Genomic DNA, 72,089 nt, shown 5'->3' on the forward strand with positions numbered 1-72,089 from the left:
AACGGCTTTGTGTGCTGATGCAAGATATGAAGCACTAAGAGGCACTAACGAAGCGCTAACGATCGACACCGGTCCGGTCGTTAGTGCTTCCAATGACGGTGCTAACTTCCCGGACCTATCTTTTGATTTACTTAAAACTGTTCGTACAACTCTGCACGCTATACCAAGTGTGTGAGTAAATGTGCATACTCTTATTTTTTGTTCTTTAACTTCAAAATAATATGCGTTATTTGATTTTCTTTGACATGTTTTAGTATCGGTGTGGAAAATGCTTTTTAGACAATTTTGAATGTAACTTCTTTGTCTCCGTAAATTTTCCAAAGCCCAGTACTGAAAAGATCTTTTCTTGTTTCGTCACTAATCTTTTCCGCATAATTATACATACAATTTTCATTGCAGAGGTCTACCATTTTTCTTTGAAGTAGTGCCTTTTTTCTTGAGTTTATGTAACCTCCACTGTTTCGTTTACGTTTTCTAATATTTCTTGCCCAATTTTGTGGTGTCAGATTTTTTCTTATGTTTTCTGGTTTTTGGTTTATATTGATTTCTGGTTCGATAATTTCTTTGTGTGGATTGTCTTCTGAATCTTTATTTTCAAGGTTAATCTGGTCTTCTTGTTTGTTATTTTCAGATTCTTCCACTTCCACTGTTTCCTCATCGCTGTTATCTTCAGATTCATTGTCAGATGCAATGTAATTCCATATAAGGTCATTTGAGTTATCTTCATCAGAACTTACATTATTTTCGAATGCTAAATTGTTTACACTGCTTTTAGTGCCCTAAAAATTTAAATTTCGACACGTTTCCTTAGTAAAATAATATGGCATACATACCGATTTGCCTGCATTGTCTACAGCTAATTATATTGTACAATTGTCTCTGCTTTTCCTTACAAAATCTTCATCGTCGTTAGATAACTATACCATACCTGCAGATTGGCCTGTCATAAATATTTCCGTTTCGGTAAAAGGTATTAAATTGGTGGAAATATTCGGCGAGGTGGCTGACCCATTGCTAGGTGATGTTTCAGGGGTTTCAACTACATCTACATGCTTTTTTACTAAGGTTTTAGGCTAAAAATACACGAAACAAGTATCAGGAACAACCTAACCTAAGAACTAGTAATTTTCAATATTTTGTTGATTAAGAGTTCCACACTTATCTCGCTGTTATTGCTCTTTGAAATTGCCAATTGCACTAAACGTTTTCCACGGGAGTTCATTATTAGGTACACAGTTAACATTTAACGGTAGAATTTGTGCCACAACGGCACAAGTGGCTCCATCTACTTATAAACTTCGAATTTGATATATGTCAGTGTTGCACATGTAAATATGATTGATCTTACGGCCTTGCTTCTAGTACAAGAAAACTATTAAGTTTCTTTTCGGTTATTTTTTCATTTAATCGTTTTGGTTATGTGTAATATAACCAGTTTACACTGTTTAGTAATTTAATAAAGGATTCTTTATAATACAACACACAGTTGCCAGTTTACTTGGGCCGAACTGTACATACCTAATCTCTAAACAACTGTATAATCTAAGTAATATTCTCGAATTGGACATATAATTATGATCGAAAGTTCGCTTGATCACTAATTATGTGGTTATGAACATGTATTGCTTCATTTTTAGTTCCCGAGTGTAGTTGATAATGGAAAGAGAAAAAGAAATTTAAAAAAGTCGATCTACGCTTCGTTTTTACTCTAAATAAATAAATAAATCCTTGCAATTTTGCTGCAGTTTACTACTTTAAATTGAAATTGGTACGTTTACTATTTATAATACCATTCATTTTAACTTGAAAACCGGTAAATATGTCAATTTTTCCGTCGAGTGGACGACTTTTCTCTCCAGCATCTCTGAAAAGTATTCTTTCCAAAAGCATCCTCTCATACATGCGAAATATAAACCTAAAAAGTATGAAAAAATTAGAGAAACGTGACGTTTGGACGTTGTTGCTGCTGAATATAAAATTAACATCGACTTTTCAAAGCATAAATGCATGTAAACACTACAATAAAAGCTTGACAGAAATTTTTTCTCCATTTTTAGACTTGTTTAAAACAAGATTTAAATACGCAGACATATCTACAATTTCTTATGTTACAATTGTAACTTCTGCGAGTACTTGGAATATAAATGAAGCCCTGGCTCAAACTTGAAGACAAACTTGAAACAGAAATGAGAAGTTTGCCCGAAAAATAACACTTTTCTCTATTTAATACTTAATTAGCACTCATTTTGTTTAATTAAAATAAAGTTAAATCGAGTTTGAATATGATTTGAATAATTGACAATTTGCTCGTAATTATTGGACATAGCTTCGTTTTATATTAATGAATGCAATTGGCACTAGATTTAGTACTAGCAGTAGGGAGAACTACAATCAAGTCATCCATCTACAAATGAGGTCTGAGAACAATTTCGTTCTTCTCGCTTGGTTGATCTTATTCCCGCATTGAGCATTGAAATGAGCATTACTCTTGCATACAAAATAGAGGAAATGATCTTTCACTGTTTTCTGCTAGATCACATTTTCGGCACTTATTTCGAAGGTTGACGAGCAAACAGAAAAAGCTTCGACTTTCGGTAAGATTTTAAATATGCCACGTATTAGCAATGTAAATTTTTCGAATGATTTATTGCATATGTATATAAAGCAAATAATTTACATTTCTATTCACCAACCGATGATATTTGTTTACATTTTGCATTAAAAATAAATCTTTCCTTGTCGTCGTATGATTTTATAAGTTAATAATCTTTGGTTTTCCTTTTGAGCAAAAACATACTATTATTTATCGTTGAAATGAATTTCTCCAGCGCTATTGTGTTAGAACGTCGGTCTTGTAAACCGCTAAGCTCATTTTATTGCGTACATAAGCAATTTGCACTGGTTAGTGGAAGATAAATATCGTACCGCAAGAGGGCAACTAATTTGAACTGATAATTTAAGATAAGGTAGGTTTTAGTTGATATTGTATCTCTAGTTTGCATGCGGCTACCAACGACTGGCATTAAATCTGCAAAAACAGTATATCCTTTTTATCTTTCGGTATTAATGCAATTGTGTAGCCGCCTGGAAATGTGTAACACTAACTAGGATCCGTTGGATATAAAGGCCGATATGATATTAAATAGCAGTTAATAATAGATTAAACACTAGTTTGAGGAAGGAACCTTTTTATTCAAATTCCTCCATCTCTCAGACATATGGCCACTGCGGATATCAAACAAAAAAGGTTCGTACGCAATGCCTTAAATAAGTAAACAACAGGAATGCGATATGATCTCTTCTGGTGAAACCCTTTTCCTTATCCATTCGTTTTTACAAGGGAATGGCTATATTCATGATAATGGGTTAATTTTTGTTGACCGGAGTCCAAGGCACAGTATATAGGGTTTGTTCACAATACAGAAAAACGTTTCCCCTTCTCGTCTCCAAGTGGAAGAAGCGGAGATTTCAGTACAGGAGTGGAACCATCCTATTTCATCATACAATACTTATCCTTATATTATTACTAAAGTATGGTTAAAGGTTTCCACTATTTTTAGTAAAAATTTTAATTCAATTTACAGGCCGGATGGACGGCCAGTCAATTTAAGCAATTTCGGCCTGGAAGTTAACGTTTACAATTTTTTTCCCTCACGCTTCCATAAAATAACTTCACCACTATATACGATGTAAGTCATTTACCAAGCCAAGACGATTTGTTAGTCGAAACTAGTCGCGCAATTATTAACTAATAAACAGGCAGTATGAGGAAGGTTATGTGTTATCATGAATTAATTTGTCTACCATCAAATTTGATTAGAATGCCTTAAATAATACCTTTCTGAACGTTCTGGTTTTTTTTATCAAAATTGTTTTGTTTGGAATTTGTAGACTCCAGATGGCATTGTTAAATTAAATCATTGGGACTCCTTACTTCAAGCTGAAACCAGCGAAACATACCAGCTGAAGGCAGCGTGCCGTGTGCTGTCAGGATGCGCGCATTCTGTTGTGTTACACGGGTAGATCGTATCGCGCAAAAGTAAATCTTCAAAACGAAATATTGAACAAGTAAAATTGTATTTGACAAATTTTTCGTATCTCGCAAAAGAGATATTGAGGTGACTCTCTTATCTCGAAGGCACTGTTGCAAACGGATAAAATATTGAATTGTAAACATGAATTCAAAAACTATTGAAAATGCACTTAAAGTGTGCTTCTTATTACTTTACCATATCATTCATAGAATATACCAGTTGTTCTCTGATGATAAAATAATCGATTTATTAAAATATTGTGGGTTATTCATGTTATTGTACTGTTTGTAACATTCATCATGTACATTCGTTACTAAAATTGGACATTTTTAAGAGCAGGCTATGAAGTGAAAGCGTTTATTTGCTAATATTTTTCGCATATTATAGTTTGCGTAGTGGATAATAAAATGATATAGGGATGTAATTAGAAACTATCCTTATTTTTTAATGCAGAATCTATTGGTGAACATGAAAAAGGGGGTTTCCATTTAATTTAATTCATTTAATAGGTTTTCAACATTCTCAAAACTGAGAAATTTGACATCAATTTCCTAAGCACCGTATATAAATTTGTTGTATACTACGTACAGTAATTAATTCGCAAATAATAAATCAGCAAAATCTTCATTTATTGATTAATTTCGTCACGCAGAATTGCAACATACATGACCATGCAATTTCTATGGGGAAAAGCTACCTGCGCCACCTAGAAAGCACGAACGGGGGTTACGTTTGGCATCTTGTCTTGAATGGCGGTCGTGAACGCGGCGCTCTATAAATATTTGTTGTTATTCTGTGGTATTTAATGCAGGTAGTAATTTTTGCATTTCTTTATATCGTATTTGTGTTTTGTATGCCGCATTTTATATTTTTTGTGTGTTTCAATCTTTGTTTTTGAAATTTACTTAATCACATGTGTGATACCGTTATGCTATTGTTTGTAATTGTTTACGTTTTTGGTGTAATGTTTGCTTAATTTATGTTTATTGATGTTGATTACTTGATCTTGTCCCTGAAGTAACATTCATGTAAGTTTTGATAATTTTATTTTAATATGTGGAAATTACCGATTCGTTTGACGGTCTTGTACGGACTTGTTGTTTGTTACTAACAATTTTCTCCGTGAATGAAGCAATCACGGAGGTGTTAAAAAAACTGTAGCCAAATTTGAGTTACGACACCTAATTCCGTGATTGTCTTCGACATCCAACTGTAGCCTCGAAACCCCGAAACCAAGGGCGGGCTACCCATCTTGCAGAAGCGGGATTACGCTAATCAAAGCTCTTCAGTTTAGAATCTATGTGCGATAAATGAGTTACGATTCGAAATTTCCACATATCTTGTTTTTAGTTAAATTTTCCTGCAAGGCCATGTAATTTTCCATCTTGCTTTTAACAAAAGGATTTTATTGCACCAAAGATGAGCCACATCCTGTACTCTTAACCCTTTCTCAGAATTTAGGTACCTGCTCCTACCTGACCAATTGTTCCCAAAAACTTGCTTTTAACCTTGAGTGTAACCAACATTGTATATATGCATTTACTATCTTTGTTAACTACTGCTTAAACTTTTACAAAATATTTTGTTAATTAATTTTTGGACAGTATTAATCAAACTGCGAGGTTTTTCTTACGTCGTACTCTTTTTACCCTTAGCAGTTACTTTTGCGAGAGTACGACACCTTTAATTATATTTGTCTTACTAACCTATCATAGCGCATTTTATATCTGTGATACGCGGGCATAAAGTACCACTTTATGCCCTAGGGCATTAAGTATCACCATAGTAACTCATTTATACTTAATGACAAAACAAACAAATATTTGCAGGTCTTTGAAAATTAAAAACGTCAATTATTAATTGTCAATACCTACTAAATCCCAAGATGGGCCTTATTTCGTATAGTTTCTGGAACTTCTTGCTCATTCACGATGAATTGAATTACTTTTAAAATTACGTTTGACGTTTGGATGGTTTCAATCACATTAACAAATTCGAACCACGCATACTCGATCAAACATAATGAATTATTTTGTAAACGAATTTTGACGAAGAAAACTATTTGTAAAACATAAAATTGTGTATGTACCATGTAACGAGTGGTTTTATTTCGCGCCAAATTTCATTAAAAATTTCGAAATTTCTTGTCATGATAGTGAAGGTCACCCTGTATATTTCATTATTTGTTCCGGTTAGAAATTTTGTGTTTGGGCATTTAGGTTCGCTCAAGACTATGGTCCGATAGATTTAATTTCGCTCAGATTTAATTTCGTCGTGGGAAGAGTGCAAAGCTGATTGACGTCATCATGAGTAATGCGAGGTTTTTGTCGTTCGTTTATCAACTTTGGCGCCGTCTAGACCGAGAAAAGGAGCGGATGTAGCACCGAGCCGTCAGGAGATAAGGAGTTTTCACGTCATCAGCGGAAAACCGTGAGATCAGTTTTAGTCAGCAGTTCTTTGAGGTTGACGACGAAGTTAGAGTGGGTTAAGTCTTCTTTATCTGAACCAATGGGAGAATTTCTAGCGGGAGCCATTTTTGTTTTATGGTAATTTGGGTGTGATTTTTTCATTTCAATTCTGAAGAAGGGGATCGTTTTAGAAGAGACTCGCGTTTAGTACGTCGAGGGGTCAACACGTACTTTGAGTGATCGCGTTTTAGAAAAGACTCGCGGTTAGTACGTCAAGCGGTCAACACGTACCTTGAGCGATCGTTTTTGGTACACTTGGCGGTTTGAGCCACCGGCTTATTTCGGTTGCTCCCAGTTGCGTGCTTTTTGCACCCGTTCCGAAGTGTTATTTTTCTTTTCGTGTCGATTTTTTGGCGAAGAAGACCCAGGTTCCAATCAGGTGATATTTGGGCGAACCCTTGAGCTTCACCCCAGTTTACTTTGGATGCAGTGAATCGCGTTAGGATACGTTGTGATTTCTCGAGGATACATAATTCAAAGTGCTGCCCAAGTCCTCAAGGCGCAGAATTTCGGGATCCGCCCCAGGTGGAATTTCCTACTAGTGCCGTAAGGTCATTTGTCGAAGGAGCGCTGCGTTTCGGAGAGATATTTGCCCCAAGAAGAGCTGGTGAAATAATACTTTGAACCATCGCGGTTTACCGTCGGATAGTGATCATAAAAGTTTGTGTTCTGCTGTACCGCTAACTCAAAAATCTGTATTCCGCAGGCGGTCAAAGCTAATAAACTGATAAAATAAAATTAAATACACGTGCTGTGTAGAAACTTTGGCAACTAGCCGTCTCCCACTCGCCACGCGAAGGATTTCCTGGACTAAGTTTCCGTTCAAACACTAAACTTTGCTTTCGTTCCGAGGAAGGATAGGCACCGTGGATTTTTGTTTCCGTGTGTTAAATTCAAGCCAACCCCTAGGAAGTCACAGAGACTAAGTGTCAGATCACATCCACCCTGTACCAGAGGAAAGAGCAGTTCACAAGATCGGCTGTACAAATGTTGTAAAGGTTAGTCTAAATTAAATTTGTAATATTCTGTAAAATTCCACTTTTTGGTAATTAAGCTATAGTAAAAAAATTTTTGATTTGATTGTTTATAAAAGTCCAATGAACGATTACCAAAGAGTAGAATAAATTTTTGTGTTTATTTAAATAAGTCCCAGCCCACGCTGGATTAAAAAACCGATTACCTGTTGTTGCAATTTTTCAAACTGTAGAGGATGGCCACCCCTTGAGTAAATTAGTTTCACCTGATAGGATTTTTTATTTAGTTTAGTTGTCATTGTTAAGCTAGTGTTTTTACAAGGAGAAGAGAAGAACTGCTAGATCCCTGTAAATTGTTTGTATCGCTAATCTCATTTCAATATATTATCTATTTGGTGTCAATGTGCCTATGTCTTTAACGAAGAACGAGGGGAAGGAAAGGGAGGAGTAGGAGTTGAGGCAGGAGACTGGTAGGCGGCAGGTCAAGGTTTGTTACGCAGTTTCAAGAGTAAAAAGCCCACCGATTTGAGTTAGCCGGAGCATTTATTTTTATCGATTGAGCAGCCTGAGAAGAAGACGGTTTGCCTTGCCGGGCGGAACCGATGGTAATTTTCAAGTCCAGAAGGAACCCCCGTAGCAACCACGGGCATAAACTGATGTTTATACTCTCGGGCGACTAACTAACTAACTCGTCGACCTCGAGAATATAAGCATCACTATTATGCCCTTAATACATAAATAACTATAATGTACAGCAACTAAATTTCCGGGCTTTCACAATCTTAATAATTACGATCATTATTAAACAAACTTTTCACAATTTCAGTGTTTTATTTAACGTTCCTTCCCTACTGTGCTTCAGGTCATAGCGTTGTTTGCAACTAACGTAACGTTTGTAACTACCTTAGATGTTTAATCACGTGCCACTTTTCAAATTTAAGCGGGATCTTGTTTAGTTTTGGAGGGAATAGTCATTCGGGTGGCCATTTTTAAACATTGCCGGGTTGACTTTTATTTCCGTGTTCTTGTAGTGTGAAATTTGCGTAGAACCTGGGGGTTAAGTACACTACAAGGTGATATTAAAATTGTCCTGAAACAGTAACTGTCAGCTTACGCGTTTTTTTTTAATTTTTGCTCTGTTTGGACTCAAGTTATTATTTTGTTTATTACTAAATCAATAACAGAAAAAAACTTACTGCTTCTAAAAAAATTGATATTTTCGTCGTAAATGAGGTGGACAGAGTGATAGAAACTTGATCGTAGAATAAAGCAATATTGTTAGGTATTGTTAATGAAGTTCGAACTTCACAGTACTACGACGTTAAATCTTTTCATTTAGCATGGATTAATTCAATTTGATACATAATAATTTACACATAGCTTTTATAATTCACGAAACTTTCGTGTGGCATTGCCTTGAAATAAATGCATCTTTCATCAAGGATATATACAGCCACTGGGCGCATAATTCAAGGACATGTCAATTAAAATGTAGGCTGCCGCATTAATTATGCGAGCGGCTTACGTAAATTATACCAAATTTAGCTGAAAGGGTGAATTATTTTCTTTTGCTTGCGTTTTTTGTATTTTTCTTTAGATTTTAATTTTATCATTTCATATATTTCAGATAAATTTGCAAAGTGATTCTTCATAACTAGAGTGAGAGACAAATACTAGAGTATCGCCCTCTCTCACTTTCTGCGCCTGACTTAGAAATAAGTACAACAGTATACGAGCAAGGCCCTTCCCGTTGCTTTGCATAGAGTTCACTGTACATAACCAACCCTAGCTTGTACGCAAATAGCGCTAAATAATCTACGCACGCTTTTGGCACTAATTCGTGAATTCCTTATAACGATATCCACCAACCGCACCAGTACCTACCAATTAACAACAAGCGCTATTGAATGATGCGAGTCTGTAGCAATAAAGAATATTTCCTACTTTAAAAAATGTGACAGCCGACCGATAATGAAGAAACAGTGACCAAAAAGTCGCTCTGTTTATATTGTATAATTAATACGTAAACGTATCTGTGCAACTTGGAAATGCGAACCAACAAATTAAGGTATCCTCTCTTTGAAGAAAGAAATCGACGAAACCCGATGTGATAGGGAGAAGGTATAACAGTTGCCTATGCTACAGATGATCATTACTTTTGTCAATGAGAGTACATACTGTAGTTCTGAACATTGTTAAAAATTACCGCGACTACAGCTTAAGATTCCTTCAAGGAGTTGAACAAACAACTTCGATCAATCATTAATTGCACGTCTGAGGGTCGTAGAAATTCGGGCTATAATAACACTATTTAATGAAATGTCATCTGGGTCTCACATTAGGCGATGGAATGATGAAAAATCGCGCATTCCACCATAAACCTATTAAAGAACCCAAATTGGAAAGGTAATCTAAAATTTTATAATTACCACCGAAATTTTAATCCCAACGTATGTTAACAAAGTTTCGCTCTTTTTACGTTACGGACGTAATTGTCCTTTGCAAAAATGAAACTCCTTTGGGTTTCGATTATACACGAAAGCTCATATGAAACTTTAATCAAAAAAGTAATCCGTAGCATGAAACGCGGCAGCAATTTTACTTTGAGGTATTAAAGTAATTAAGCGCAGAAGTAAATTTTTTTTATAATACTTTTCTACGAAAATTGGGTTAGTTATGCAAATCGTTTTCCGCCTTATTACTACTTTAATTGAAATAACACCGCGAGTTACTCCTTTATATGCATTGTTATGGTTGTGAATCTTGCGTTTATCGCATCCCGTCTTGTTACTACGTTATATTAATTATACTAGGTTGCACTCAGGCGAATTGTTGTGCACAGTGCATTATTAATAGCGCAATAGTAAGCCAAGCACGAAATGCTAATTACGTTGCAGAAATTTAGAACGACGACCATAAGGAGAAGTATATTACGACAGAGAATCACAACGCTTTAGTGATTACGTACTAAAGTCCGTTCAGGATATGCGCCGAGGCTAACTCAATTTTGAATATGCTGAATAAATATGTTGCGCATCCCACTATACCAAATTTTCTGTTGTAAATTGTTACTTTATTTGCCGGATTTACAATTAGGCACTCATAGGCTACTAGAATACGAGATGGGCATTCAGTTGAATGGATTAACATTTGACTATAATTCGCACACCCCACATTTTAGAAGACTTTCATAATCTCTTATTCCCCTGAATCGTAGCATGACTGTCAACCGATTAAAGTAAAAGTAGAAAAATGAATTAAGGTGAGGCCAAGATATATAGACATCTTATTCCGAGGTTACCCCTACAATTTTCATAATAACATTAAGGCCGTTTCTGAGAAAACGGATTCATTTTAAATGCAAACGTAATAAAGCTATTGTTCCAGATTCGATAAATTTAAGTGGTTTTTTTCTAAATATTATGCATTATGTAAAATATGTAACTTCATTAGACTTGCAAAGAAGCTTTTAGGAAGAATATGATTTCTGTATATTTACAAAGAAAGCTGTCTGTGTATACCTTTGTATGTGACTGCATTACACATAAACAATAGACAATATTTTAAAACTGAATACGGTCGACATACTCAAATATTGTTTCGTAAGATTTTCTAGTATACAAGACTAATCTTTGGTACGTCAACAGTAGCAACAAAAATGTAGACAAAATATGGCATATACTCTGCATTTCAGTTAAAACGAGTCACCCTTAATATCCATCGATAGTGAAACTGTAAAACATGAAACACTTTCACCTTTCAGGGGATACACTACAACCACCCCTCCCCAAATAATAAAATAATAGTCGTTATTCCTTTTAACATTATAAACGTTCGAAATGGCCACCATTAAATTGCATACAGACCGACTGTGTAGCTCAGTGGTAGAACGTTGGGCTACATAGGCGGAGGTCGGGTAGGGTAGGTAAACCTGTCTGGTACAAGTGACCCTTTATCTACTTTTTTGTTTTTTTCTTTTTATTTTTTTCTATTTTTATTGTTCTTTTTTGTTCCGTTTCTATTTTATAATTTTTATTTTATTTGATTTATTATATTTCAAGTCCAGTCCTCAATATTACATAATTAAGAACACTGTAGTAAATGCTGTCTCCAGCTTTCAGCACAAGTTTTAAAGAATACACCAAAAATTCTGCGTCCGGTCCTGTCCGTATATTCCCGTTATTCATGTACCCACACCTACCGGCGCGATTTATCCTCATTATGCTTCTTGTGCTTTCAGCGTGAGTTTATTTTCGTCGACGTTATCGCGATAAGTATTTTTTTTGCGTTTTTATCTCGGCGTTACCTGTGATTCAATCAGTAAGTACCGATGAATCGGTTTGTTACCGACAATTCTTTTTATTCTTACGAGTAGACTTTCTCATCTACTTACTTGCGTGTTTGGACTTCTAACCTCAAAATTTTTCAGAGTATTTATTACAGATTATTTTAGTTATTCGAAATGGGAAAGAATAAAAAACGAGCTAGATCAAACAGCTCAGATTCTGGAGACCGTGTAAGTTCCAAGAAACTGATGAAACGCATTAAAAAACTCGAAATTGAGTTAAAAAGGCAACGTTCTCGTTCTCGGTCGAATTCCGAAGGTCGTCACCGACGATACCGGTCACGTACGCCAAAGCCTACGTCATCGACTCGTTCATCGCAAAGCCGGCAGTGTATGCCGCGTTCTTATTCTCGCTCTCCGGCCCCGAAACGTGTAGTTTCGACGAGGCTCAGGGAGAGTACGACGACTCCGAACCTTAGTCCGGACCATCAACGCAGTCCGCGTTCCTGGTCGCGATCTCCACCGCCGAAGCATGCAGCTAAAGCGGAAAGGAGTAAGGAGGCGGCAGTTTATACGGAAATATCAAACAACAATAATAAGAATGCGTGTAGCATTCCTAACCCTGTTGCCAATAACGATATGTGTAGTGTCGTTAACTCTCCCGACAGGGACGAACTACAAATTTTTTGCGATGAGGAATTGCCTACCATGTCGGAGGATATTTTTAACTCCTTAGGAGAGGATCCGAATAGGGTAGCAACTAACAGTTTTTCACTGCATGAAAAACTGGTAACCAGATGGGACGCCTTATTAACTAATGGCTTAAAGAAGGGAGATTCACAAACCCTACTTAATAATTATGAATTACCATCTAATTTAAAGAGTTTATGCCCCCCTAAACTAAATCTTGAAGTAAAGGCTGCTTTACAAAAACAAAATATTTTGACAGACTCGGCTTATGTAGAGATACAAAACCAGTTAGGAAAAGGACTTACTGCCCTGGGTAAGGGCATAAGCTTATTGTTAGACAACCTAAACAAGATACCCGAGGATACAAGGAACCCAATTTTGACTAATTTGGGTGATTCCGGACGTATTCTTACTAATTTATTCCACAGGGTTTCCATTACCAGAAGAAACCTTCTAGTCCCCTATTTAAACAAAAACCTCAAAGATCTAACAGATAATACATTAGGTTCTGAGTTTTTATTCGGATCCGACTTAAATGAGAAATTAACCTCTGCAAAGACTCTTGAGAGTATATCTAAAGAGTTAAAACTTCCGACCTCATTTAAAAGCCCTGTTAAAAAACTTACCAAATTGGGGGGGGCAAAGGGCCAACCATTACTGCGATACCAGAATCAGAAACCACATTTTCATTACCCGGCTCGTCATTCGGGGGAGACAGGGCCGCAGAAGTCTCTACAGGCCCCCAGAAGGTACAACAACAACTATGCTCCCAAGAAAAGAGACGGAGAGAGGAAGAAGAGGTATTAAACCATAGTGATTCGGTAAGTTCTAACTATGCAGGCCGCCTTCGGTTCTTTCTAAAATCCTGGTCGACTTTAACTTGTAATCCAGTCATACTAGATTGGTTACAAGGATATAGACTACCCTTTGTACAATTACCATCTCAAAAACAAGCTGTGTTTTCAAAAACCTTGTCGGCTTTGAAACAAACAGAGATGGACTTACAAATTAATTATTTATTAAAGTTAGGTGCTATAAGAAGGTGCAATCCTTGTTTTGATCAATTCATTTCGACAACTTTCCTAGCCGATAAGCCCAATGGGAAAAAACGATTTATAATCAATTAAAAAAACTTGAATCGTTTTATCGTTGCACCGCATTTTAAAATGGAAGATGCTAGAACAGCAAACAGATTAATTCAATACGGTAATTACTCTGCTACCGTAGACCTTAAAGATGCTTATTATTTACTTCCAATCCATCCGGAACACAGAAAATATCTGAGATTTTACCATAAGGACATTCTCTTTGAATTTAATTGCTTGCCGTTCGGTCTAGCATCAGCACCCTATACATTCACAAAACTAATGAAACCAGTCGTCGAACATCTTAGACAACATGGCATTTCTTGTATAAACTATCTTGATGATTTTTTAATTTTGGGTCCTAGTAAAAAAGTGTGTACAAAAAATGTTAATTTTGTCACCACCCTACTTTTTTCCTTAGGCTTTATAGTAAATAAGGAAAAAAGTTCTTTAATCCCTAGCACTTCTTGTCGATTTCTAGGGTTTATATTCGACTCTATTAACCTAACAATTGAGTTACCAGGGGAAAAAAGGCAAAAAATTATAAAACAAATAAATTTTTTTATGCGTAAAGAAAAATGTAAAATCCTACATTTTGCCCAATTTCTCGGTTTAATTAATTCAGCCTGTATGGCGGTTCCGTACGGTCGTTTGTACACAAAGTTGTTAGAAAGAGCAAAATTTTTGGCGCTTAATCATAATAAAAACAACTATAATTCTTACATGAATATTTCGCAAGAAATTAAGTTAGATTTAATTTGGTGGGCTGACCATATTGAGGATTGCAAAAATTCTCTTAAAAGACACAATTTTTCTTTAGAGATATCTACTGATGCTAGCCTCACAGGGTGGGGAGCGTACTGTAAGGGAGAGTCTACTCACGGTTGGTGGACAATCGATGAAGCTCAGGACCACATTAATATTCTCGAGCTTCAGGCCATTTTTTTCGGTTTACAATGCTTTGCAAAAGATTACAGAAGTTGTAATATTTTAATCAGAACGGATAATAGTACAGCTCTAGCGTACATTAACAAAATGGGAAGTGTTCAACATCCGAAGTTAAACTTACTATCCAGAAAGATATGGCAATGGTGCGAGAGATATGAGTTGTGGTTATTCGCCTCTTATATTAGCTCTAAAGATAATTGGAGGGCTGATCAAGCTTCCAGGATTTTAAAATCAGAAACAGAATGGTCTTTAAATGAGAAAATATTCCAAAATATTAAAATTAATTTTGGGGAACCAGATATGGACCTTTTTGCATCTAGACACAATAACAAATGCAAAAGGTACATATCATGGCAAAGAGACCCTGGATCAGAGGCAATAGACGCGTTCACGTTAGATTGGTCTAAATATTTTTTCTACGCATTCCCTCCCTTCTCCCTTGTTCTAAGAACAATTGAGAAAATAATTAACGATAAAGCCAAAGGTATCGTAGTTTTTCCATTGTGGAAAACACAAGCTTGGTATCCTATTCTTAAGACACTTATAATAGGAACTCAACTTGAATTTGGGCCTAAAGATAATATTCTTTTTTGTCCTTTTAGCAAGAAAACACACCCTTTGTCACAACAGCTTACCCTGGTGGCCGCAGTATTATCAGGGAGTCCTACAAAAGAAGAGGAATACCCAGTGAAGCTATCGACACAATGATCAGCTCACTTAGTGATTCCACAATCATTCAGTATGAGGTGACCTATAAATTATGGTGGAATTTCTGCAGAGATCGAAACATCTGCCCTTTTAACGTGGAATCGGAACCAGTTATTTCTTTTCTACAAAACATACTGGATTCTACTAATAACTTATTCGGGTCAGTTAACTCTCATAGATCAGCCCTCTCCTTAATTAGTATGAGTAATTTATGAGATGATTTATCTCTTAAACGGTTTTTAAAGGGGGTGTTTAAACTGAGACCTCCCAAACCTAAATATAATTACACTTGGAATCCTGAAAAGGTCATAAGGTATTTTGATAAATCCGATGACAGCAGTTTAACTTTCCTCTCACATAAACTGGTTACCCTTCTGACATTGGTGACGGGTCATCGATTACAAACGATTGCATTAATACGATGCTCTAATATCAACATAACTGATGAACGTATTAACATATTCATCCCAGATTTAATTAAGACATCTAAACCGAACAGTTATCAACCAAACTTAAGATTACCGTTTTTCAAAGAAAACAAAAATATCTGTGTCGCGTCGTGTTTATTAAGTTACCTGAACCACACGGAAAGTCACAGAAGAATAACTAACGATGATCATTTATTTCTAACTTGTTCTAAACCGTTCAAACCAGCAACGAAACAGACGTTAAGCCGATGGGTCAAGACCACACTTTATAAAGCCGGTGTGGACACAAAAATCTTTCAGGCCCATTCTACAAGACACGCCGCAACATCAGCAGCACTTAGAGGTGGTGTGTCTCTGGATGTTATAAGGCGTACCGCGGGATGGACTCAGTCATCTCAAACTTTCGCAAAATTTTACAACCGGCCCTTGATGGAAAACAATAACTTTGCAGAATGCATTTTAAGTCAAGGAACAATCAGTATTAACTCTCAGTTATAGACTTTAATACCTTAAGATTCAGGTCAAATTTCACTTACCTGCAAAATAGTTTTTATAAGTTTAGTAAATACTTACCACAGGGAAAAAATCTGTTACTTAAGTATGCGTATATAGGTTTCTTGTAGAATACTTTTTTGGTTGTTCAAAAACTAGTTTTCTTTTCTTACTTTTGGTGCTTTAGTATGCCTTTCTTGCTGTTATAAATGTTATTATGTATAAACAATATAGAGCGAGTGTTTTACGTCCACATTCTTTAAACATCTACAGTGTTCTTAATTATGTAATATTGAGGACTGGACTTGAAATATAATTTATCGATCAAAAGAACTTACCTGAAGTTCGATCGTAATTATATGAAAGTCCAGTCCGAAAATATTACAACCCACCCCTCCTCTCCCGTATGAACGTAAAACAAATTGTCTTTAAAATAATGAGGATAAATCGCGCCGGTAGGTGTGGGTACATGAATAACGGGAATATACGGACAGGACCGGACGCAGAATTTTTGGTGTATTCTTTAAAACTTGTGCTGAAAGCTGGAGACAGCATGTACTACAGTGTTCTTAATTATGTAATATTTTCGGACTGGACTTTCATATAATTACGATCGAACTTCAGGTAAGTTCTTTTGATCGATAAATTATTTCTTTATCTTTAATTTATAAATAAAAATATAATTGTTGCATGTACTACCACTGGAAATTTGTTTTGTAATAAAAATGGGTTTAAAAAGTTAATAAAATGCTAATCTATTATACGATCAAACGAACTTACCTTAGTGAAGTTCGATCGTAATTTTATGAATCTTCAGTCCGAGATATCACTTACTAGGTAGTACGCCCCTGGCGCTGCTACGTACCGCAATTTTAAAGCTAAAAATAACTAAAAGAAGAAAAACCTCTCCCCGTATTCCCACCGTTGGCCCGTGACGGAACATATTCATTTCTTTAAAGTAAGCCCTTGCAACTTCGAAGGGGAACCGAACAGGTTCACATGGGTGGGTGGGAAGTGATATCTCGGACTGAAGATTCATAAAATTACGATCGAACTTCACTAAGGTAAGTTCGTTTGATTGTATAATTTTATTTCACTTCAGTCCTTTTATATCACTTACTAGGTAGATGTTTAAAGCATTCATTGAAGTTGCATTTAATAACAAAATAATACATTTTACAGGTTATTAGAATTTAACACTGCTCTTGCAAACTCCGTTTCATTTATAATCGGTCGGTTATAGAATCGTGAGAAACAGGAAGATTCTTCTCCCCAACCAGCCGATTGAAAAATGCCGTCCACCGAGACTCCTTGCCTAAAGGCGACCGAAGTAGCCGCGTGGCGTGTAGAATGAGGCTTAAATAGGTCCGTTGGAATTCCCGAATCTTGTAGGACCATTTTCACCCACCTACTCAAAGTTTGCTTTGAAGCTATCCCATGTGGTCTTCTAATAGATAAGAATAAGAAGGATTTGTTTTTTCTAAGGGGGGCAGTACGCTGAAGAAAAATTTTCAACGTACTACCTACACATAACGCTGGTAAATCCTTAAAGTAGAAGGCTTGAAGGTAGGGTTGAGGTTTCCCTACCCTTGTAGTTTTCACTTTATCAGAAATAAAAATTTGGAATCCTGATGGGGATTCCCGAATGTTCTCAATTCTGATTAGAGCAATTGCATTTAACCTTTGTCCAGTAGTTAATAAAAGTAACATTAATAATTTTAAGGATAATTGTTTCAAAGTGAGATTCTCGTTTGGGAACCAATTCGAGAGAAAATTCAAAACTGGATGTGGGTTCCATGTGTTGGTGTACTTTGGCTTCGGTGGTCTAGTATTTGCTATGCCTCTAAGGTAACGCTTCAGTAGAATATCCTCTCCAACATTTCCTGGTAGAATAAGAGAAAGTGCAGATCTGTGGCTATTAAATGATCCGTAACCGCAGGATTTTCTTGTTAAAATAGTGTGTAGGAATTTAATTACTTCTTTCGGTCCCGAAGAGAACAAGGAACTTCCTGTGAGTTGACAAAACTTTCACCACATCTTGTAAGTAGTGTTATATTGCGCTTCCGTTGATCGGGATATCGAATGAATCATTACCTCCAAAGCGCAATCCGGTACTCCTCGTCTCTTTAACGCTTCCCTGATAAACGCACTGCTACCAGGGTAAGGTTCCTCGGAAGAGGTCGGGTTTCCCTAAAAGGAGAAGTCAGTGAATTCATACTTGGACCTAAAGTCATAGGATGGCCATCACATAATTCTAATAGTAATGGGTACCAAGATTGGGACGGCCACTTTGGAACAACTATAATTCCCACAGCTTTGTCGGAGACAATTTTTTGTAAAACTTTAAGAATAAGTGAAAAAGGCGGGAAGGCATAGAAAAAAAAGTTGCTCCAGCAAAGAGTAAATGCATCCACTGCTATCGAATTCGGGTCCGGGAGCCAAGAGACATAATTACAACACTTATGATTCAATTTTGATGCAAAAAGGTCTATCTCTGGTGCTCCAAAATTCGACACAATTTGCGTAAAAGCGGATTGAGCTAGCGACCATTCTGTCTCTGTAGACCGACAGCGAGATTCTTTGTCCGCTCTCCAATTATCTTTAGAATTTATATACGAAGCAAAAATAAAAATTTCGTTCTTCTCGCACCATGACCAGATTTGTCGAGTAATCCCGTTCAAAAGAGGGTATTGAATACCACCCATCCTGTTGACATACGACAGAGCAGTGGTATTGTCAGTACGAATTAGGATTTTACATTTTGAACTATTCTTAGCAAAAGATTTCAGACCATAAAAAATGGCTTTCAGTTCTAAAAAATTTATGTGTTGCTTTCTCTCAACAGTACTCCAAAACCCATGAGTCTTTACGTTATCGCACCAAGCTCCCCAGCCAGAAAGCGAAGCATCCGTAAAGATCTCCTTCAAAAAAGGATCGCAACTGATACTGTGTTGTGATGACATAATATGTTGATCCCACCACCATAAATCAGGTAGGATGCCAGCATTTAGAGACATGGAGGAATCGTAATTCGAATTACTAGACTTCAAGGCCAAAAATTTTTGCCGTTCCAAAAGCTTCGTATAAACCCAGCCGTACTGTACTGCTGGGCAGGCAGACACTAGAACTCCAATAAAAGCAGCCAATTTTCTAATTGAAAAAGTTTTAGTGTGAAGAAAAAATTGTATAGAATCAGTAATTCTAATTTTCTTTTCTAAGGGCAATTCCAAAGTTAGATTTACAGAATCAAAGATAAATCCCAGGAATTGTTTTCTTTGAGACGGGGTGAGAGAACTTTTGTTGTAGTTAACAACAAAGCCTAAGGATTCCAGTAGCTGTAGTGCGAATCTGGTATTATTTAAACAAACTGAATGAGATCTCCCTAAAATTAAAAAGTCATCTAAGTAGTTAACACAGGGAATTCCCTTTTTTCGTAGACAAGAAGTAATAGGTTTCAATAATTTAGTAAATGTGAAGGGAGCTGAAGATAAACCAAAGGGGATGCACGTGAACTCATATAAGTTTCCATTGAAGTTAAATCTTAGATACTTTCTATCTTCAATGTGTATTGGAATCAAAAAATATGCATCTTTAAGATCTAAAGTTGTCATAAAGTAACCCTTATTCAGAAGTTTTGAAGCAGTTCTAAAGTCTTCCATTTTAAAGTGAAAATGTCTAACCGACAAATTAAGTTGCTTTAGGTTTAAGATGAATCGTTTTTTCCCATTTGGTTTATCTGCTAGAAAAAAACCCGATAAGTATTGATCTTTGTGTGGAGTACAAGCACAACTAGCTCCCAACTTTAACAAATCGTTGACCGATTGTAACAGGTGAGCGTGCTGCTCCGAAGAGAACGAACGGACCCAAGGTGGCAGTTCCTGTCTTGGCGGGTAAACAAATGGGATACGATAACCTGATATCCAAGACAAAACTATCGGATTCGAAGTAATTCGAGTTTGTAGAAAACATAATTAATCTACCAGCAAAACGTACCTGGTTTTCATTAGAGTTAATTAATTCCGAAAATTTTTGTAAGGGCGCCCTTGGACTGACCTCGATTCCCTTCTGTATCGGGCCGGGCGATGTCTGTTTCCCATCTCCGTCGAGGGAGTGAATTTTGTAAACTGACCCCTCTGTCGTCCCTCACGTCCCTTGGGTACAAGACTTTTAAACCTTGGTTTGTTCGAAGAATGAGGTAGCAGATCTTTGCTCGTTCTTTCGAGCACCTCTGCTGTTTTAACCAACTCTCCGAAATTTGACCCAAATAAGGATCTATCGGCAGTGGTTCCTTCTGCTAAATCTCGCATAGATTTGTTGAGGATCGGAAGCAGTAAGTTGCGCCTTGTTTTGGTTAAAGTATAGAAGAGGTCAGTAAAAATTTTGCCTGCATCCCACAAAGGTAAAAGTAAACTTTCTTTTACCTCTTTCGATAAACCGTCTGGATCATTTAAAATATTTGAAATGCTCAACCCTAAAGCATTAAGACCCTGAGCTATCTGTAACTGAATATCAGTATAGCAGCTGTCTTTTTTCCGGACTGTTAAATTAGTCACTTGCGACAATTCTTGGTTGATTGTCGGAAGGGTTAACTCCAGATTACTGTTTAAATTATACTTCCTTTTTATAGAAGCTAAATCGTTTTCTGGTACCCCATTGAGCAAAAAATTGTTCCATCTGGAACAAATAGCTGTATTTAAAGTAATAGTATTACTTTTAACTTTTTCGGGATCTTCGCCAATAATATTTAAGACATCATCATCCAAAACGACGTCATTATCAATAACCAAAGTCGGTGAGTTCTCTTTATTCTCCTCCGTTGTTAAACCTCCTGGGGTCTGATCAACGTGCAGATCAATCTCAGAGTGAAGAAAACTTTCATTATCTGAGGCCGAACTTCTGCGAGTCCGGTCCTGCAGAGTATGTGAGTGGCGAGACCTCGACCGAGAACGACGAAATCGGGTCTCGTCCGGAGTCGACGGAGATCGAGAATTGCGGCGATGTTTACGCTTAGAACGTTTTCTACGCCATTTTCTCTCCCGTCTTTCCAAACGTTTCAGACGATCTAAAACGGATAACGCCTCGTCATTATCTGACGAGCTAAAGCTTCTCTCTTCCATTTCTAAAAAACAAAACTAAAAGTAAATACATTAGAGAACTTACGTTACGAGCGACGTACACAAAGCGGTAACGAACTTATCACGCGCAGCGCAAAAGGCAGAATGAGTATGTTCCGTCACGGGCCAACGGTGGGAATACGGGGAGAGGTTTTTCTTCTTTTAGTTATTTTTAGCTTTAAAATTGCGGTACGTAGCAGCGCCAGGGGCGTACTACCTAGTAAGTGATATAAAAGGACTGAAGTGAAATAAAATCTTAAATATGCACAAAAACCTCAAAAATGCAAAATATGCACTATTTTCTTTGCGCCAATGAGAATAATTTTTGTTAGTTCGTGTAATAGTTATTTACATAATAAGTCATGAAAGTGGTCGTTTACATGACGCGGAGGCTTATTGAAAAGTACGAGGAGTATCTCTTTAATGCCTCCAACTCAGGTGGACTCACTTTCATGACATATTATGTATAAAATTTTAGCTGAAACCGCAACATGTAGATTACTTCCAAATTAAATTATTCATATGTGTGAAATTTTGATACCTAATCACGCACGCTAAAATCACTTTATTTAATTGTTTCCATAGAGATTTCAAAATAATTAAAACAATCAGTGTCATTTTTAATGCAGTTTGCAGTTTATGCTTCGTACTTTTCAACTATACAGTCTTTATAACTAGGTACAAAAGCAGGTATCAGTGAAGAAGAGTACCTACGCGAGGTTGTTATAATGTAGCCGAAGCTGCGGCCGCAGTAGTAGTAGTAGTATTCGCTCCCCACAAAATCAAGAAAGAGGTACGAAAAGGCGTACAAACCTTGAATGACTGGCGCAAAACTAAAGGAATAATTACTTCCACACATATTCCATTAATTGTTAGTAATTAATAAACCATTATCCTTTGTGTAGGTATGTTATTTAAAAATATCCACATAGTACTTAGGACTGTAATGGGAGTCAGGCAAAAATATTACAGTACTAGTCCGGTAAAGATCAACTTTCTAATGTCAAAATAGCCCTGAAATTTAGATTTTCTTGACGGTTTCAGGTAAATGATTCTTTTATTTTGAGCTGCATACAATTTACGTAATGCATAAAAGCATGAAATTCAGTCTCTAGTCATTAACAACAAAGGCAAATGTTACATAATGAATAGCAATATGGTCGTTAACAACCAAGGCACGTTGTTCATGGTACTGTTACCACATTTGTGCTTCAAAAGAGAGAATCGAACCTCGGCGACTCAAAGTAGGTAATATTGCGGTACAGGATGATGGATGGATATCCACCACGCCTGATTGATTTGACTGTATCCTACTATATCAAGTTACTAGTTTGTCGAATACCCAAGTGCTAACGGTACTGTTTCAGTGCAGACAAGATATCCGGGAAGGGATCTAAAATGGGAAAACGATTAACCTTGCTTACCCCAATATTTAGGGCGAAAACCTCTTTTCTAATAAACAACGGCTCTATTATGTCAAAAGTGTGGCATACGAGAACTCGATGTAATAGTTATTTATGTATCAAGGGCATTAAGGCGATATTTATGCCGAGGGCCTCTGGCCCGAGGGATTGTGTCGCCCGAGGGTTAATTAATAGAAAACATTTCTCATGTAAATGCGCATCCGCATGGAACCAACCCGGAGGACGGGTGTTCGAACCTGGGCTGAGGTAGGAATTTTTCATCTGTGACAGAGATGGGAATTTCCTTAGACCAGTTTCGAGCATTCTGCCGGCTACTCCGAATTAGGTTTCCCTGCAGTTCCCCTAATTCGTAAGGTAAATACCGGAGTAGTATACAACAACTTAAGACCTTCTGCAGGGTCACCTCTAAAAAGCATTATGCGGGTCACTCTGTAATTGGACGTAAGTCTGTTGAGGGCCTAGAACAAGAGGGACAAAAAATAAATTAATAAATCACAGAATTCATTGGAAAATAGAAGCAATCGCAATTCACCCCTATTAATGGATGGACATGTTGATTATTTGATTTTAAACTTAATTTAATTTTCTGGACAAAGACTTATATCAACATTTGTTATAATTACATTTAATGTCGCCAGCTTTAGCATGTAGAATTGTACTGCTATCTTTTTACGGTTCATTTATTTTTTTTGCTTTGATATTAAATTAATACACTGTCCGAGATTCGGTCGAATACCGAATAGTTGTTGAATATCCGTTGCAACTCTAATACAGTGTGAGCAACAATGATTGAAGCGTGCGTCATCACCGCTTGTTCCTATTAATATCAAAACTACCTTCTTTGTATGTAGTTGTATACGAAAATGACGTTCTGCGCTGTCACAGTGACGTGCGTCTATTCGTATTTCGTATCTTGTATCAAATCAGCATATGCTATGAGCGGCACATTGCCAATTTAGCTGAAGCGGCACGCTTCAATCTTTGTTGCTCACTCTGTATTAATGCAGTACGTTTGATGTAATAGCAATGCCCCTTGTGGTGACAAAAAAAGAAATAAAACAATGAAAGCAAAGCATTGGCAAAGAGACAAAAATTACAATTACAAACATCAAAGCATAAACATAGTGAAATTGTAATTTACAACTCGTTCCAAATATGTCACGCTGCCCATTTAAAAGGGAAGCAACTAAATGTTTTAATAAATTGTGTACACCGTCCGTAGTTCCTACTAGTTTATAATTCTTGCCTTTGATCGTAGTATAATGCTCCCTTATGCTACAGGTATGGTGTTCAAAAATGTATCTAACACGAATAGTGTGATCTCAAGGACATCAAATCAATTATAGAAAGAAGCTAAAAGATGTGCGTTTCAAAGTTTAGTTGTATTTTCACTTTATTTTTGAGTCCCTTGTCTGCATTCTTATAGTAACCTAAATATAAAATTTATCCGGAAATTATTCTATTCAAATAAGAACTGTTAAGAATAAATTTAAATCATAAGGAACCTAAATTGTTTGTAAACATAGCAATTTCCTATTCAACTCCCATAAAAGGCGAAAAAGATGAAACAGCGCGTGAAAGAATCGTGAATAATGTGGATTACGATATATAAAATATTACATTGAAATTGCCGAGAGCGTCCCATGTTTTTAAAATAAGTAACGAACATTATCCCTTTAAATACTCAATACATTTTTTATAAATAAAATTCTATTTTTGTAGCGCTACGGAGACGGGAAGATAGCGTATGAATCACACCCCAAACATTCATACAGAATCTGTCATTAGGTTGATGGAGTCGTCATTTATAAGTATGGATGAAGATGGATGATGAATGCTCTTGTGTTCGCTATAAGGTTCCCTTTATAATAGATGTTATTCTATGGAGGGATATAAATGGAATTGAAAGATATTTCATATAATGTTTGGAGATCGAAAGAAATCTGTACCTATAACAAATACGTTATTTGAAAAGTAAATGTGGTAAGGTTTACACTGAACAAAGAGAGTGTTAGGTGTTTCTTTACGTAACATACTGAAAAAAAAACAATACAAAACTATTTTTCTGTTTCAGTAAAAAGATTACAAAACAAAAACAAAAAAAGCAAATCAATCTCGTACAAATCGTCTTAAGAAAAACTAAATCTAAATCCTTTTCGGTTAGCGTTAGTGGAATCAGAATTTGTTATTAAATAGAACCCAAGCTTCGTAGATAAACATGCAATTATTCAATTACGTCAATGGTAACGTCCTTTAGACACTACTAGTTAATTTTTCGTATCTAAGTATGTTCTATTACCATGGTTACTACCTATGCCAGCCTTAAGAACCATTTTTCTCACATAATAAAATATTGATAAAAGATGAATTCGGATAAAATAAGCTTCAGTGTTATAAATCTTGGAAGATAATAGGATGTTTCATACTCTGCTCATTAAAACCTCGCCCCTTCGGTCGTTCGGATTTAAACTGGACACAGCCAGGGCCTCTCTTTCGATGGTGGAGTAACTGCGCTCGGCAGGTGTAGGTGGTAGGCGGCTCACACACTCGACTGGTCGCACGTCTTCTTTTTTTTTTGGCTTCTTATTTCGGACCCCATGCTCATTTTGCGCCTTTCTTTAACAGTGCCGTAAGTGGTTTGGCGTGCGAAACCTGGTACAAAGTGTCTGTGTCAAGAGCATGTCTGTACAAATGATAGGAGGTTCCTGGGTTCACCCATGCCCTTAGAGTTGTGCCCCAAGTATCGGGTCTGCCCCCTGCGAAATGACACTTTTTCCGCAGAGCTTTTAAGTTACAATGAGTGAGGACAGCGATGATGTCGTGCATAGGGCGATTATGTCGTCTAAATACGCAAGTATCGTTATGCCGACCATCTGGGTCTTTACGTGATCTATGAGGCGCAGGGGCGTTCCGTAGCCCAAATGGCATCCTTTATAACCGTACGGTCCCAGAGGTGATATGAATGCAGTTTTATCTCTGTCCGCAGGATCAACTGTAACTACAAATAAATGATCACCTAAAAAACATTTCGGAAAAAGCAAGACTAAATTATCAACTTTATAATTGGGCGAGTAAGGAAAATTGGGGATTGAACAAACGAACAAAATTATTAATTTATAAAGGAGTCGTAGAACCAAAAATTTTATATGCTTCGGGAGCATGGGGAAGAATATTAAACAATAAACAGAAAAAGAAAGTGTATACGAAGAGAAATACTCAGTAATATATTCCAGACATATCAAACAACACCAACTAATTCAATTAATGTTATTTCGGGAATAATGCCAGTAAATTTAAAAATTCTATCAAGAATTCAAAATTAAAATGTAAGAAATAAGAAAGACGTCGTATTAAATAACATGATTATTTCAAACATAAATTACATTTCAAAAAAGAAAAATTCGAGTATGGGCATCCAGCAACAGCAAATAAGTTAAATTTAGAAGAAGAAGAGGACTTGGAGCAGTTAACATTTAAAGAAATCAAGAACAAAATTAAGAAAAATGTTTATGCTATGTGGCAACAAGAATGGGATAATTCAGAAACAGGCAGGGAAACGTACCAATATATACACCAAATTAAAGAAAGACTCAAGTGGAAAAATTGGCTCCCAAATAGAGGAACTATTCAAATTATAACGAATCACGGTCTATTTAAATCATATTCCTTTAGAATACAGACAACTCAATATGTGATTGTGATAAAGGAGAAGAAAACGGCGAACACCTTATTTATGATTGTGATAATTATAATTTAGAAAGAGAAGATTTTAAAATTATTTAAATATGAATTCAATAACAGATTGGCCAATTATAAAGGAAAATTTATTAAAAATAAAATTATAAGAAAATATTTCGGAATCTTCTGTGATAACTAGAGACCGGATTTCTTGCTTTTATGCATTACGTAAATATTGTCTGCAGCTCAAAATAAAGCCATAATTTACACGGACTAACAAAAATAAATCGCATTGGCGCAAAGAAAATAGCGCATATTTTGCATTTTTGGGGTTTTTGTGCATATTTAAGATAGATTTGCATTTTATTAATTTTTTGAACCAATTTTATTACAAAACAAGTTTCCAGTGGTACTAATTGCAACAATTATATTTTTATTTATAAATTGTAAAGATAAACAAATTTATTATTCATTTATTATAATATAAGATAGAAACAGAACAAAAGAAAACAAGAAAAATAAAAAAAAATAAAAAGAAAAAAACAAAGAGAATAAAAAAATCTCGAAAAAAATAAATGATATACAAAAAAATATGGCGCCCAACTTTGTTAAATTATAAAACGTCAGCGGTGTTCAATTCAGAATTAATTTATAATGCAAGCAAACTTTCAAGTTCTACAAATAAGATGACGAATGTTGGCTGGGGAAAATGTTGAACATTTAAATGTAGAACCTCGTCTGATACCTCAACTAATGTACGCTCTAATTACTCGTGTCGGTGCGGAAAGATGTTTCTCTGTGTATAACAACGTACTAAGTAATAGGCGCACACATTTTAAGATGGACCACTTGGAACAATTAATCATTAATTGTTTTAATACAGCTTATATTTAAATAGTTTGAATTAAAAAAGTTTCAATAATTTTTTGTTGCATTATTTAATTTTTCATGCATATCTTCATGCTTTTTTGCCATATTTGTTGGGCATATACAGGGTGATTCCTATAGTACCTGCCACCGTTTGGGAGCGTATAGGGGGTGCCTAGGGGAGTATTTTGATATAGGACACTTGGGGTCGGAAATCTAAAATAAGGGCGCCAGACCCAAATTTATCTTCTGGAATTTCACGCCTGTATGTAGGCAACCCAACCGACCGACGTTTCGCGCGGAGCGATGCAGAGCGAGTTAGCGCGAGGAAGCGACGTGGGAGGGAAGGAGGGAAAACGACAGTCAAAAGCAATAACGTTTACAAGTGTTCAACGTGGCCACCGTTGTTCTCAATGCACTTCCTACATCTAGCCAACTATTATTATACTATTGCCATAGTTTTTATTCACTTGATACGCGTCGTTGCAGACGGGATTTCGTGGGTTTAAACAAAATTCTGATCAAGTGTCAGCCACACATCGCCGCCTGAGATCGCTCCGTGTGCACCGCCGGCCGGTTGGGTTGCCTACCTACAGGCGCGAAATTCCAGAAGGTAAATTTGGCTCTGGCACCCTTATTTTTGATTTCCGACCCCAAGTGTCCTATATCAAAATACTCCCCTACGCACCACCTACACGCTCCCAAACGGTGGCAGGTACTATAGGAATCACCCTGTATATGTGCATTTTTGACGTGTTTTCATGCATAGAAATCCGGTCCCTAGTGATAACATTCAAAAATCGAAATTAAAAATAATACTAGGAAAAGAAATAATTTAAAAATATACCGAGGCCTCCACGAGGCTAGGGACGGGCAACGAAGTCTAGGTAACCCTTACAATATCAAGGGCAATAAAAACGTTTGTATATTAAAAAAAAAAGAAAATTTATAGTAAGAGAAAACTGATTAATAAAATAGGTTAACAATACCACAACACGTGATAGCCTGAGGGCTGAGTACGTGTAAGAATCAACCAAACAAAACTGTAACTTGCCAATAGCCGGCCTGTAGGTCGATAGTTGACATTACTGGAGCGTGGGCGGCATGGACAATTTTAGGAAACTTTTGTTAAAACGCATGTTACGCCTATGTTTCTAAAGATTAAATTGATCGAGCTTTTGGCGCGAGGATTTCCCAATGTATAGAGGCAATCGATTTTAAGAGAGCGGAAAGGAACGTTCTGTTTTGGCGCTCTCCAAATATCAAGTATTTATAGACTGAATTTAGTCATTTTCATATTTTAAAATTCAGCTATTGAGCTATTTTTGGGCTAAGAAGGGTTTGAAACCGTAAGTGCGTTTTTTACTTTATTTCAATAATTAATTATACACATATTTTAGCTTCTTTGTTTTGGTTATTGTTATACCTACCTAATTGTAATGCCGAGCATCGGACCAATCGCCTAGCCAGTTTAAATTAAGGACGTTTTACGTTACCTTACCATTAACCCAGAACCAGACGAAACGGAGGAAGACCAGCCACTGAGGTTGGAGTCTTTGTTTTGAATTTCTATCCATACACAGCGACTGCATTGCAAAGGAAATAAAAACGCAAAACATCAAAGTGGTAGACAAAACATAGGTAGCATTACACAACTACCAATAATTGAATTTTCGAAAACCATGAACTTTAAAAATGGACAGTGATAGTGAATGTAGTGTTTCCGGTACTCCGCCTGATGGAATAGAGGCCACAAACGAGGAAAATTTAAAACTCTTACCTGCCAAGTCAAAAAAATTATACGAAGGAGCCTATCAAAAGTTTATAGACTGACAAAAAAAATGTAATTCGTTTTCGGAAAGGGTAAATGCTTGCATGTTTCCTGGAGGTGTTAAAAAAATGAAACCGTCCACTGTGTGGTCACATTATTCCATGGTTAAAACTACCAAAAACATTCATAATAATACCGATATTTCTAAGTACTTAAAATTAATTGCATTTTTAAAACAAAATTTAAAAAAACAAGTATTTAGTAAAGCCAACGTAAACACCTTTTTGAGCGATGCATCGGATGAGATACATTTTTTATTTATTATTATTCTTGTCGAGGCGAGTAGGGACGTATTGGGATTAAAGAGGCAAGAGGGGTTGAAGTTCTTCGCCATTGCTGAATGTAACCTTACAGTTCTCTTTTTAATGGCATGCACGTAAATTGCTGCATTCAATTCGATTCTGCTTCAGTTATGCCCGAGATACCTTCCAAAGGAATAGAAATTGTTGTTGTTTCCATAGAGATTTCGAAAATAATTAAAACAATCAGTGTCATTTTTAATGCAGTTTGCAGTTTATGCTTTGTACTTTTCAACTATACAGTCTTTATAACTAGGTACAAAAGCAGGTATCAGTGAAGAAGAGTACCTACGCGACCCGTTGTTATAATATAGCCGAAGCTGCGGCCGCCGTAGTGCAAAATTCGCTCCCCACAAAGTCAAGAAAAAGATACGAAAAGGCGTACAAACCTTTTAATGACTGACGCAAAACTAAGGGAATTATTACTTCCACACATATTACATTAATTGTTAGTAATTAAAAAACCATTACTTTGTGTAGGTATATTAATATTTGAAAATATCCACATAGTCTGCATTATAATTGTCCAATCGTTGATTGAATAACTTATTCAATGAACGATCTAATTGTTATTTTGCATGTACTAGGACTGTAATGGGAGTCAGGCAAAAATATTACAGTACTAGTCAGGTAAAGATCAACTTTCTAATGTCAAAATAGCCCTGAAATTTAGATTTTCTTGACGGTTTCAGGTAAAATCAGTTTCCTTATGATCTTTAAGGAATGATTTATATAATGACATTTTCCGAAATATTGAAATGTTAAGTTTATAGGTAATAATTTACGTTCAAGTTCAAATTGATGTATGACTTTTCAAAGATAATTTGTGATTGGCTTACCGTTAAAGTTGTTCATTTTTTTCCTAATTTCCGTGACGTCATTTCATTTTTTCCTGCGCCATTTTAGCCCCGCATATGCAGGTGAAAATCGTGTCATTTTACACAGGGTATAGAAAAAAAGATATTATTGGTTTATCGCCTATAATATTAGAAATTAAAGGTTCGTTTACCAGTGAGTTAGCGGTTAATGGTTTTAGATGATCTATGATTTCGGTGTAGAATATGGTATATGACACGATAAGACACACAATTATAACATATAATGTGTAGGAAGTTTTTACATTTACCTATGGTTATTTTTCAAATTTAAAATTCTATCCAAAGGATTTTGTAAAATAATATATTATGGTAACCATAAACACTTCGAAGTTATTTGTTCTATCAGAAGCGCAATATTCTGATTTAATTGCATCAGAATGCTGTGAGCCAATTGACGTATAGCAAACCCAACACCTACCATTATGAAGAAAATTGCTTTTTCCACTTTTTTTGCGTCTAATGTCTCGAAATGAAGGTAGAGTGTAAATTTATGAAAGAAATAAATATTTTCATAGCCGTTTAAAGCGGAAATATTCCCCTCAATATGTAACACTGAAAATGAAATTCGAACAATGTAATTGAAGTTTGCAATCGAATCGAAAGATTTCCCAGGGGAATTTAGCTGACTATCCTTGCACAGATTTTATTGAATTTGAATAATATAGTGCTAGAGCTATATTTAACCTTCATCCACGTGAAGGGATTACTTGAACCCCTGTCTTGTTCATTAGACCAAATAATGCACCTAAAACCACTACTAGCAAGGGAAGGTAAAGATATTGGCTTAAACCGCCTTCGTAACTTCATAAACCAATTTAGAATACCCTCATTATTTGCATTCTCTCTTTAGCACCTTCCGAAATACGTATAAGTTTAGAAACAAAGTTATTGTCAATACCATACTTTCTCGTTCGTTCTTCGGAAACGAATTAAACGCTCGAAACAAAGAAGGAAACGCAGTAATTAAACGAATATGAGACTTTTGATCTCTGAAATTGTATGATGAAGTAGTAAGAATGGGATGCCTTCATTCAATTAAATCTCCGCTTTTAAAAATATTTAATCAAGAAGTTCGCTCCCATATTCACTTATTAATGAATATAATCCGGCGGAATGAGACAAAGATTCCATTTAATTATAACATGAAGCATTTTCCTAAACGTGAAAAATTACTTCTATTTTTAATTAAAATGCTCACCAGGCGTGTAGCTGTAGCAACAACGCTTCATTTCATCCAAAAATCTCGAGTTCGCTGCGGTTTGTATTAAAAACGGTACGATGGTTTGTTTACATTTTTTGATCGCATAACAACGCGAAATCGCGTGGCGATGTAGAAATCTTGAAATTTATCTTAATTTAAATAATGACAGTCAGAATTAAATCCGGTCCTTGAGCACCAACTGGAAAATTCGAAAAGCTACATTGACAGCCTGCCATCAACAGTGACGAGCAAACAGTACGTGTGCAGCATAAATTTGCCGGATCAGTCCATTTATGTAGCCCGTACACAATACACTTAATTTGCCCTTTTAATTGCGCGTATCTGTGGAGCTGAAAAGTGAGCGGACAGAAATAGATTCGTTCCGTTTCACAAAGTCCTGTTTATCATTTTAAATACCAGCAAAAAAAAACGTGTTTGCGCCAGGCCCCGGTCTCATTTGATCGATCATATTCTTTGTTTCAGTAATTAAACTGTGATGAAACAGATACTTTAAGGATTCGCTATTAAATTCTTTGTAGGAGGGCGAAACTCTTACTGGGGATAACATGATGATTTATAGACGAGGTATCGTGTTAGGGCTCGTACGCTATTAACCAGATGCGTCAATTTTTGTGTTCGTTCGCAACTTGGGCTAGTTGTATCGTGGCCACTGTACCTTTCTTTAGTTTACCTGTACCTAATTCTAAATCGTTGGTTCTATGCTTCGCCATAATCTATTTTATTTATAGCACTTCACTCTTTTAATATATACGGGACAGTTTCCATCAGACTCACACTTGTCGAGCATAATATGCTCCTGCGAACACAGGGGGCAAGTTTCCTCTTTTTCGGTACAACGGGTTTGGGTGTGCCCGTGTAGACGTTGCATTTAAAGCAGCGCATAACGTGTATGTGCTCTTCAACCTGTGTTTTTACCACATCGAGGTTAATTAAAAGTGCTTGGTACCCACTTCAATGACCCAATTTTCCGTTTGCAAATGTCTACATTTCCGTTTTCCCACTACTCTGCAGGGGAGTGGGTTCTGTTTAATGTAGGAACCAAATATTTGTGTGTTATGCTCCAACAGGGTCTCTACAAGCATGGTGGGTATATCCGGCGTCTACGCCCGTCAGAATAACCCGAGGCTCCTTGGCTGTATACACGGCTACTTTTTGGCCCAATTTCGTTTGCGTGACGAGCTGTCATGTTATAAGGGCGCCCTGAGGGAGATTCTGTATGGCGGTAAATGCTCCACCTCATCGACTTCTGTTGCTTGAGGGCCTTAGTGGGTGGTGAACGTATACAGTTTCTTTGTCGGTTTTGGGGTCGTTTGCAAAATCATTTTTGCTGCTTCGGCGAAAGTTATAGCGGGCTTAACCAGAGATATCTGCGGCGGCTGTTGTGGGGGTCTTATCGGAGTTATTGAGACGTTAGGCTCGGCCTTTTCGGACGGTGGCGTGACGCCCTTCAAGTGTTCCAACTGTATTAGAAGGTTCACTCGATTAGCCTCAAAAATGAAAATCATACCCGACAACGCCGGGATTATTTTATTTAGGTTATCGCTTTGTCCGCCCACTGCCAATTGGTCGACACGAGTAAAGATACCATTGTTATTTACCTCTCGTGTTGTTGCATTAATAATGGTGTCTAAACGTTGGTTAGCCTGGACTACTAATTCCATCGGATCCTTTAGCGCCACGTGTGCTTCAGGGTGAGCCGAGTACCTTCAATTTCAGTTTCACTGTCCCTTTTCGCCTTGAATATTTGCCAGTTACACTTCGTCTTCTATGAGAGAGCACTCGCGGTATATACTCAATTAATGTTCTAGACATATAAATTTTTTGCATACGTAACGAGTGGGCCTATATTTTTGCGATCGCAGGACCCACAACGGCCACGATCTCCAGTTGTAGTAGGCGCTAATGGGAATAATATTTTTTTATTTTTGTTTATTAAAATATAAGCCTTCCCGAAAATTTTGCTACCCCGCGCACCTCTGTACGATGAAAAAAAATAGATTTTTCATCCCCTTGAAAAAGAGGTGGTTTTTTCAGAAATCGTGAGATCCTGGAAACGGTTCAACAGGCCCAAAAAATTATCTTCTTTTTTTATCATAAAACAAGCTCTCCACATTTCAAACCCCTACGACATTTTTTCGCAAAAATAAGAATAAAAAACGCAAAAAACAGTTTTTCCGGTTTTTCTAGGAAAATTGGAGGTTAACTGAAAATAGTGCAGATACAAAAGTTGCTCATTTTTTTTATCTCTATAACTATTATATTTAACATTTTCGTCTAAAATGAATAGTTTTGCTACACCACTGTCAACCCCCGGGATTTCACCCGCGGAAAAATTCAGCTGTTTTAATTATTTTTTCCCAACCAATTTCTATTCATTTCACCTGCATGAAAAACCCGGTTTCGCCCGGTAACTAATTTTTTTTTAAATAAATTATTTTAGAGCTATTTAGCCTGGATTATAAGGGCAGCTCTCTTTTATTTTTGCGGATGGTACCTACCAATGTCAAATTAAATTGGCGACGTAGATTGATTATATCTACACTCGTAAATCAGTTATCAACTGTCACGTTTCTTCCAGATCCTTTTATAGTCTGACCAAAGTCGTACCACTTCATTCGGTGAATTGCTAACTGCAAACAGACCATCGGGTTGTGTCGTCCCACATAAACTTGAAGATTCAAGGTATAGAAAGTATTTGCGTCCACCAAGGCGAACACCTTTATTTGTTCGGCTTACTGGGTATTTACAGCCGGGAATTGCATCGTCCACGAAACGCTTTTAACTTCGTCAACAGTCAAAAATTCGAAAGGAGTGTATGCAGAGCTGCAGTTATTAACAAATTGACCAAACAATTCTCTAATAGGTGTCAATTTATCAAATTGTCTTCTATATTCTCAGGTTTCCAAATCGTCAAGCCTGATGTGACGTAAAAGGAATCGAAACCTATTCTGAGCCATTGTTAATCTAAACAGGTCCACTCCCGTGCCATTTGTAGCCCATAACTCCTCTGAATTTAAGCGGCCGGACTTCAACACTCCAGATAAATATAAAAGTCCAATTAACGCACGAACTTCAAGGACGTTCGTGTCTTTGGCATCTCTTTCTCGTCCATGGTTTCCTCTATTTGATTGAATGTGCTTATTGGTAAACTCAAGAATAGAAGCTGTCATTACATCAGAGAAAAAGTGCTTCCAAATTTCGACAGGTTTTTTAAAATTGTTAACACACTGTTTCACGCCCGGTAGATGCTTTATTAAATTTTCCTTTCTTGTTCTTCTAGTCTTAGGAGGCACGTTTTTCGCCCATTCTATGACTTGGTCTTTTCCCAGAAAACTCAGTTTGCAATTCATCTTCTGTTTCACTTTCACCTTCATCGTCAACATCTGAAATTTCCTGTTCCGTGTCACTATCAATAATTTGAGTTTCTAAAACATCGTCTTCTCCCTCTTCAGTATCGTCATCATACCCAATTTCTTCGTTAAAGCAATCTTCCATCAACTTTTGCAAGTTAGTCTGTTCCTTTTATGTAATATACAGTACAATGATTACCGAGATCATTTTTGTAAGATCACACTCACCTTTACATAAAATTTGACCCTGCAACACTAAAACCACCTAACAATAAAAGTCAAACATTAATGGTCGCACGCGGACTCACACTCCGCACATCCTACGATGCGAAACCAACTCTGTTGTAATTGTTGCACCGACTTAAGAAGGTACTGGGGTCGGTCTGATATATATTTTGTTTAGATATATATTAAGTGTTGCGGACAAAATGTTTACCCTGTATAGTCTTAGGGCGTCCCAAACCATAAATTACTTCTTCCTGAAAGGAAGAATGGTCTGAGAGAATCAGGAACAACGCTTGCTAACAAAGGAGCACGGCCACCACAGTACTCCCGACAAGCGAGAACCCGATGGGCCGAGGTATCCGAGTCTCCGCACGTTGGAAAAAGGGCGTCCTTGGAAACTCCGATGCGCTTCCGATGACATCTGCAAAGTAAGGATGCGAACTGCCGTACGCCACGATACGTGATTCAAGAGAACCCAAGATCGTGACGCTTGGCCGCCAAAAAGGAAGAAAAATCGTCTGTAGAAATGCGACTGTTAAATAAGGAAGAGGGGATGTTTGGCAAATCACACAAAGGGAATCAGGACTAGGGATTGAAGCGAGGCCAGTTTCCTGACCCCTTGCGAGGGTCTCAGTCTTGCAGCTGCAGTGCTGCTGTAGCCTTATGCATTTGTTTAATCTCTGCTTATCTGGAGATGATCTTTGAAACTCCCTAAATGTCCTAAGAGTACGTCAGGCGATGTATCCGAAAAAGAGCATCTCTTCCTAGAGTATGCACGTTTTTCTGGGCGAGCATGCATGACACGTTTACAGGGCTTTTATTTCAAAACGAACCACATACTAATTTGATTAAAGAAAAAACAAAAAGAGACGTTTAATTATTATTATTATTATTTATTTCCATGCTTCATTACAGGAATTTCCCAATTACAACGAAGCAGTTCACTTGTAAATATATACATTCACAAAACAGATAGACAGAAATAAAGAGAACTAAACCTAATTTATAACATCGGTACTAATAATTGTAATGGAAATCATAATGCAGGTGATGGAATTTAAAAAATTGATTAATGACATAACGACTGCTTTTGCGCCTAAAGAAAAGCCGGAATTGCTCCGGTCTAGCTCAGGGAGTGTACAAGCGCAGCACAGGGGAAAGCGATGGGATCTCAGGGATATGGCGTATGTTCGGATTGACTTAATTAATTGCGCCACTACGTTTGAAAGCACGTCCCTTACAGGAAACGTAGAACCTGTGTGGGAACAAAAAGACACCTGAAAAGAAACAAAAACAAAGCACTACGAATTAGGGGTTGAGAACTGGTCGTTTATTAGATCATTGTTGTAAGTTGTATACAGTTAGATATAGATATATAGGTATACGGTAAGGGGGGGGGGGTAGCTCGAGGCTCCCAAAAATATTGAAATTAATAAAATAATTAAATAGTTCTCTTCATTACAAACAAGTTTGACACGCAGTAGCAAGGTCCACCTAGAACGCTGCTTAGGCTCCGTTCGTGAAAATTAGATGGTAACACAATTAGTGCCGGGGATAAAATCAAGGCCTTGCTTTTAAAGGGGCTACTAAATCAAATACCTGACCTGGGGTATACTATTTTACGAATAAACACAAAAAATGGCTAGCTTGATAACTGCTTTACAGATTATCAAAATAGTAGGTCTTATGCACAGTAGGCACTAGCGCCAGCAATAGTTCACAAATACTGACACCTGAAGGGTTGTCAAATATCAAAACAAATTAAATCTTCAAGTAAACAAATATCGTTTACACATAAAAAAAACGTGACCAGTTCTATTGTCTTTTTTGTCGCAAACAGAATATAGGTAAATACTCCGATTGTGATGGAGAAAAATAATTATGTCTGGACAGGAAAAAAAAGAAATTCGGGACGGAACCAGGAAAGAAGGAACACAAAATAGGTTACCAAGGATATCTACGTCGAGGGTGGCTTCTGGAGTGAGTCGCATACAATATTTTCATAAAAAAATTGAACAGCTGACCTTTCAGTTGACTGGTGGCAGGCAAGCGTACCGCTTCCACCGGGTTGTCGGAAGCTCGGCGTAGAAAACGATGGTGACAGGAACAAACGAACGATACCGCAACGACTGTGTCGTTAAAGTTGGACTCCGGAACTCAGGATAACTGTCCGGGCATCAAGCTGATGGTAGGTGTGACATGTCCGCACCAGGGGTGGCGGAATGACTTTCCACGAGTTACGTTATCGTCTGGTATAGTATATTATAGTTATAGATGATACACCAAAAGAAAAGGCTACAATCAAGTTGAATTAGGAAAAGCAAAGGAATGCAGTACGAACCTCTAACGGCGGTAAACGAGCCAAAGTAATGATCGGTGCCACATGTGCTTCCAGATCCGCTTGGCGAAAACCCAAAATATTCCCAAGGGAAAGAATAGAACACCCTTTTGGTAATTGAATCTTCAAAGTAAGTTGATCCTTCCAAATTTAAAGGCTTAAAATTTTCTCACAAAATGAAGATGTAGCAAATGCACACGACAATCTCTTATTCAAAAGTGACCGGAAAAGAAAAGATAAGCGAAGGAATTTTATCAAAACCAAGGACGACTGGACAGAAGAGTGGACAACAAGAGCATAGGCAACACAAAATACTTCCGAGAAAAATAACACCGTTATAGACATTATTTAACGTAACTTATTTATAATTTATAGATGATACAATTTATAATTTAAACTTAAAAAATAAAAAATTATAAAAGAAAAACTATTTAAAAAAAAACTAATAATGGGCAATGAATTCATAAAAACTACACAGTATCAATACAGACTTTGAGAAAAGAAGATTGAGAAGCAAGAAATATGTCGATATGCAACGAAACATTGTTATAGAGGCGTAACATGGCAATTAATTATTATTATTATCCCTCTCTTGTTTTGGGCCCTCAACAGGCATGCGCCCAATTATTACAGAGTGACCCGCATAATGCTATTTAGAGGTGCCTCTGCAGAAGGTCTTAAGTTGGTCTATACTACTCCGGTATTTACCTTACGAATTAGGAAAACTGCAGGAAAACCTAATTCGGAGTAGCCGGTAGAATGCTCGGAACTGGTCTAAGGTAATTTCCATCTCCGCCACAGATGAAAAATTCACCTCAACCCAGGTTCGAACACCGACCTCCGGATTTATAACCCAATGCTCTACCACTGAGCCATAAATCCGAATGGCAAATAAAACATCATATTTGTGCGCGAATGAAGAATATGAAATAGAAATTTACTACGATTGAAATAAGTTGGTACTAAAAAATTAACTTGACTCAGTAAGTTGATGTCGTTAACGGAACCGTGAATTAACTTGAAGAGGAAAGTTACTTGAATGATTTTTCGTCTCTTATCTAGACTGCATCTGAAATAAATCTAGCAATCTTGTAGTAGTACTGGATATTAACCCTCAGTCTTAAAATACAAAAATCTGTTTAACGAAAGGTTTACCTTAGCTTTAGCATTTGCCCCCGCAGTTCCAATTATAGTATGAACCCCCCCCCCCCCCCATAGGGTGACCAATTATTTTAAAATCCTATAATTCGCTTTACAGAAATACTCACAAAATCAAATTTGGATGGTCTGATTATTAATTAACTTAAAAAATTAAGACAAACAAATGAATTTTGACACATTTCCCACTTGGACTGCTGGTCATCTTTTGAAAACACTTACAGTATCAGAGCTCGGATTGCAATGCACTGAAAATTGCGGGCTGTCATAACATTCCTGTGTAAAACTCGACCATAACTTACCACAGTTCGCAAAGATAATGAATAAGTACTGAAGGTAACAAATTAATTGAATGCGGTAGCTTATAGCCCTGAAGGAGCAAAATGATTATTACGCTAAACAGTTACAGACGTTGTTTCATGGTTAACGATCAAATCCTTGGTGCATGACCCAGTGACCCAATTTCACCAAATGGCGGCTTCTTATCAGCAGATGGAAAGTATGGAAAAAGGTGTTGACGCGCACCTGCAACGGTGAATTTAGCCCAAAGTTGCGCATTTGTACACCGACAGAATGGTAGGTAAAGCATCTCCAAACTTACGCTGGTCCTTAGAGTTGAATTACATTCGATTTGTACTGGTCCGTTAAACAGGTAACAATTAAAATAGGACGACTTGAACCCAAAATTAAAACTAGACTTGAACTTGAAATTAGAACCCGTCCGGTAATTTTTTTAGCCGACATCGTATATAAAGAAAAATCAAAAGTAACCTCTTCGCTGATAAGATAACCTTAACATGTACGAGTACATACATCAACAATCATCGATGGAAATTACAATGTGACAGTGATATCAGCCGACCGTAAAAAATGATACACTTCAAGTAGGTAGATGTAGCCAGAATAAAATGCAAGTATAAATCCTCACTATATCGGAATTAAGGGCAAATCTGTCCAAGGAGCGATAGTACATGGAGAGATCAACTTGAACACAATCAAGTGTTGGTTATGACTACCCAGATACTTGTAAATATACTTCAACAACAGTATTACCGGAATCCATAAATTAAGAACTCAATCGCCAAGTTTTATAACATATGGGTGGCGGCAATTAAAATTCTATGCGCCTTCCAACTAACACTTCAGCTAAAGTGCACTCTGTCACAGCTTGCAATCGAAAAAAAGGTAAAATGAATGTGGGCAATCGATAACCAACGTGGGCTAAAATTGGTGGTTAATATTCCAACGATAGATGGAGTCAGCTGGTACAAGGTTACGACTGTTACCAAAGAGTACCCACTCTTTGCTGTTACCAGGGTCATTCAATAAAATATACCGTGAAATACTTGTAATTAAGAAAAGGAACTGTTACAAACCCTGCTTGAATGTAAGGCCTTTGAGGGTTTATATAGCCTCAAAAAGGACCTTTCACCCAAAAATTAAAAAACTCCAAAGAAGGGTTAAAAAATTGAGTTATGACGTCATATCTCACAAAAAAAAGTCTAAAAAATAACCGCCAAGTTTCCGCCCGAAAAAAAGTGAAATCTTGTTTGGGTCCCGCCTCATTGATGCCAGCAAGGGAGAGTACAATTTCGTATGAGACGGGGCGAGAAGAACTACAATCGGTGGTTCGTTTTGAAATGCCTTGTTTACTGTATACACTAGCGATTATTTAAATTTTCCTTCACCTGTACAGGGCGTGCTTATTTAGTAGCACTCCGTAACGACATCACGCAGCAGCGACAAGTTTCCATTTCAGAAGCCTTCGGGTTCGACCATGCGTTAAGATGTATCTGGATTTGATGTACGTTTCGCGAAATCCTTGCTATTTTATTTCTTGTCATAAACTTAGTAGGTATTTTATTCTCAGTGATGTGACATAAATTTTAAACTGGTAACATCCGATATTGGAAAAAAAGCGACCGCGGTTGAACATCCATAATGCGGTATTTCCACATTCATACGCATCTGCGTAAACAACATACGTTTAAAGTAAATAAGCGCCGTGTTTAAAAAAAACACTTTCGGTAATATTTAAGTTCAGTTTATTTGTTTAAGGACCTTACGGTCGAGCATAAATAATTCATACATCAACAATTGAATTCCGCTTTTTATAGTACGCGTTTGATTTAAAAACTTTTGAAGTAGAACTGCTTTGAGGTTTCAGTAAGTAATCAAAACTCGCATTTTTCTTCAACTTCTTTATTTCAGAGGTTGCTGTAAATCCAGTTGTAGTTTCAATAACCGTGGAAATCAGGCAATTCCCAATCCTCACACCCGATGTATTCGCTCTCTCTTTTTCCGCTCTCCGTATTCACTTCCCATTTGCAAAAATTATGCATCCTTAGATTGACAAATGTCAGACGCTTCATATTTATGACGAGCAGTTTAAGGTGCACGATGAAGGTGGTCGGATACTACGAACTCGAACTGTTTCACATTATCGAGTTTCTGATTCAATCTGCGGAAAAATAAAATTGTCAGGCTTTTAGCAGGAACTACAGATTTTTCCGCAGCGTTGAGATAAAATTACGGTGTAAATATGAAACAAGCAAAGCTGGTACAAAACGAATTTAGATAGCGTGAAGATGTGGCTGAAATGCGTAGTTTAAGTGGTAAACATAAAGGCCGTAAATTCCAACCGGTGAGGAACAAAGACGCACTTTAGCATTGTGATTTCGAGTGTTCAAACTTGATTTGCACTTTAAAATACTATCTTCCAATTACGTAACTAAAACTAATTAAAACGTCGAACCATAATTGAATCGAGTACTACAGTACGTGGGCTCTCCAAAGAAATTTAATTTACTTTAACTGTAATGAAAAAAAATATAAAACACTAATGCAAGTAACACATACTGAACATATGTTTAATCGCGTAACGTAAAAGGTTACATCAGAGCTAAGGATTATGTGTTTCAAGTGCGTATAATTGTATGATGCATGTTAGGACCTCTTAATTAAGGTACAAGTTAAGAGAAGTTTATTCTTATTATTAAGAAATATGCCATAATATACGGTATTCTTCAACTTCCAAGGCGAACATTTCACTCAATACACTGATCCTAAGTTCCATTTTTCCAGGAGAAACTAAAATGTTCATTCGGGCAGGAATCTCTGGAACTTATTATGCGTTGTTCTTTACAACTTAACACCAAATCGTCCACCAGACCAGATTGGAGTGCTCTACCTCCTACCGTAACGGGGTTCTACCTTTCGTACAGGCTAGCTCCGAATAAAAAAAATTGGTTAAGAATAGGACAAAAATTAATTTATTTTTCCTTGACTGATCTTCGGCTTAAGTCTGGTGACCATTGAATGGTAAACAATCTTGTTTCCTAAGCAATTATTGCGGAAATTGTGAGCCTGGTGGTCAATCCTAATTCAATTATTGTGTCAATAATTGAAAGTTAATAGATTTCCATAACAAGTATTATTTCCACTTGTTATGTTGTAGTGTTGACATAAATAAGGTGTTTTATTTGAAAATAGTGTAGGACCATTTGACGCAAAAACAAAAAGGATACATATGTAAGAAATGGCAGATTTTATTGCAATCATTTTGAATGTTGCGAACAATGAAGAAAGGTATGTTAATCCAAATTTACACCTAGTTTGTTTATTACTAAATTGTATTCTTTACTTATACAATTTAGGGCTAGAGTAAACCTAAATCGAAGACAGCTTCGTGATTACAGCGATCCCTTTACACAATCTGAAGAAATTTTTAAAGGCATTTATCGAATGTCTCGGCCACTTGTACATGATTTAGTGAGGGACTTGTCACCTTTTCTGCATGACGACACAAAACTATTCTGAAACATTTGAGAGTAGGTATTTTACTATAACTCCAATTATAATTTAATAGTGTTATTCTCACAATTTTTAGATATTAGCTACTTTGAATTTTTTGGGTCAAGGATCATATCAAAAAGCTGTTGGCCAAGACTATTTATGTCCTATGAGCCAAATATCTATTAGTAGGTGCATAGAAGAAGTAGTTAGTGTTCTAGTAGAACAATTTGCGCATATCATACATTTTCCAATAACAGTGGCTGAAAAAGCAGTAGAAAAACAGTTGTAAGTATAACCACCATGTAGGAGTTTCAAACAACAAACAAAAACTATTAAGATTTATGGCTACACCACATGGATTCCCCGGAATCATTGGTGCAATTGATTGCACTCATGTGTCGTTAATATCTCCTCCAGTCGAAGACCCACAGTATCCTGCAATTGTATTTTTGAACCGAAAGGGATACAGTAGCCTAAATGTACAGATTGTAAGTAACATAATTATAATTTCAAATTTATATATTTATGTTCATGTTTAGATCTGCAATGCACGGCTAAAAATTTTGGCTATTAATGCACGATATCCAGGATCTGTTCACGATTCAGGCATTTGGGCAACAAGCGACATTAAACAGCATTTACGTAATTCTTATGAAAATGGAGACCCCTCTTCGTGGTTGATAGGTTAGCATTTGCTAAAATTTGTGTAATATAAATTAAGAACACTTTTAGGCGATGCTGTGGTTACCCACTAGAGCCATGGCTCATGACCCCTATATCAGGTCAAAATTTAACTGAGTCACAACAACGATATAATGTAGCACATAAAAGCACCAGAAACGTTATCGAAAGATTAAATGGAGTTTTAAAAACACGTTTCAGGTGTTTACTCAAGCATAGAGTTTTGCACTACAGTCCACCGAAATCAGCCAAAATAATATATGCGTGTGCAATACTGCACAATATATGCATAATGGTGAACTGGACCTGGAGGTAGATTATGATAATAGTAAGTAAATTATTTATATCTCCAAGCTTTTAATGTATTTTATACAGATAATCAAGAGGAAGTCGAGAATATTAATGCTGCCAACAATATAAACAATTTACGGGAGGGTAGATTGGTACGTGATCGTATTATTCGCGATTATTTTCACTAATTTTTATATTTAAGTATAATGAACATATTTATACATACAGTACATAATAGATACTACCTACAAATCTGTAATGGAAAGCAATCTAGTTATAGCTAAAAGAATATTTTTTAAGGCTATTAATAGTAATTGTAATATCTGTTTCATTTTTCTTCTGCATTTTTCATATATCTCCGTTGTTTTTAATAAATTTTTGCTAATTCTATTCCTTATGCGTACTTCTAAAATTAAAAATTATTGTCTCATTCCTACAGGTCTTCAATTCTTACTATTTGTTTTAACCATAACCTTCCGAACATTTCTTTTAGGTATAGTCTAAAAATGTAGATTATTGAAAAATACTAATTGTCTATGTTGCCTTACAGTTTTTTGTGTATTGGTTGAAATACCTAATTCAGGGATATCAATCCCTTTAATGACTATTGCAGTTATAATACTTAAGAGCCACTCCTCAATCTCATTAAGATATAAGTCAATTGGCATTCCACCACCAGTTTGCAACCTATGTAAATGTATCTCTCTAGCCTTTCTTTTAGTTCTTGCCGTCCATTCAATAAAACACTAACGATAGAATTTATTTAAATTTTCTAAACACCACAAATATATATGTACTAACCTTTCTCCACTCATCTTCACTTTTCACCGCCCCTTTTGAATTATTTAGGTTCTCAACCAAGCTTTTAAATTCGTCACGTGGTATGTCTTTATGATCTCTATACTTTTCTAAGTATAATAAATACAGCTTAAATTGCTCAACAGTTGCCTTAGTTTTGCGCTCTACAATAAACTGCTATGATATTAACTCTTATATTTACCTTAAGCACACAAATATAAAATAATGAAACTGAACAAATTACAGAGTATTTTTGTTCTCAATTAGATCACAAAATCTGTGTATACCTGCTGCAATTTCCTTCAGTGCGCTTGCTACTGCAATCAGTCCTTCTCTTTGCTCTAATTGCCCTTGAGCATATGCAGCTAGCAAAGGATCGTTACTTTCTAAAACAAAATTGTAGAACATACATTTGGTAATCTTTACTCACTCTTTTTTTTAGAAGTTTTTTTACAGCAGGTTCAGCTACAGGATCTTGTGACGTGGACGCCTCAGGGTTATCATCACTAATTTGAGCATAAACTATGTTATTTTCCTATAATTTATTTACTTAAATAATAAAAAATGTGAATTTCGTGCTCAAAATACCTCATCGTTAACCAAGACTTCTTCGACAATCTCCAACTCTTCTACCGACACACTTGGTTGCAGCACAATACCCAATTCGCCCATGGTTTGTATGCCAGTAACGCTGACTACTCCTATAGCTTCTAAAAATCTTTTTTCTATTTCCGTCAACGTCTTCCCTTCTCTTGCTCGTTTTTTAACTAACGACCTCCATTCGGTAAACACCTAAAATAGAGAATTGCGATACAGTAATCTCCATATAAACCAATTTAGTTCAAACCTTCTTCCAACTGTCGACATTGCGAACTGGCCCAGTACCGCATGAATTTAGTTCCCCTGCTAAGACAGCCCATATCTTTTGCAGATCTCTACTATCCATCCCAGGTTTCAACCGGCCCGTTACTAGTAATTTATTTGTCTCTAGCTTTCTAACATATATTTCGAACTGCTCTTTACTTGTTCTCTTCTTTACATTCTCCATTTATTCTTATTATGCGGCGCGATTTTTAAGAAACGTAGGTATAACACGAAACAGAATACAGATTAATGATTAAATAGTTAAGTTTGTAAGGTTAAGTCCGTAACGCTTTCTACAATCCTACATCCTAACTTCATACTAATTAATAGAACTACGATGGGTATCGTGGAACTAAAAAAACTAACTTCAGATCATTTAACATTCAAGGATTGATTATATTTCAATATTGATTATCACGTTAACAATGTAACCACCAGACTAAGGAAATTAACCAATATTGTTAACTCTATTGATTATTTTGGCTTTAGTAAACAATATTGTTTGTTAAGCAATGGTCACCAGACTTAAGCTGATTATTATCATTAGTTTTCTGCTAACCATTTTCCTTGTTGTTCCTCTTTTCTGTTCTCCCTGAATAGTTACCTCGATTACTTCCTTCAACTAAGACTTCTTTCTTGGTACACGTCCAATCCAGTTCATTATGAAGGAGGGTTCTAACATTCCACGTCTCGAATTTAATCCTATTCCTCTCTTTCCTCTTGGATGCACATTACGTATATATGTCTCCTCTCGGAAATCTGATCGATATATATATATATATATATATATATATATTGTTGTGTTATTTTGTTTTAGTTGTAACTTGAAAGAAATTATAGAGCGTCTGGATGTGACAATTTTGTTTAGTTCAATTAATTAACCGGGGGGGTTATTAATAATTTGAGACACAGGATTGCGTAAATTTCATGTTATAGTTTTGGTTCAATTTCTTAGAAGTGTTCTGTTTTTATTTTATTCCTAGAATTTTTTTCGATGTAAATTTCTTTTTAAATTTTATTTGCCGTTAACGAGGTATAGCGCGAAGTAGAGATAAGGTTCTTCGCAGAATTGCCGGGCGTACGTGCCGTTTAGCAAGAAGTTGAAAAATCGACGCTTCGCGTGATTGGCGGACGGGGTGTGGAAGAAAGGAGAAGGGCTTTTGGCTTAAATAGAAAATTTTTGAAGAGAGCGGGGCTTTTTGGTCGTTACAAAGCCAACCGGCGCTTCTTCGGTTACGTTATTTTTTGAATTTTGTGGAAGTTTTCCTGCGTAGTTGGATCCAGGTTTAATTAGAATTTTGTGTCTGCCGTTTTAAGAAGAATTATTGAGAAGTTTAAGAAGTTTGTCGTCGTCCTGTTGTTTTTTTTTATTTTGCGGAAACACGGAAGTTTTGAATTTGTGGGTACCCGAAGAGAGAAGACGTCGGTGTTTGAGTGGTTGGTTTACGTGATTGTGTACGGATACTTCTTTTTTATCGGAATACGTTATTCGGACTAATTTTAAAAGTAAGTAGTAGTTAGTGTTTTGTTTTGTCATGTTTTTTTTTTTGTAATGTTTGAGTAATTTGTTTTTTTTTGTGTGTGTTATTTATCTGTTTTAAAATTGTAACAATTTGTAAAACAGAAATTTACGCAATTTTTTGTTTGAAATTAAACCAGTCATTGCAATCCAGGTTTTGTTTATTAGAGTCAAGGAGAGGTAATTGTCGGCGTCTCTTACTTTGTTTCAAGTTTATTAAATCTGGGGGTAAAGTTTCATATTGGAATTTAAGGATTTGGTTAAGCCACCTATTTATGTCATTGTTGGAATGCTGTAGGGTGGCAGAATCCAGCTGGACCTTGAGATGCGGGAAAAATTTTGTTTTCATTTTAATTTCAACTGAGCTAGCTAGAGGTAAATCGTGGGATTCCCAGAAGTGAAGGTTAGGTCTCACAACAATATATATATATATATATTAAAATCTCGGTAGATTTGGAGGAATGATACTTCCATCTTAGTAAACATGTAACGAGTAATTCTAATTAATTAAATGCAAATCATTAAATAACTTTCATTCGGCATAGGAACCTATACCCGGTTTAGTTTAATTCACCGATAATTCGCACAAAACGGAAAGAATAAAGATTAATTCAGTATCTTATAGCCTTGGAATTCTTCACGTAGATTATATCCACTGCATCAAGTTCCAACCGTGTGGCATCGACGCCTGCTTCAACTTACTTGGCTTTCAATATAGGACTAGCCTCGTTAATTAATTTACTAATCAAAGAGCGACACTAACACATAGCCAGCTCTCACACTCGTATGTCCTCTCCGTCCGGCCGACTTATCTCACATTCTCAGGATAAAAATAATTTTCTATCTTTCGCATGCACCATTGGATGATAAATTCATAGACAATATGAAACTTTCGATGCTTGAAAAATCACCCCCGAAATTCGCTTTTAGAGGTCAAAAAGGGAAATTTGGCCTATTGCATTTCCTCAACCGTAACAGTTCGAATAAAATGTACAATTGCGCGAATGTTCTCTCTCCAAAGAATTACAGTTAACTCATTTGCCCCCAATGTTGCGTAAGCAAAATATTATCTAGTTCTTACTTTCATAAACGTGCCGGTGAACTAATTGATAGTTCATGTGTCTTGTATGCTGTCGGAGAAATTAAAACTGGAAATACTTTTGATTAAAACAGATACATCAGTGTTTCTCTTAGTGTAGACAAGCGTCCAAGTTGTGTTTAAAAAACTTTAGGAAATTGAAAGTGAAAAAGTTATAAAATGTAGAATTGAAAGTATTTATGTCATTTATTCAGCGTAGTAGTAGATATGCCTTTAAGTCAACCCACTTCACACAATTGTAATTTCATTCAAATAACAGGACCTTCCTGCTCACTTTCTCCCTCTAGGGAAGACAGTTTTTTCATTTTTCTACTTAACCATGAATCGTACGCCCTCTAGCGGCGAAGCTAGAAACTTGAAAATAATTTCCAGCGATTTCTCTTGGCCCCTTTTGTTAACAAAATTTTTTTCCCGAAGCTGTGCAATTAACGACTACATAGATATGGCCTGTGACCATTATTAATGGGACACCCTGTACAATGTATTCTAAAATAATATACTGTTTTTACTATAGAATTATGTTTTATAGATACTGTAAAATTCACAGTTTAAGTATTCCTTAAATCACTTACTTTGTACAGCAATTTTTACTTTAACCTTTTGCGATTATCCCAATAATTTTAGTGCTTATTACGTTTCATTTTATGCAATAAACCTAATTATCATATCATTTTCATATTAATAAGATGCTCATGAGAATCGCGCGATTACCGCCATGTCTGACCGAAGCCTAGCTAATTCTATTCATCAAATCCCCATTTTGCATATACGCAACGTTTCGCTGTGGCTTCCTAAAAAAAGTTTGATGTAAATCGTTATTTTTATTAATAATAAACTACCGAATCAACCAAATAGTGATAATTTCTATTGTTGGGGATGGGTTAACATTTACGATTTTTCAAATTAACGAATTACTATACAGGGTGTTCATTTAACAACTTCCCGCCACGGATTTATCGAAAACCATTGATTAAAGGAAAAAACGCCGAGACACATCAAAAGATTTGTCAAGGGGGACAACTTATTAACCAAAAACTACTTTGCCCCCCAGGGTCCCCTTAAAAATTTTGAATGACGGTGGTATCGAGTAATAACTTGTTTGAAAGGTCTTTCGAAGTCCTTTATTTTGATGTTTGACTTTTTAAAATCGGTCGATTCGTTTCAGAGAAAATTAGAATAATTTCCACTCTTTCGGCTAGTGTGTAAACCATTTTGAAAGTAAAATCTGAATCAATAAATTAATTTTCATTATCCCAAGATTGTCACAAAGGTAACTGCTAACAAATTAAATTCTTTCTTTTCCATAGCAACAAATAAGTGATATTTTCGTTTGTTTTTGTTTTCTATCTGAACAAATTAAAGTAGGTCGATTAAATAAATTGAATAAAAATGTTTCCTTTAATCAGTGGTTTTCCATAAATCCGTGGTGGAAACACCCTGTATATTTGAGCTGTACATGGTACTAGTTTAGTAGTACAACCAACTTATTCTGCATCAAACGTTAACAATCCATTAGGGACAAATAGAGACATTGATAAAATTCCATTCAACCCTTACTTTACTATTAAAGATATTTTGTTGTATGTGCGAATTTTCGGTGGCAATGCAATGTTTCGAATATTTTTTCCACTTCATTGTATCACATTGTAACGGCGTCGTAACAGTTTGTACACATTTCATTCGTAAAAGCCACGATTAAAGAGTGAAAATATTATTTTGGCTGCGATTTTCCCAATTAAACAGATATTTTTCAGGGGTGAGCTTTGTTATTTCGATAATTCTCTCTTTGTGGAATTCGACAGGAACATTTGATTCGCGAGGGCAAAAATATAGCTCGGTTTAGAGCGATCATAAATTGTTAGGAAAGTGAACAGACTAAACTTGGCGTCCCGAACCTACCTACTCAAGTTCTTATAGTGAAACAGGTCCGATGTAATTAATAAGTTTTTTTACTCTAAACTCGACTACCGTTGAAAGGGGAATGTCCTATTTAGCTTAAATGGATAAGTTGCAAACAACTTGCAAAGTTTCCTTCGCCAAACTATCATTTATGAGAATAGAAAGTGACAGTCTGCTAAGATTGTGGGCTTCTCGGGCGTTTATTCCAAATTTCAACGAAGAATGAAACTTTCTTAATCTACGTTTCTGGTAGATTTATTTTTCGTGAGACGGACATTTTCACTATCTTCCTACACCATATTTGCGTGTGTACACAGTCGTGACAATGCGGGCAAAACCAATTTCAGTAATGTAAGTTATCAACTTTAAAACGTAACGTAGATTCCCTTGTTATCTTTAAATTGTTTTTATAATGTAATAAATGAAAACTTCTAAATCGAGTTTGTACCGTGCAACAAAATTTGTCTCCGCCCTTTTATCGTGTTTGTTAGTTTCGAAACTGACCGTAACATTTAGGAAACTTTCAAACTTTTCAAAGAGTTGAGGCATTTCTGCAATTTGTAGCAAATATTATTTGCTATGAAATCTAGAAGGCAACATTTACCCTTTGTATTTATGTCGAAAGTAAAATACTATACTGAAACTTATAATTTATGGTTAGTATCTAAAATTAATAACCCGACCCTTCTATTAGAAAGTTCAATTCAATAGTAAAACGGTTTCAAAATTATAGTTCGACAATGATGAAGCGAACACCATTTACCGTTCTTCTTACAAAGTTCTCAAATTAATTAGCTCCAATTGGAGCAATTAGCAAAGTTGAGTGCGCCGTCCTCTATTCATTCGGTGTTGCTGGACACGACAGTTAAATTCAATTGAAGGGATAATATCGCAAACGCTCTGTTCAACATTAACTAACAATGCTTATTAATCTGTTCTCACGATTTACAAATCCTTTCTCAAAGATATGTGCTCTAATTTTTAGATTCTTCCATTGCAATTGCAGTACATAAAAGAACTATTCTAATTTAAAAACAAGTATAAATTGGGTAAATTGCGTTTTTTTAAACCGAAATGGTTTAGTAAATTGCTGTGTTATAAGGTAGTAGCGTGCCCGATGTTTACTTTCTTTGTAGATTATTAATGGGGAGGGGGCTCTTATACATAAGCATTAAAAGGCCGCCTGGTATACATTCAAAATCTACCCTATATAATGCAAGAATCAAGCCCTTAGAGACATTTTCCGAAATATTGCATTTTACCGTTTTCAACATTTTCGAGATATTCAAATTAAGCTTTCACATCGCCAGTAGGTGTGTCTCGTCTAGATGATCTTTTCGCTCTTTAAAGGGGGGATTTCGTGAAGCGTGTGGCCCTGTGATTCCTTAGTACACTCTTGTATTCCCCCACGTGGCTTATGGGCTTTGGTCCCGAATAGCCTAAATAAATAAAAAAAAGGGGGGGGGGGATTTCAGTTGTACATTAATGCCTAAAAATAGGTTATTTGAAATGTCGTTTTACGTGCTTAAAATCTCAGTCGAAGAAAGGGTCTCTATCTGTACGTCTACAATAACTATTCAAGAATTCTGCTATAAGCCCATAATTTCGTTTCGTTTGAAAAGCACAACTCAGACATAAAAAAAATATATAATGTGACTGATTACGTGCGTCTTACGCAATATTTAACAAAAAAAGTCTTATAGCCGAGATGAGTAGGCTGTATTGACCGGGTTTTCAAATTTGTTCTACGCCGTTTAATCGTACCCATTACATAAATTTAATTACCATCAGATTTCAGTTTATTTAGGTTTTATCAGGTTGTGTATTCATTATTGCTGCGTTAACATTATCTTCAAAATCATCTTGAGTGAAGTGTTTATGACAAACCCTTTTGTTTGCGGGATCAAATTTGTCCTTTCTATCACACCTGTTCACTAGGGTGGAATGAAAATTCGGTTTTTATTGTTTTTCGATTTTTTTCAAATGTCATAGATTTCAAAATTTGCGGTTTCAAGTATGCGTTCAATAGCTACGTTAATTATAGCTTCTGTTGTATATTAAATATGTACTTGCTTTAGCTTCTGTTAACAATAAAACAATGATTTGGAGGAATTGAACACACTTATTGAATAAAGTAACCTATTATTATGTTTATAAGTACATATTAAAAATTACCTCATTAAAAAAACGGATAATCAGCTGTAAGAAGAGATGTATTTGCAAATAACCCATTGCGTTGAATTGCCGGATGTATAATGTTTAAAACATGTATCGGTTAAAATCTACAATATTCAATTAGTTTGCATAAATATCTGGCATCTTTAGTTGCTATACGTAAAGTCTTAAGATTTTCTTTGCCGAGGTAACCCATCGTGTATGGGAAAGTTTTCCTGGGTTTCTTAAAGCTAGGGAATCAGAAACATTACCAGATTCAATCGCCTGCACTATTTAAAAATAGTTATTTGTTTCATGTACGAAAAAGGACGCCACCTACGCCCGACATTTCATTTAATGTTACAAGTCAATTATTTGTTATAAGTCAATTATTTTACATCACTAGATTACATTCAATTATGGAATTTTTTAATGTTATTGTTTAATTGTCAACGTTTTTTCCCCATGCTGTCGTATAAATTTTGCATTGTGTTCGTCTAAATGTCTTAAAAAGTTTCATTCTGTAATCTCCTTAAGCCAGAAGATGACCTTTGGTCGAAACTAGTTGCTGCTTCCTTAATTTGTTTATTAAAATTAGTATGGGGAACGTTCTGTGTTTTGTTGGTATCTAATATACACAACCCCATTTTGAGTCTCATCACACCATGGATATCTCCGATTCGAGATATAAATAAATCCAATTACAGGTCAATCTACTAACAAAGCTAAAGGTAAGGTGCATTACATATATAAAAAAAAGAAAAAAAAAGATTGTATTAGAATTATAGTAGAAAAATTATTTTAAAAAAAATTTAACTGATGTACTATCTTCCCTCCTCCCCTAGCGATGCTTTCGACCTCTGGTGGGAGCCAGGAACCGCCACACGAGACAAAAGTTCGTCGACATATTTCTGGATCTCTGAGGGCCCCAGTCGTAATCTCGACGCTTCTTCGAGGTCAATAACACCGGATCGAGCCCCCTTCCGCGCAACACTGGGTCTCGCGCGGAGCTAATAAGAGGGGCGGCCCTATCCAACCACTCCAAGATCCACTGGTCTTCGCATTCGGCCACAATGGCACCCTTCGGATTCCAACCGAACCCTGCCAACGAGGAAAGGGGCCATCCCCTCCATCGACAACTGCATTTAATGAAGCCATAATGCACCTCGACTGAAGCTCGGCGATTAGTTGGCCATTGGATCGTGGTCCAGAACTTCTAGGCTTCTTCTCAAGCAGCCCTGAGCCAGACCTTGGAGTGCTTCCCTTCGATATGAGACGCTTGGTCCCTGACCCAGGTGTAATAAATTAACCGTTGAACTTTTGGCTTTAATCAAATAAAACTTTGACATACTAATCAAAGCTGTCTACAGTAGTATAAAGTTAACTACCTATTTAATATTACCACAGTCAGGTTGTCCCCCTGGCCAGACACCCAGACACAGCCTTAGGCTTTGGCGCAGAGTTCGCTTGTATTATCGAGCCGGCGCTTACTGGCAATCCCCTTCTATGCGCCAGTCCTATTCTTCTTGTCCCTAAGGAAAGGGAGCCACCACTCAGATGTCGCCCGGTATCCGAGGGGCACCGTTCTCGACACTGCACCTCAGTGCCATGCAGTCCTCGACACGGTTGCTAACACCTTGACTTGGGAGATTGGTCCGCGCCGACGATCTTCATCGCTACCAGTCTGGGTTTTAGCACCGACCAGTCACTTGTAATCGTCACTACCCACACCGAAACACGAGTCACTTTACGATCATTCAGGTGTATGTATGGGCCTCCCCCTATCCGCGATTCGGGGAATGGAGTATGAGAGGAAAAAACTGTTTTTGATTTGTGGAATCGTAGAAAAATGGAAACTGCTTCCTGTTGAACTACGGATAACGTTTAATAAATTGTTGAATGAACTTATTGTTGAGTTCAAACTCTTAATTTGGCTGTTAGGCTATTATAGCATATTACACCATGCTGAGGCAGAAAGTATTGGTGCTGTCACCTTGGCCATGTAGCCCTTTCAATATACTGTTGGTACAGGAATTGAAAAAAATCCGCTCCACAGTTTCAAATCCTATCGCAGAAGACATTCAGATGAACCGTATGTCAAGAAATGTTTTCAGAGATTAAGAGTTCTGGCCGCGATGACGCCGAGATTATCTTCATATCTCTGCAACAAAAGGGTACTTGCATATCTCTTGAAAATGGTGCATTGGTTACGATCAAGGATGATGGCGTACCAGTTGGACACTGGCCAATGGGAAGAGTAGTGGAAACTTATGCTGGAAAGGACACTATTGTGAGAGTGAGTGGTTTCCATTAAAACTAATAACCAAGTGGTCGAACGGGATTACGCAATGTGTGCGTTTTTCCTGTGGAGCAATAATGTTATCTATGTTCCGAGTTAAAACTCCTTTTAAAGGAGGGAGTATGTTGGGGTGGGTATTTTTATCAGTTTACTTATGTCATGTCATATTAATAAAAATCCAACGAAATTGTCACAATAAAATAATGCTACTAGAATGTTTAACACGGGGAACTCTCCGACAACCAGGGATATTCCAATAATTATAACAGTTACTTATTATTTATCACTATCACAATTTATAACAAGTACATTAATAACGCGAATCTCTTCGGCATCGATGTTGGAACTGAAACTAAACACAATTCAATTTGCTTATATACCAAACAAAGAGCTTCTAGAGAAACCTCGAATCAGAATCTCATATTTTATGGAAAGAATGAGCCACATTCGCTTTCATTCCTTATCGCTGGTGACTAATCCTTGATCAAGTTGATGGTGACTTGATATCGCTCTAGAAAATTAAATTGAATTACACCATATATGGAAGTATAATTCGTGAAATTGGTTTCCTTTGGTATGCTTATGCAGAATCGTTGTAAAATGAGAATGCATGCAACAGAAAATATGTTCTAAAGGTCTAAACTATAAAATATTGATGACATCGCTTATATTTCGTGAAACGTGGCAGCTGTCAAAACCTTCCTCAGAATTCGCGTCCGGTAAGCCTTTGATCAACAAAATCAATTTGTTACATTTATGGATGATGCGACGAGGTTACGTATTCTCTTCTTCTTATGATATTACCCGAATAACGCGCACAAGAAAAATATTCTACCATTGTAAATATTTATTCGAATATAATTTTTCACGAAATTCGGGTAGATATACATTTATTTGGCTTTTGCATTCGAAATTTTCCGTCTTACCGATGTTATTTGAAAGGGCTATTGCGTTATACACTGCTGTTCAATTATGATGCGAGATTAAATGCATTGTATTACGCGTTTTTTTCTTAAGGATATCATTATTATTAACCAAGATATGCTTCTCGTTCTGGTATAGTTTCAATTTTTCAATTCACTTAATTCCCATGTCGTGTAGAGATATAAGAAAACATATCACTTTTTCTTTAGAGGGACCGAGACCTTTTGATTACCGCCTTTTCTACTTCGTAAATCTAACCAAATAAGTTTCATCCCAAACTAAACTCAATGTGGAATTGTCCAATTCTACGTTGCAATTTTGGCGTACGTTACCTCAGTTGTATTGATAAGCTTTCACTTACACACATATATGCCGGACTAGTAATTAAGGACATCGATGATGCTAAAATTTAAACCCCACAATTAAGAGAATTAATAGAAGACCTTATGGATAGTAACAACTTTTTTGCAGTTTTTTTTTTATACCAGCTTAACTAATACAATTTTAGGCTACCTTGTGATTCACAATTATCAACTGTAGGTCGGGAAACGTTACAAATCTTAGTAATATCTCTAGTTAAGTCGTTTCTGGTAACTAAATGAAAAAAAATTCTGTTCGATACACGTTCATTTGATGTAAGAAGATAATATACATTGTAAGTAGTCTTAAAATCTTGGTATCTAATTTGCCCTAAGGCAAATCGTATTGAGGATATAGTCAGGACTGTTCGCCTTTATTAGAGTTCTACAGTTACATCCGCCATGAAGATAATGGAACACATCGCATTACCACTGACAAACTGTACTACGATACTGAGCTCAAATTAGCACCGTATGCAGCACGGATTTACTGTGATATAGGTTTCCCGACAACGAAACTAACTGTATAGCGGCTACAGTCACTCACGGATAAATTAATATAAGCACCTGAATGAACGAGCTTTTTTAGCTGGAAAAAATCTGGAACTATGTAAAGGAACAAAGGGGAACGCCACCTAAATGATAAACATGTAAATGGCGTAAGTATAATGATGATGGTGGAAAATGCAATTCCATTCATTCTCTAAAACCCTCAAGAAGATGTCGGCTTAATTAAAACTTAGTATGGAGCGGTGTCCTAATTTTATAAAGTTTATATAACTTACATAGTAAACGTCACGCAATTTGGATATCTGCCAAAAGCGTATTATTTGATTTACAAAAATTAAAATCACAAAAGTCCTCCCTTGCGGATTTTAAGCCTTGCGGTTTTGACATGCAATATTTTCGTAAATAATATACAGAATTACGAGCCATAACCCGCAATTTTAATATTACAACCATGGCGATAAACGTTCGAGACATGAAATGTTGGAAGATACTTGTACGGAGACAGGATAGATTTAAGTCTATAACATGATTTAGTACAACCGTTTATCACAAGCGAGACAGCCAGCTTGTCGTCAAGGGTTTTAAAGAACAAATACACAATACTTTCGTTGAAAGGATATTAGAGGAAAATAAACCGTTTTCAGTTTTTAGTAGGTAGTGAAATACTTCTCCCAAATGAGACTATTCCTTTTATTTATTGGGCTGCATTTGTCCACACACGCATAAATTAAAAAAAGCTTACCTTTAGATATGCGAAAATGAAACGTAGAATTTTCCAGCCATCAATTGCCGTTGAATTTCGCGCAAGCCAAACTACTTGTTACTGCTTTTATTGTGGGATATCATCATTTAATAAGGATTTTAAGAGCTCCGCGGAAAGTCTGTAATTGGAAAGTCTATGATCTTTCGATTTCACCAGCGACCATTAAGAAAACTAACAGGAAGCAAGCCATCAAGTTCGAAAATTGGTTTAGGGTTTGAAAGCCGTTAAACTTATCGCAGCTCTGATAGTCGTAGATGCGTTTATAAGACTCAGTCAGACCAAACGGCGCTGATGGTTGCATTTGTTTGCGCCATTGAAAAGTTTTTATCGTTTTTTCACGCCCTAATGCCCCGTCATATTTTTTATTGTTTGTTCGTCTTGATCCTTTTATTGCTACTATAGCTGATATGTTCAAAATATGGCATTATTTCTAAGTTCTCTGATTTAAGTTAATGCACAATGAAAAAGTACAAAGTGAATAGATTAGACATAAAAATGTAAACTAGCAACGCCTCTAAAATTTACTGGTCGGCCGTCTTAAACCATTCAACTTTACAACATTTGCTTTGCAAATTTCTTTTCGCGCGGTTTCTTATTTCCCTGGCCTACAACAAACGTCATTAACTATTGCTTACGCAGAAAGTTAGCGATGTAATCCAGCTGCCATTCTTAAAATGGCACATTCTACACAAAGGATTAAGTTTATAATACGTTGGGATAACGGATTATTTCAAAATCGCGTTAACATTGAAAGCATTACAGCGAAGTTTACGCTTACTTACTTACTTACCTCTGCATAAATCAAAAAGAAATAGTAAGTAATCAAGTAAATTTTAATAGTTTCTTAACCATTGAAATTAGCACGTAGTTATCTTGAATATTAAAATTTAATTAATCTATGCCCAGAGTAGCGTGCTTCTAGAAGAGAGGAATTTATTACAGATAGTCTCCTTTTGTTCTTTTTGATGTACATTGTACAATCCTTCGTTCAGTTACTGTGCTATAATTTTATGCTAACAGGATAGTTACTATGTACACTGCTGTGTAAGCATACTTTTCGACGACTTTTAAAGTGATCATTTTCGATTGTTTTGCATTTGTAATACTATCAACTAATTTAAATAAAACATAATAGCAGCACGATGAGTGTATGGTTAGTAGTGTAGCAGTGTTTTCTGAACTGAACATTTCACTCACTTATTGTTGTTCAATAAAAATGCTGCATTTTTAATTAAGAGCCAATTAAACCATTATTTTAGTCGACATTGCCACAATTGGTAATTTTAAGATTGTAATTTACACAATGCTTTCCGAAACACCCAAATTTGCTATATCTACTCCACAGGTTTGTCCTTTCAGTGGTAATAATCTAAAGATTAAACAAACTTACCTGAGTGAAGTTTAATCTTGATTATGTGAGGCCTCGTCGAAAATAAATACCCTGTATAATGCGCTCATGATAATCCAAACGGCATAATAATAATAAATGTGTTTATTAGGCAGTTGTACAAAGTAAATATCTAAATAATATGTACCTATATTAAAGCTAACTACCTAAGGGCGGAGTTCAGTCAATCATAAAGCATGCTTGACTGCTCTTCCACTCAACCCATGGCATTGTATTCAAAAAGCCTGCCGTTAAAGGTAAACCTCAAATATTTCCTATGAGGTTTATAAATAGGTACCGATAAATAAGCATCCTTGAGATCTAGGGAACTCATGAACCAATCCCTTCCAATAAGTTTGGTCACAGTCTTTTGATCCTCCAACTTAAAATGACTATTTACAATATAATTATTAAAAGATTTTAAGTTTAAAATTAATCTCTTGGATCCATCGGGTTTGGGAACCAGAAAAATGTTTGAGATATATTGTCCCTTGCAGGGGCGCACCTTACTTATAGCACCACTAGTTGTAGGATTGCAGTTTTGATGTCCACTTGTGCAGAAGACGTCCAATTCGGTTCTTTAGGAACCCAACGCTGTCTAGGTTTTGCCTTAAGAGGTAACCTTAAGCCAGATACCCAAGACAAAATTTGCCTATCGGAAGTAAGCCACTTTTCAGAAAAAAAAGTCTACCAGCAGACTTACTAACCTCTACTGCATCTTGTGCTTTGTCTGGTACCGTGGCTGTGATTGCTGATATCGAGGTTTAATGTAAGAGCGATTTGTCTGCGGGTAACGAGGGCGATGGTTCGTTGAGCGGGGGGTCTGTTGAGGAGCGTGTCCATCCTGGCGAGGACCCTGTCTGGACCCCTGAAGTTTAAATGTTTCGATGGTGTCTTCTTTTGTACATTTCGGTTAAACATGGTTTTTTGTGGGGGTTTAAGCGTTGGACTAAAACGCCTTAAGTTCTTCGCTGCACTGACCCGCTCATCCAGTTTCTCTCCAAACAGAAGATCTGTGATTGGGCTATCTGCAAGGACACTCCGGTGCTGTTCGTCCAAGTTTAGGAGCACTAATTGTCTTCGAGACAGCGATTCGTTATGGAACACATCTGCAAACAGTTGACTAGCGTCACTAATTGCCTCTACGTAATGTCTTGTCCTACGAGCAGTAACCTCGTCTACGTTCCTCTCCTCAAGTTCTTTTAAAAAACCTGACACTACTGTAGCCAGAGCAGAAAGACCGACACCTATTTGCTCCTGGGTCTTCAATAACCGCTGATCCCTACGAAACACCTGCGCATTAAGTGCTTCTTTAATCTCCAGATTTAACTTCGGAGGGGCTAAACTACCAAAATTTTGAGGTAGTGGATATTTTTCCAATAGGGCCTTCCTCCTTTCGACATTTAGGTCCTTCCTCAAAATAGGATCCCATCTAGATGGAATATCAGCATCCACCGCAGGGCTAACCAAACCTGGCGACTCGCCCTCTCCTAGCAGGTCAAGAATTCCTTCCGCTTTTTCCCTCATGGGGGGCACACTCTCCTGTTCAACACAAGGAACGTCAAAAACGTCATTAAAAACAAGCGGTGTAAGAATCGAACCTTAAGTAGTTCAATAAAAAAAAAATATATTAGCTACCACAAGCTAAATATGGAAAAATAACGAAAATCGCTAACAATAATATGTCACCACAAACATATTAGCACAGATTAACAAAAATCTGTGATATTAGGTTGCCCCCACAAGCCACCACATCATTCTTACTTACCACAAAGTAAGCATAACAGGTACGTTCAGTTCTGCAAATTCTTGCTACCACAAGCAAGAAAATGTTTGTGCAAAAGCACGAAACCAAGGTAAAAAGAAAGTGCATACGTAAAAACTGTACCACAACAGTTTACGATTTGCGTACCTAAAATGGGTTCGTCGCTGCCGGCGCCGCTAAAGGCGACCGCGATAGAATCTCCCACGACCGGATCTTCATCCAAGTTTTCAAGGTCGAAACTCTCTTGTTCACGTTCGTCAAAAGAACTCGCCGGAGGGTTAGATTGTATACATGAATGTTCCAAACAGGCTAATTTGTTTTGTAGGAACTGTAATTTTTCTAAAATTTCCTTGTTGATTAATTGCTGGTCAACCTTTTCTTGAACGTGAACGCGAGCGGCTCCTGCTTCTTTTCTTGCGAGAATGTTTTGGCATGATACTAAAAAAAATGTTGACACAAACGGAAAACGACGTTCAACCTTCGAACACAAATAAAAGACTGTAGTTTGTAATGATACTCATGGCTTAGTTGAGGTATCCCCTCTTTTCCGCCTGCTTTGAAACGTGTTCGACCTTCTCACGAATATGAGAAGCTGCATTATACAGGGTATTTATTGAGACGAGGCCGAAATGTAATCCCAAAAGTTCCTCTTTAGGGCCCGTAGTAGAGATAAAATGCACATAAGAGAAACTTGCGCTGTCATTTATATCACAAGACCCGTCAACTGCTATCGATCGGGTTGAGGTCAATTTGAGATCTACAATGCGGGATTCCAATTTTATACGGGTATATGTATCTTCGATACGTCCAACTAAATTAAACTGTTTTAATTAATTACCCCTTTCCGATATCGGAAAAAAATGGGATCGATATCAAACTTTAAGTTTTTTAAGCGTCCTCATTTTGAAATAAAGCCCAGCTCAAACGGACAGGTTTTTTTGGAACGCATTAATATTATTTGCTACAAATTATACTCACTTGATTTGCCGGACGGAAGTTTCGAAAAACAGAGTTCTAATTGACAGCTTTTCTATCCTGGTTTTTCGTCTTCCATTATACTGATTACACATTTTGCGGCATGGCAGATTGAAATCAATTTTCTAAAAGACTAGTGTGCTCATTGAAAGAATACTTTTATTAAACTGATAGGTATTTACGAATGATACAAAAACAAAAATATATTTGCTGTTCATTGATATGATTTTAAAAAAATCACAAAACTTTTTTTGTAGGCTTTTCTGTCATGGCTTTGCCCAAGACAATCCCTCAAACAAAAGTCCAGCCATCATGTGGCGGTCCCATCGACCTTGGTATCTTCCTTTCATTGTCCCAATGTTCTGGTGCAACCGTTCGCCTTGTTGCTCATTGTAATCGTCGAAGTTATCCGAGAATTTATCTAAATGGCTATGCAAAAGGTGCACTTTAATGCTCATATTCGCTCCTAATCTGTTAACATTTCGAGGCAGTTTAGTAACTAGTTCTGGACAGAGACTTGTTTATTTATTTATTTATTTATTTAACGGAAATACCATTTTTACAAAGAAATACGGTTACGTTGCGCTAATAAGCCCCCCAGGTATGATCATGAAATTGATAGAAATGGATAGAGGACACCTTAATTACACATTATCAGTTAAAAAATTTGCGGAAGAAGCCTTACATTTTCCACAATCTTCAGTCAAAGTTCACTTCATTTCGTCGTAAGTGAGGTTATATTATTCAAATTACTACATTGTTGATTTTAAGTTGGTTATAGTGTTCTTAAAATTCCTCAGTACCAACTTTAATTTCTTAAGAGGTTATGTTATTTTTTCACGATATAATAAACATTAAATAATGATGTACAAGTATGATACATGTGTTTTTATATATATATTAAATAAATATAAAATAGAAATACAAAACATAATATCTATAGCAAAATGTAATAACAAGACGAAGTGTGACTATAAATCAAAATTACTGATAAACTTAACAAAAAATATTTCAAATAAAAATCAAGTGCATTATATTGAAAAAAGGCATGGTAAATTTAATTGTTTCTAAGAACCCTCAAGTAAACACCTACGTAAAAAAAATACAAACCCAAATTATACTGTTAACCGTTGTGTAACATCAGCTTCCTTCGGAATTCGATAAACGTAGTACCAAAAAAGTTAATATTAGTACATAGTACATTTGCGGATTTGCACATTCTTACTAGAGGAGAGTATTGTCCGTTATACATAGACCGCGCATCTAATGAGGAAAACCCGTTTACAGTAAACCGAAGCAGTGCAGATGTAATGAATGACTTCGAACATTTTGTTGAACCATCTAAATTAGTGCGACCGTCTTTAATAAATAAGAGAAGGAAAGTAGACGTACCTTCTTCTCAGGATCCAGACTTATATGAAGAAATTGAACATGTTTGGCTCAATACTGATCGAGTTGTAGATTTTACCACTTTTACAGACTTTTTACAAAAAGTTAAAGGTAATAATAAGCCATTAGAGGTAGCTAGAAATTATACTGAACGCGTCGATGACCTCATAACGTTAATCAAAGAAGTAATTCCTCTTTTTTCGCAACGGGCTATAAAGGAAAGATGCAAACGGCTAATAAATTACTTAAAACGGGATCTTACGAAAGAGGGAAAACAGTGTTCTTCTCCTGAACCGATGGAGGGTGAAATTTCCTTGGAGCGCTCAGAATCAGTCGACAGTATTCAAAGCACCTATTAATATAACATGACATTTAACATCAATAATAATAATATTAACAACTCCGTCTCACTATCCACTACGGTACGAATTTTCACACTAAACGCAAAAAGTTTGAGATCTGAATTTAAATGGAATGAACTCATCACTTTCCTGAAAGTAAACTCGCCTGACATTCTTATGGTACAGGAATCGAACATTTCCCAAATACCCGTCTTCAATACTTGCGATCGATACGATTTTCTATTAAATCCGTACATTTCTGACTACAGCGGAACTTTAATCGCCGTAAAGAAGAAAGCAAGTTTTAAAATCATTTGCCACCAAATATTATATCGCTCATACTTACAACGAATAGAGATATCAATGAATAGGACTACATGGCATGCGATTACGGTTTATATACCGCATGATAGGATTATAGCCCAAGAAGTGTTGTCAGATTGCACAATTTTATCGACAGCCTCGGAAACGATCCAAACGTAATACTTGGGGGCGATTTCAATTGCACAGTAGATCCAGCAAGGGATCGTAATGGATCCTTTGACAGATATCCGGAAATATCTGCTCTTTTAAAGAACATCACAATAGCGGCAAACCTGCAAGACTGTTGGAACATCTATAACAAGAACAAGGGCGGATACACCTTCTTTAACAGAACGAACAGTACGGCCGCTAGATTAGACAGGATATATGTTTCTACCAAGTTAGTTACTCAACTGAATGCAACCATGCTCCACGTCAGCTTTTCAGACCATTTGTCACTTTCAGCATCTTTCAAAACCGGGAAGGTCTCATCTTCTCCGCCCTATTGGAAATTTAATGATTTTCTACTACAAGATAAAAACTATATCGAAACCATGAAAACCTTCCTATCCAGTGAAATAAATAATCAAGATGAAACGAACATATTAAGTTGGTGGGAACAAATGAAACTGAAGGTGAGGGACATTACCATATTATACTTGCGTCAACAGAAGCAAATGTCACACATCGAGATCCGTTTACTGCATAGACAGTTACAAACGGCGCTTGCGGTTGGATGTCAGGATTCGGCAGCCAATAATGACCAATTAGGCACCATTTTAAAAGACGCCAAAGATACATTTTTCCGAACTACCGAAAAGGAGCTTGCAGCGACAAAGTACGACTGTTTTGTCCACGCAGATCAACCATCATCCGAAAAGATAAAAAAAATCCCCTACAAGTCGTTGTCTAGTTTGAGACACAATAACATAGTTGTCGAAGATCTGCCGACGCTAAGCTCTATAGTTGTGGAATATTTTAACGCAGTGCATCGGAAAAAAATCGTTCAGATAAATACCTCGAGTATGCTATATAAGGACCTTGCGACGCTGAGTAACTCAGAGAAGGAAACCTTGCAGTGTGATGTCTCCATGAAGGAATTATCAACTGCCCTGATTTCTTTAAACAAGAGAAGTGCGCCAGGATTGGATGGGTTGACGTCGTCGTTTTACGTACACTTCTGGGAGCTTTTAAAGGGACCGTTTCACCAAATGGTAAAATCATCCATTAGGTCTCAGCAACTTCCCCGATCAACATCCAAAGCAGTGATAACGCTTTTACCCAAAGGAGGAGATCTTTTGGAAATTGGTAATTGGCGACCGGTATCCATTCTGAACACGGATTATAAAATTATAGCAAAGGCAGTTTCCGCCAGACTATCTGATGTCATTAATAAACTTATACCAGCAGACCAAAGTTACTCCATCCCCAATAGATCTATGTATGACGCAATACACTTACACAGGGAGTTGCTCCACTATGCAAACCACCAAAACAGGGAGCTAGCGATAATAAACCTAGATCAAAAAGCCGCATTTGATAATATAGATCATCAATATCTATTTTATGTACTAAAGAAGATGAACCTTGGGGAATCCTTTGTGAATATGGTGAAACTGTTATACCGAAACATATTTAGCGATTATAGAATAGGATCGGTACTTACTAGCGCTGTCAGAATTGCAAGCGGTATTCGGCAAGGTTGCCCTTTGTCAGGTCCACTTTTTTCATTAGCCATAGAACCATTCCTAAACCTAACCCGAAAACTACTACAAGGTTTCTCGATTCCTATGTCTCCCTTACAACTTAATATCAAAGTGAGTGCATACGCGGATGATGTGTCGATATTCGCAAGCTGTCAAGACGATTTTAAAAACGTGTATCGTTGCTACAAAATATACAGCCAAGAATCCAGTGCAACACTTAACGACAGCAAAAGTAAGGGGTTATGGGTTGGTGCTTGGAGGGGAAGACAAGATCAACCTCTTCCCTTTCGTTGGACATCCGACGGTATCAAAATCTTAGGAATGTTTTTGCACAATAACAACCAACAGGATGCTCCCCACGCTTTCAACGTTTTGGACAACATACTTACCGCTACCATCAATAAATGGAAAAGGATCTGCCCTACTCTTTCTCTGATGGGACGGAGTAACGTCGTAAATAAATTTATAAGCCCCAAACTATTACACATCTTGCATGGAATTACACTACCTATCGAGAAACAATTGCACCTACAACAGCGAATTATTAATTTTATGTGGACCGGAAAACATTGGACATCAACGAAAGATTTATGTTTGCCAGTGTCGCAAGGTGGGCTGGGCTTGATTCACTTGGCTTCTAAAATAAAAACACTGAGAGTATGGACCGCCAAAAAGTTAACTCGACCAGGAGAATTTCAAAATTGGAAAGGAATTATAGATTTCGCACTGAAACAATGTGACAACTTAGGTCTTACCTGGCAATGGTTTTTTACTACTCAAACTCCACGGCGGCGTCATTACTTATCACATTTCATGATCGACGCAATAAATATAATGCAGGAACTGGATATAAGACTGGAAAACGTTGAAGTGGATCAAATTCCAACAATACCATCTAAGTTATCCCCCACCTTAAAACCACCGCTTTTTTGTGCAAATTGGTCACATTTTGGCTTTAAAATTTTAGCCGATTTTAAGATAAACGGTATATGGATGCAGTCCGATCAATTGACCCAACGACTACTACCCGCATCGGAATTGGTAAAACAAGACCTAGTAACACATTTTGATCGGATCAAAGATTCGGTTACGAACGTACCCTTTAACTCGGAGAGACAACGTAACATCATGACTTTTAAGACACCAAACCTGTGTTACACTAAGTTAACAACATTTTCAAGAAGAAGGCTCCAAACACAAATTACAGCTTACCATTTCACGTCTAGTTATCGAGAGGATTTACAAAACTACTGGGTAGACTTCAGGACGAACTGGAAAGGTTTCGTCAATAAGATCACCCCCGGATTCGTAGCGGTAATATCGTGGAGATTTGCAAAGAACCGTTTGGCGGATCCCACTTTCTTGTTTCGCGCAAATCTACGAAATCGAGAGAGCTGCCAATATTGCAATGTGGATAAAGCAGGTGCCTGGCATATTATGGTGGAGTGTCCACAGGTCAAGGATATTTGGTTTTTAGCTTTAGCAATGAGCAGTGAAATTGTGTCTACTCACGCCCTTCCCACCATCGAAATTTTAGCAGCCTGCGGAATACAAGGTACCTACAACGGACACTATCAACTTAGCTAACTTTATCTTGAACTACACAAGATTTTTTATATATCGAAATTCGGTAAACCAGATGAGAAATAACAGCGTAACACCAAATCTCAGCAGCTCATACAAAAAGTCACTGAAAGGCCATGTTTTACTGTCTTACTCATGGCACACGGGGAAAAAGTCACTCCAAAAATTTGAAGAACAGTGGTGTATTAACAAGGTGATATGCTATATAGACGAACATGAAACGTTAAGGTGGGGCAATAACCTGTAAAAAAAAAGGGCCTTGATTTGAGGGATGTAAATTATCAGTTATGTGTAATGAAGTGTAAATATTGTACAGATTTAATAAATATAATAATAATAATAATGTACCTACGGTTGCTGCTTTAAACTTACGCCATTGAACTAGGAGGCCATTGTTTTGGGTGCACATTTGCTTCTCTTTACGATCGTTATTAATTATCCTACGAGTTTATTAACGAGCTCCTAGCGAGTTTATAATTTTGCGGTGTATGTCCGTCCGTCCGTTAGCACGATAACTCATAAACGAGTGGACCGATTATGATGAAATTTTGGAGGTGGATTCTTTATCAAATTTGTAGATCGGAGTTCGTGAACTGTCAATGTAGACCAAAAAATAAAGTAGGCCCTTTTGACATATCTCCGTTAGTTATGAAGCGAATTGCATGAAATTCAATATGCGCATAGCTTTAGCCATATAAAACACAATTCCAAAAGTTGAGATTAATCGATCAGCATTCACAGTGCCCTTTGCGCATCTCGACCTTTTACAGACCGAATTGCAAACTTTCTTATTTATGAAGGTAAGTATTTAAATGAAATTTGATACATAGCCACTTGGAATAAAAGCAAATTTAACGCCAGTTTCAAAATTTGGTTTTGCGCATGCACAGTGCCAACTTTCTTATTTATGGAGGCATTCAAATAAAATTTGATTTGATTTTTGTGTAGGATGTGCGGTGCCAACTTTCTTATTCATGGAAGCAATTAAATGAAATTTGGTACATTCACTTTAAATAAAAGCGAAACTAACATCGTTTAAAATTTGGTTTTGCACATGCTACAGCCATACCCAGGAGCTCGTTTGCTATATTTGTTTAATTTATTATTTAATTGAGATTGGTTTCCTTTTAGAAGAGCTTCCTGGACCTTGTTAATGTTAACTACGTTTTTCTAATGGAAACTTCCTATCATTTTCCAACGAAGTTGAGTACTCTATTACGGGCACTGTCTCTGTCCGTCTGAGGCTTTAACTACTCCAGTTTTCAATATATTTAGTTGAATCTTTTTGTATTCGGTAGCTTATACCTATGTAGCTTTGGTACTTGAACAAAAAAAAAATGTTGACGATTAATGTGCGCATGCGCAATGTCCTTTCTTATATTTTTTTTCAATTTTAACCACAGATGCTTCTAGTAAAGGCAAATTCCATGTAAAGCATAATCAAATATCCGCATACGCAGACTGCTGAAAGTCAATTTTCTTAGTTTATACAATGGTTATAGCTATTTTTTGAAAAATTTGATTACAGATGCTTCTAACAAAGTAAAAAAGTATACGGTACGCTAATATCCGAAAGGTTGTCAAAACTGAGATTATAATTTCAACAAATCTGCCAGTAGATATAACTTTCTATGTACCATTCAATTACATATTCAGCTTAGGCTACCTATAGTGAATTTAATTACAGCAAAAAATAGAATAAATAAATAAAAAAAGAAAACTAATTATTTATTTTGTGAAACTATAAAAATACAATGCAATAACAAACATTAAACCATTTTATTCACATAAAATAACACATAACTAGAATTTAACAATTTATATGCAATATCACATAAATCATTTAAAAAAAGTATTATTTAGATCAGTCAGGTAGTATTAGGTACTAATAAATTAAAATCTAAATAGTGCTTTTTGGTGTTCTGGGTTACATGGTTTTCTTTGAAACTTCTACTTTTCTTTCTTCCATAAACTTCGCCATAACCGTATAAGCTTTTTCTGTTAACATCGGTACATCATCTTGCGTCATACCTGCTGTAGGTATACCAGGTAAAATTGTTATTGTAATACTACCTACGAAATCAATAAATCAATTGCCTGTACAATTTTGTTCGATGTTACCTTCATCAAATCTATGTTTTCCTAAGAAAGTGTATTGATCAACAATTACAGGCTGAAGAGGACACTGAGATGCAACAGCTAAATGAAAAGCACCTTTCTTAAATGGTAATAACTTCTCTTTCATACTTCTAGTACCTTCAGGAAACATAAGTACACGAGCCTACATACGAAAAATATGTAATTGGTAAGTTTCGCTTTGATACCAAAAAAACCTACCTTTCTGTGTCTAATGGTTTTCCCTGTCTTATTCACAATGCTTTGAGCTTTTTCGGGATTTAACCTATCTATAAATATAGTACCCCACAACCAAGATGCTAGCCCAAAAGGCCATAAATAGAACACTTCTTTCTTAGATATAACTGTGCAATTATCCATTATTGGCCATAATTGTGCTAAAACTAAGAAGAAGTTAATTTTTTACTAAATTCATTAAGTATACTCACTTATTAAATCTAGAGCACTTTGGTGATTGATTAGAACAACACATCCACTATCTTTGATGATATTTTCTTTGCCTTTAATTTCATATTTTAAGCCTAATATCCACGCAGACGTACGTAATGCCCAAGCAGGTAACCTAAAAAATAATTGTAATTTTAACAAAGGTGTATAACACTGTGACAAACATATGCTAGGTAAGTATGTAAGAGAAATAAAATTGAAGTGTTTAATATTTTTTTTTGCTTAACCCGAAAACTAAGATTAGGTTCCCTATTGCCCTATTCAAATCTCCAGATGTAAATATTGTCTGGTAATTTTCTTGCACGCCTTCAATTCAATTCAATTTTTTGTATTTTTTGGGTGCTATGTGATATCTTGTTTCTTTTTATATGTACCTTCATATCACTATCTATAGTCTATACTATTGATGGTTTGTAAATTATTTTCGCTGTTATGAAAAAATGAGACGGATGTAGAGGCCGCTTCTCAAAATTCGTTATTTGAAAACCGCCATTTTTTCAATTTTAAACAAATGATATAATCCATCACGACCATCACCTGTCACGCTAACATAAGTTCTTTGTAAATTTATGAGAACAGGAATATCAAAGTGCGCCAAGTTGGATCCTGTTACAAATGCGAAAGTACCCTCCACATCTGCACAATTTTCGTAGGTACTCTAATTAAAAATAAAGTTACTATTTCCAAAAGTACCACCATGTTGAGAATATTCACTTCATCAAAATGACGTTGATCAAATAAAAATACTACACTAAGTATTAGAAATGAAAATGTAATATCTTTAGCATAGCAAACTCTGAATACTTACAGTGCATTTCTACTGTCTCTTGGTTTCAAAAACATCAGAGGAATAGGAACAGTCGCAAAAATCAAACTAATAAATATAAATATTGTGAATTTGAGGTAGTAGCGTGCCAAGGAACTAATATTCCATATTATATACAAAAACATTGTAGTCAACACTGCCCACAGCAAAATTCCCATATCTGAAACAATACATACATCAATTAATGAGAGTGAAAAAAAACTAATAAAAATAATTAATAGAGATCAATACAATGAAATACTAATAGAAGGGAATGAATATACAGCCAAAAATTGACACCACTCTTGTTTACACATAAGACTAGATATACTTCTTGCGAAGCAGGACGGCCTCAACTTGTAGTGCTGAGAACACAATACAGGTGCTTGAACTATTGAGTAATTAAATCCTTCACTCAACGCTTGAACCATATTTCACAAAATTTCCTATTAAGCGCACCTTTACACGAAAGTGTTCTAACCAATTATCTGTTATCAAAAACACCTAAGGTCATATTCAGAATTATAGACATAGACAATTACAATGTACTAATTAGCGTATTTTTGATTAGATTATATTGGAAATAGTCGTAAACTGTCACACAAAACTATCTTTGAAGTTGTTATTACTTCTCCAACAATTATTTTATTTATATAACAATAAGTTACAAATTTAGCAATCGTGGTTCAATAATAAACGACTAGTTTTTCTAATGGCGAAGAAATAACCTGTATAAACATATACTTTTCAAAACTGTTAATAAGGTTCAGTAAAATTACGCTTGCGAATTGTAAAAACTTTACATTTTTTGCAGCGAGATCTAATCCATAACATAAGCGTGATTTTACTGAACCTCATTAACAGTTTTGAAAAGTATACATGTTTATATCGCGGTTCAATAGAGGGCTCTATTAAGTACACCTACCTACAGTGACTTTACACGAGACAGGGGCGATAATAGTGTCTAATTTTTGATTGGTTGTTGAGATTGGCGACCATGTTGATAGTCAGAAAACAAAATTTACCCCCTCTCTCAAGTTTCCTAAATATGGCGAAAAATAACATAATTCATGTTTTTGATTTTTGGCTTTAAAATCGTTATTTGGGGAGGTATTAAAAAACTAAACAGACTTTTTTTATGGAACTTTTTCTGTTCTTTGAGATGATACCAACTTTTGTTTTTCATGAGGGAGCCATTGTAAAGACTTTCTAATAGAAAAAATCTTGATTTCAAAAAGGTACCTATAACATGTTTATAAAAAAATCGAAAATAAAAATAATTAAAAAAAAAACATTTCGAGTGACATTTTAGTTAGTGTTAATAATAGCAATATGCATGAACAATCGAATTTCTTTAATAAAAACCCGAATTTAACTATAATAAATGATCATTGACTAAAATTCTGTTTAAAAATTTTCCAATTTTTACGATAAAATAGGTACCGTTTTCGTTATATCATTGCATTTGAAAAATGTTTAGAGAAAATATCGTCCTCTTGTTTCGCCTCTTAGCGGTGATTGTATCAACCTAAAAATAATATCCAGCATATCCTCTTCGCAACTGTACCTCAAAGCTTTAATATTTTCTGAGATTTGGTCAATCGATACATGCATTGGGATATACTTTCTCCTTCTCTCTCTTGAATTAAATGCGCGATGACTGTTTCATTTATACAGGGTGAGTTTCTTCTTATGCTTATGGTATGGAGATCTTGGAAACTAGCAGAGAAAATGTTGTAGCTTTATGAGCTCAATAAATTCTCGTTTTGATTTTTAGAACCAATTCATGGCGAACTAGGTAAAGTGAATTCAATATTAACTGTAGAAACAATGTAAAAAGTAGTAGATACCTAATTATGGGTATAAAAGAAGCCCATATTTTTAAACTAACGCGTGTCAAAAAAGAAGTGTAAACATGAAAAATTTGAATAAAAAGTCTCGACCGTGTAACGCGTTTCTGCCCAAAGTTATCGTGCACATGGACCGACAGGCAGACGGACAGGCAGACAGACAGTACAAAATTGTAATAATAATATAGCTTTATTGGGTGATTCAGCAGTTGACAAAGTGTCCACAATAGCGCATTTTTTTTATGGAATTTGTGAATAAAAACACAAACATCTTCTCCTATGGAAACCGTCGTTTTTTGTAGCATTATCTAAATATGATAGGTATACAAAAAAAATAAGTTATACACTTAATTACCTACAACCGAGCCTACAACTTTTCTTCTCTGAATGAGCTTTGTTCTCAACTCTATACAGTCAATGGCTCAAATGTTTTTTTCGAGTTTCCGTAGAGGGATCGGACACTTAATTTCCGTACGTAAATCTTTGTTATTAATGCCCGTTTGCACCGACAAATTTAAGCGGAGCTTAGCTTAAGCGTCCCTTAAAATCCATGGCAACCATTGTCTCAATAATCGTTGCCATGGATTTTAAGGGACGCTTAAGCTAAGCTCCGCTTAAATTTGTCGGTGCAAACGGGCATAATTAAGGTACTTTATTAATGTCAAAAACTCTGAAAGTCCGTCCGTTCGTCTGTCCTTCCGCCCAATCGTTCGTTCAAAAACGCTCATATTTGATACTCAGAGAGACCACGACTTGTTCCGATTATATTTTGGGTTTCGAGATTAACCCTCTAGGGCAGAGGAGCACAAAGCACATTCCCGCGCTACTTATAGTGTTGCATAAGTATAAGTAGGTACCTACTTCAGCAAAAAGTATAGGAAAACGGTATCAGTACGTAACAATACAGAATGATTTCCTGTATGCCATTCATAATAGTTAAGTATACCTTG

At 36.3% G+C, this 72,089-nt stretch overlaps 3 protein-coding genes across 3 annotated transcripts; 1 reads left to right on the top strand and 2 right to left on the bottom strand.

Annotated features, from left to right (window-relative positions):
• The first annotated feature begins 11,891 nt into the window (after positions 1 to 11,891).
• On the top strand, positions 11,892 to 15,432 carry LOC116167250. The gene is made up of 2 exons (XM_031482567.1): positions 11,892 to 13,272; positions 15,087 to 15,432. The coding sequence occupies exon 1, from the start codon at positions 11,939 to 11,941 to the stop codon at positions 13,256 to 13,258; it is 1,320 nt and encodes a 439-aa protein (XP_031338427.1). The 5' UTR covers positions 11,892 to 11,938; the 3' UTR covers positions 13,259 to 13,272; positions 15,087 to 15,432.
• A 1,951-nt stretch (positions 15,433 to 17,383) lies between these two features.
• Positions 17,384 to 21,309, bottom strand: LOC116160647. Its single transcript, XM_031473897.1, has 3 exons — positions 21,289 to 21,309; positions 20,106 to 21,244; positions 17,384 to 18,302 (listed from the first exon to the last, which is right to left on the bottom strand). Exon 2 carries the CDS (start codon positions 21,227 to 21,229, stop codon positions 20,126 to 20,128), a length of 1,104 nt encoding a protein of 367 aa, XP_031329757.1. The 5' UTR covers positions 21,230 to 21,244; positions 21,289 to 21,309; the 3' UTR covers positions 17,384 to 18,302; positions 20,106 to 20,125.
• Positions 21,310 to 67,665: 46,356 nt separating this feature from the next.
• Positions 67,666 to 69,493, bottom strand: LOC116179434 (1-acyl-sn-glycerol-3-phosphate acyltransferase alpha-like). The gene is made up of 5 exons (XM_031499228.1): positions 69,293 to 69,493; positions 68,466 to 68,599; positions 68,239 to 68,420; positions 68,023 to 68,182; positions 67,666 to 67,974 (listed from the first exon to the last, which is right to left on the bottom strand). The coding sequence occupies exons 1-5, from the start codon at positions 69,466 to 69,468 to the stop codon at positions 67,829 to 67,831; spliced, it is 798 nt and encodes a 265-aa protein (XP_031355088.1). The 5' UTR covers positions 69,469 to 69,493; the 3' UTR covers positions 67,666 to 67,828.
• Positions 69,494 to 72,089: the final 2,596 nt, after the last annotated feature.

Source organism: Photinus pyralis, unplaced genomic scaffold (assembly GCF_008802855.1).
Source record: "Photinus pyralis isolate 1611_PpyrPB1 unplaced genomic scaffold, Ppyr1.3 Ppyr1.4_LG1, whole genome shotgun sequence".
In the NCBI taxonomy this organism is placed as follows: Eukaryota; Metazoa; Arthropoda; class Insecta; order Coleoptera; family Lampyridae; genus Photinus; species Photinus pyralis.

What these genes read in the sequence shown, in the direction of transcription:
- LOC116167250 (XM_031482567.1), top strand. Translation starts at nt 11,939, where the DNA reads ATGGGAAAGAATAAAAAACGAGCTAGATCAAACAGCTCAGATTCTGGA.
- LOC116160647 (XM_031473897.1), bottom strand. Translation starts at nt 21,229, where the DNA reads ATGGAAGAGAGAAGCTTTAGCTCGTCAGATAATGACGAGGCGTTATCC.
- LOC116179434 (XM_031499228.1), bottom strand. Translation starts at nt 69,468, where the DNA reads ATGGGAATTTTGCTGTGGGCAGTGTTGACTACAATGTTTTTGTATATA. An exon ending in AAGTGCTCTAGATTTAATAA is followed by an intron (nt 68,421 to 68,465) that starts GTGAGTATACTT and finishes ACTTCTTCTTAG; the next exon opens with TTTTAGCACAATTATGGCCA. An exon ending in AAAACATAGATTTGATGAAG is followed by an intron (nt 67,975 to 68,022) that starts GTAACATCGAAC and finishes TTGATTTCGTAG; the next exon opens with GTAGTATTACAATAACAATT.